The 72,089-nt window shown below is 39.1% G+C and overlaps 2 protein-coding genes across 3 annotated transcripts in view; both read right to left on the bottom strand.

Moving 5' to 3' along the window:
• Positions 1-14,522: 14,522 nt before the first annotated feature.
• On the bottom strand, positions 14,523-42,697 carry malt1 (MALT paracaspase 1). The gene is made up of 17 exons (XM_036527423.1): positions 42,675-42,697; positions 40,646-40,883; positions 36,666-36,832; positions 36,088-36,209; positions 35,521-35,668; positions 34,970-35,148; positions 34,686-34,810; positions 30,774-30,779; positions 29,797-29,813; positions 26,046-26,249; positions 23,785-23,962; positions 23,344-23,415; positions 20,708-20,835; positions 16,653-16,802; positions 16,130-16,287; positions 15,828-15,953; positions 14,523-15,532 (listed from the first exon to the last, which is right to left on the bottom strand). Exons 2-17 carry the CDS (start codon positions 40,795-40,797, stop codon positions 15,065-15,067), a joined length of 2,400 nt encoding a protein of 799 aa, XP_036383316.1. The 5' UTR covers positions 40,798-40,883; positions 42,675-42,697; the 3' UTR covers positions 14,523-15,064.
• Positions 42,698-66,707: 24,010 nt separating this feature from the next.
• Positions 66,708-72,089, bottom strand: part of LOC118776397 (alpha-protein kinase 2-like) — a 21,809-nt gene continuing 16,427 nt past the window's right edge. For both annotated transcript variants that reach the window (XM_036526727.1, XM_036526728.1), the window contains 6 exons: positions 71,133-71,425; positions 70,333-70,421; positions 70,006-70,223; positions 69,762-69,810; positions 69,526-69,653; positions 66,708-67,237 (listed from right to left, as the gene is read on the bottom strand). In XM_036526727.1, the coding sequence (XP_036382620.1) occupies positions 67,110-67,237; positions 69,526-69,653; positions 69,762-69,810; positions 70,006-70,223; positions 70,333-70,421; positions 71,133-71,425 (905 nt within the window). In that variant the 3' untranslated portion in view covers positions 66,708-67,109. The remainder of the gene's footprint in view (positions 67,238-69,525; positions 69,654-69,761; positions 69,811-70,005; positions 70,224-70,332; positions 70,422-71,132; positions 71,426-72,089) is intronic.

Here is a 72,089-nt window from a genome sequence, read left to right as displayed (position 1 = left end):
GTGTGGCAAGTGGTTGTATTGTAGGGCACTGACCCGTGTAAAGGATCCGACTACACTGGGAATTTCACCCAAGGAAATATTTACCTAAAAGTCCCATTAACCCAAAAGGCACTCAGGTTCATATACTAATGAGTGGGCGACGTGGTTCCATCCATTAATGATCTTTTATTAACAATAGCCAAAAAATGATGATACATGATAAAAAAGGGCCTTCAGTTACAGAATCCACACATAGATCACAGAGGGACAGAGATAATACTGAGAGCTGAGGCTTACCGGTGGAGAGGCAGGCTAGCTAGGGGAAGGGGGGTATCCCAAGGAAGAGCCACCCCAAATCACACGTGCCCACACATCCACACACAATGGTGAAGGGTCAAACCAACGATGTACAAGTGAAGACGGCACACAGGAAAGGGGGATACCACCACCAGAAGAAACCAGCCCGCCCCCCACTTTAGGCTCTCAGCTTCTGCAAGACAGGGAAAGAATACATACAATTAGTGGGGCAACACACCTAAACAGATGAACTAAACGTAACAACCAGAGCACCTTAACTGCAGTTGACCAAATGCTGAAACAATAAACACTGGTTATCAGCAGCTATAGAAAAGGCCTACTGCCAGTGGTGCAACACAAAATAAAAAAAGAAAACCAAATAGGCTGGCGTAGACCAAGGGCTGAAACAATGACACTGGCTATCAGCAGATGTAGTAAAATGGCCTCTTGCCAGAGATGAAATCAAATACAAAAAAAAGAAGATAACAAAAAACAAAAGCAACACTACTCAGAATAATATCAATTGCATGAGATGGTTGAACAAGCAATTTACAAATTAGGAGATAATTAAAAGGAATAACCCCACTCGCAATGCACCTTCACATGCATACAACTACAACAGACTCACAGGGGTAGCGAGCAACTAACACCACGAAGGGGAGACGATTTTAAACGAACACAGTCCGAGACACAGCAGCTGAAAGGGAAGCCAGCTATAGAAAAAGCTAGCTATAGGCAAAGCAGCAATGTTCTTGCAGCGGGAGCCACAGTAGCACTCGTAGTTCCCCAGTCGAGTTACTAGACACCAACCCCGGCCTACGGTCCCGATCAGGCGGCGTCTACTTGCTCAGGGAAGGGGAGAGCCTATTGCGCTAACTCGGCTACTAACCGCGGTTACCAGCAATGATCTGTGAGAAGGTAGCTTCCAGAGGAGAAGATCCACCATAAAAGGATCTGCAACCAAGGCGGAAATCAGGTAAACAGGAAACGGGGCGTGCACTTGACGTCAAACGTGAACTTAGACAAGTTACCTTTCCTTATATAGAGTACCCACGTATAATTATTGGCTGGTAATTGTGGAGTGGTTAAGAAAGCAGAGCAGTGCACCTAAATAGACCGAACAGGAATACAACACATCCATCCTGCTACACATGGTTTGTCATTGACACTTTGAGTGCTGGACATAAGTCCATGTGTTCGCAAACATACATTTTGTTATCAGTGACTGTGTCATGATCAGAGAAATTCACCTGGGGGTTCAGACTCACCCCTTTATACAGAATTATACTTAAGTGTTATGAACCTCATCAACCAATAGGCTGATTGTGTAAAATACGCTATTCAACTAATAGCCTAAATATGCAAATAAGCAGCTACATGCTCAAAGCGTAGACATTTCCTTTTTTGTTATACATTAATAAAAAATTAGAGGGAATCATTCCTTTATAAGGAAGGTGGGGTTGAAAAAGGGGAGCAGGGGGGTATGTGTCTGGTAATATACACGGCTTGAAGTTATGTTTGGATTGAATTTAGAAAAGTTAGAAATGGGTACCAAATGTCTTCAAAGGCTGATATTTGGTTCTTTTTGTGAGCATTACTTTTTTCCATTGAAATGTATTCTGAAATTAGATTATTCCAGTGAGTGATGTGACAGGATTTCTTTGATTTCCAGTTTTGGAGGTCTACTTTCTTAGCGACAGAGAAATGAGCAACGGATTCCTGAGTTTTGATGGGATGTGAACTTTGGAGATATTACCAAGGAGACAGAGTGTTGAGGATGGTGGGATTCTGTAGCTCAGGATGGTGGAGAGTGTCTCAGTAACCATGATCCAGGAAGACTGAACTGGTTGACAGAGCCAGATGGCGTGAAGATAGTTGTCTGTGCTACCTGAAGTGCATTGTGAACAGATATCTGTGTTGGCTAGTCCCATTTTTAACTTTTTACTTTGAGTAATGTGAGTTCTGTGAATGACTTTATATTGTATGAGCTGCAGGTTTGTGTTAGTGGTCATGGAGAAGATATGTCTACTAGGCCAGCCACATGCCTAGACTCTTTCACACCCGTTGAATTTAGTGACCTCTCCTCCCTAATTAATTCATCTAAAAATGCCTGTTAGGCCCCATTCCAACAAGATTCTTAAAATAGCTGCTACCTGAAATTGGCACTCCATTGTTAAATCGTATCAATGCTTCCCTTATGTCTGGACATGTACCTCAGTCCTTGAAATTAGCAGTCATCAAGGCTATTCTGAAGAAGCCTAATCTAGACCCGAATGACCTGTCGAACTACAGGCCCATCTCGAATCTCCCATTCCTTTATAAAATCTTAGAAAATGTGGTAACAAAGCAACTTTGCTCATTTTTACAGTCCAATAATATTCTGGAAGTCTTTCAGTCTGGGTTTAGACCACATCACAGCACTGAAACAGCTCTCTTAAAAGTGCTTAATGACCTACTTCTCTCCTCTGACAATGGCTGTATCTCCCTACTTGTGCTCCTAGACCTAGGTGCAGCGTTCGATACTATCAATCATCTTATTCTCTTAGACTGACTTGAAAACCTGATTGGCATAACTGGAAAGGCTCTATCTTGGTTCTGGTCTTATTTGTCAGAGCGACATCACTTTGTCTTAATGAGTCTTCCATCCGCTCCAGAGTAAGACATAAAATACCACAAGGATCCGTGCTTGGACCTTTGCTCTTTTCTTTATACATGTTGCCTCTGGGCAGATGATACCCAGTTATACATATCAACCAAACCTCATGTCTCCTTGAAAATATCAAACATGGAAGCCTGCCTCAAAGACATAAAGACATGGATGGCCCATAATTTTCTCCTTCTAAATTCAGACAAAACAGATATATTGGTTATTGGCCCAAAGTCTGTCAGGAGCAAACTCACCAATATTATATTAAATCTTGATGGTGTCTCTCTGGCCTTAAGTGCAACCATCAAAGACCTTGGTGTCACTATTGATCCTAAGCTCTCTTTTGAAACACTTGTGAAAAACACTTCTAGATTGGACTATTGCAATGCCCTCTTGTCAGGATGTGCATATGCCTCCCTAAAGCCCCTTCAGTTGGTTCAAAATGCAGCTGCTTGTATTCGAACCAGAATGAAATGCTTTCAGCACATTACCCCAGTACTAGCCTCTCTCAATTCGCTACCTATCAAATACCGTGCCGATTTCAAAATACTTCTCCTTCCATTTAAAGCTTTAAATGGGCTTGCCCCTGAATGACCTTCTTCACCCATATTCTCCAAAATGAACTCTACGTTCCCAAAGTGCAGGACTTCTCATTGTTCCGAGAATGGGTAAAAGTACTATAGGTGGTAGAGCCTTTTCGTATTGAGCCCCTCTTCTGTGCAACAATTTACCCAATGAGGTTTGGGGAGCAGACTCTCTCTCCACCTTTAAGTCTAGGCTAAAAACATACCTTTTATAAAAAAAGGATGGAGAAGAAGAATGTGTGTTGATGTGAAAGTCTGTAATTTAGTGGAAAACAGTATTGAAGCACATGTAAAACACAGACTTTGGGTTCAGTGGTGTTGGAGTGAACCCTGATCATTCAGACTAATTCCCATATATACAGTTTAGCTTTGTTCTTAATGTAAATGAACCGGACCTGTCACCTGTATGATAATGAAGTCAAAACGCCAGTTTTGAGTAAGCCAGGATACCCCTTTGTCTGAGATAGTTATTGATTGCCCACTCCCAGTCCCATTCTATAATTGTTTGCCATCTCGCTTGACTCAATTGTTCGGGTGTTGGCAGAGGTGTTGACCATCCTGTCGGGGTCTCTGTGATCTCAAGCCCTTTGGGATGCCTTGGCTATTCAAATTAGATCATGCCTGGTGGAATACACATTCTGGGGCAGAATGCTGTTATTTCTTACACTTTATATCAAAGCTTTTAGTTGAGGGACACAGCATGATGCTGGCATGGATTGTGGAGTCTCTGGTGGACTAAGTGGTCATTGCTGTCACTACCTCATGGCCTGGTGACTCTGTGTTCAGCTGATCTAGCTGTGGTCTGGTGTTGACTGCCTTACGGTCGCCCCCATGATTGTGTTGGCCCCTTGCCTGTCATCCCAAAGGTATGCCATAGTCTTTATCTGCTGGGATTTTTCCTTATTACACACAGGCATTACTTTCCCCCCCCCTCTGCTCCCCCCTTACCTTTATGTTTTTCATTCCTGCAATTAACATCCACTAATTACTGTTTTCATTTCATTTCCCGTCCCTGCTCCAGGCTCCTACCTGGAGCTGTAGCTCAAGTGCCACATCCCGATTTCCACTTTAGCTACCTCCCTGTCTTACCTGTCAAACCAACTGTGTGCCCAGAACTGGACATTCTAGGATTACATTTTATAATTACTCTGTTGTGTAATTACTATTGTCTATATAATTCAATTGTCTTAAGTACATTATACAACTTTAGTATTCTCTGTAATTCTATCTGCCCAGTGCTGGCCAGAAGCAGATGGGCTGCTTTGTGACAGCTTGTGTTGTAAAAAGGATGGATTTGGTTGGAATAAAAAAGCAAGCTTAACAAGGATCTTATCTTTTTTTCAAACTTCACACAATAAACTGATCTTTGGCTGGTTAGCCAATGACCACCACAATAAACTGATCTTTAGTTGGCTAGCCAATGATAAACTGATCTTTAGCTGGCTAGTCAATGATCCCTGGACATAAATCAGGTATTAAAACATCTTCATTTGGAGATTTTTCTGTTCTAAATAAATGGTTACAATGTATCATGTACTCGGGTATACATCCAGTTGGTCAAACAGCAGTTAACTAAGTGGTCAGTTCCATGGAAGAGCTAGTTAATGATAGTCACCATCAGGCTAAAGGGTCAGTAATCAGGTGTTTACCCTTCACAGGATCAGAGAAGTTCCAATTCAATTAGATGAACCGAACAATGTTTTCAGCAAATGAAGAAAATTACCAGCATGTTAAAAGGGGGTTCAAATATAAAATATAACAGTATAAAATATATTGGCATATAAAATATATAAGGCTTGCTGTTTGATTTGTGTGATGGATCTTAATTCCAGAATCATGCTCTATTCTTGAGAAATGTATGCTATTCAAACCCAGCTCTTTTATCCTGATTTTGAGAAGGTGAACCCTCTGGGATCTAAGCGAGGCTAAGTTAGGGCCTAATCTTTTAACATTAAGAATATCAACCCAAAATGCAATTAATCTAATCTCACAAAACTAATATACTTTTGTGTGCTTTATTCCATGCTTAGGACATTAAAACCTATGGGTGCAACTTAATACTTAACCCACTTCAAGAGAGACAGAGGGAGAGAGGGAGAGAGAGTACAACATTTGAAAATTCTGGAAAGCGATAGGATTCATGTACCCCTGTTTGATGGCCAGATTTGTGGAACCCTTGCTCAAGTAACCAGTGAGAATCTGGGTATTCATTGTTTGTTTGGTTTTGTTGAGTCTTTTAGAGCAAGGTATTACTGCCGTTTCTGCATGGCTGAGATGGAGGATTTTCAAGCTGACTTTTATGTAGATGCTTCATGCTTCAATGTAAGGATTTAGGTGATGTAGTGAGCACAGATGATCAACATTGGCATCTGCTCCTTTTGCTCCTTTAAATGGTTAACCTCGTATTTTCTCCTGTCTTATCAAATGATATGACTGTCTATTTGAAGCACTTAATTACAGAACACAACAGATCCTTCAAACATTTGTTCCCCAGCAAAACTTTGCTATCAGAACATTTTATAGTACATTGTCCCCAATGCATTCGAAAAATTGGGTCAATACTTCATATTCAAGTCATCTAAGTCATATTTGATGATAGCCTATAAATCGTTTGAAAAAGTGGGGTTATTACAAGGTGTTACCAGACAATGTCTCTCACTTGTTCACGGTTGCAACTCCTTTCTATCCTTTTTCCAATCCAAAATAGAGTCTACAACCAACTGCCAACCGCCTACGTTCTTTTTCAGGTCCACATCAATCAGAACAGCCTTTTTCACCTAAAGAATATTGGCTTCTTCCATTCCTGTCTTTATTTTTACAGGTTTACAGATAGCCCGTGTTAGTCGCTTACTTGGCTGTGTGCGAAGAGTCACTACATTCTTTCACCAGAGTTCCACCACCACCGCAGTGTTGGCCAGCAAGAAGACCCTGCTCCAGCTACCACAGCATAAACTCATCACTGATGTTCCGACCCGGTGGAACAGCACATATGATATGCTCGAACGCTATCTGGAACAACGAGTTGTTGTGGCGGCAGCTCTGAGACATTCGGAGAAACTCCAGAGACTTCGATACTCTTGATTGCAATGACCTGATCTGATGCAGAAGACATTGTGAAGCTGCTCAAGCTGCTGAAGACGGCCACAACTGTTTTATGTGACGAAAAACAGCCCACGGTGTCACTGATTCTGCCACTGAAGTGCATGGTGGAACAGTGCATGTCACCCAGTGCAAATGACTCCTCGACCGTGGTCAGCATGAAAAGCGCCGAAATTTCGGACAGATACTCTGGGGACACTAATTATTTCTTCAGGAGAGCACAGCACTAGCCCCACGATTCAGCAGCCTATCCCATCTAGATGCTGACCAACGTGAGTCTGTCTATGCCCGGTTATACGAGAGAGCTACAGGCCTACATTTACAACACGATCAGGTAATTACTTTCACTGACAGAAAAGGGTACTAGTAGCCTTTGTGTGTGTACAACCGTTATGTTAAGAAGGTTTCTGTAATTCTCCTTCTCAGAGAGAGAGAGGTTTAATATTTTCAAATAGCGTTTCAGGTCATTCAAATAAGGGGGTGTGTGAGTAAAAGAGGGATTGAAAAAATAAGAAAGGGATAGGAAGACTGGAAAATGTTTAGGCTATATCACTGATAGAAAAATAAACTTCTAAATTTCTATTTAGAAAAACAGAAGTTTTCTGCTTCTATTTTGTTTTAGACCAATGCTACTGAGAAGGAAAGATACGACAGGGGAACAAGTGTTTCATCACCAGCGGGAGCAGAGCTGGAGAGAGAGAGAGAGCACAGGGAGCAGAGCTGGACCTAGTGGAGACAGTACAGGGAGCAGAACTGACACAACCTCCTCCACCAAAGAAGACAGCACTGGAGGATCTCCTTGGAGAGTCCTACACTGCTGTTGAGCCAGTGCAGTCCAACATTGGGATTGAAAGAGAGATACTCTCATACAGGGGTGGGACCCCTATCCCACTCAACAGCAGTCCACTGAAGTGGTGGAAAGAGAATGCATATGCTTACCCTATGCTTGCCCCTCTAGCCAAAGCGTCCCTTTGTATTCCAGCAACCTCAGTCCCTAGTGAGCGTGTCTTTTCCACAGCAGGAGACATTGTTACCGCTCAAAGATCACAGATACTACCAGAAAATGTTGATATGTTGATTTTTTTGAAAAAAAAAAAAAAAAAAAAAAAAAAACGTCCATATCGTAGGCCAGGCTAGACGACCTAGAGAAAGAGAGGCTAGAGATGGAAATAGGAAAGCAGTGTGCTTGTTTGTTCAACTGCTGATTTTTTTTTTCTCTAACATGTCCATATCCTAGCCACATCCTACAATGTTTAAGTGTCCAGCCAAACTTATCATGCATTGAAATAAGCCACTGTTAAAATGTCCCAAACACTTTGTTTTAAGGAAAGTAATAAATAGTTATTGTTTACTCAGGCTAACTTCTTCATCTTCTTTTTTTATGATATCGTATTGTGACTGTATCGTATTGTGAACCCCTGTATCGAGAGGTGCATCATATCGTGAGTTGAGTGTATCGTCCCATCCCTAGAGAGAAGTGATAAATTTGTGTCCATTTTCTGAAGAAAATGTGATGTGTGGTTGCCTGTTTGCACTACCGAGCATATGCGCTATTCGAGTTGCCATGTGCCATCTCCCCCCCTTCTGTATTTGGTGCTGTGAGCTTCCTGAGACAAAGGAATGTGTACATGTGAGTGGAGGCTGAACTCGGTGACTATTTCGGCTCATAATTCAAAAACTGTATTTTTCAAATGTGGAAGTGGAGTCCTTCTGCTGTTCAGTACTTTTGAACAGGGGTAAATTTTTGAGTGATTTTTTAAAAGTATCATTTAAACTACAAAAGTATAAAATGATAAAATTACAAGCACACACATTCGCTGGGTTTGGGTATACATCTGCTTCAGTTCCATATGTACTAAACCAGTTTTAGTAAAGGACATTAGTTATTGAGGGGATACCAAAGACCAAACAAAGGCTCATAATTCAAAAACCATTCATCATTGTGCTGAACTGAAGACATTGTGAGAATCTGCACAAACTCTATTTTGATGTAGTCCCAGAGATGAGGGAGAAACAGCAGTTCAAAAAGTTTGTAACAGAAGAGTGCTGGCCTTTACTAAATCCTAGCCTATCTTTTGTAATGGGGATAAAATGAGAGCATTTTTTTAAAAATATCATTAAAACAACAAAACTATAAATTTATAAAAGTACAAGCACACACATACCCTGGGTTTGGGTATACATCTGCTGAAATTCTATAATGTACTAAACCACTAAACCAATGGCGAACAAACTGGCTGATTTGGCATTGTCTTGGTGTCTGTAGAGTGAATGGTTTAGCCTACATTAAAGCTAGAAGAAGAATAAAAAATAATTACATTTGTGTGCATTTTCTGAAGAAAATGCAATGTGTGGTTGTCTGTGTGCATTATTGACAGTCACATGGGTTAAAGATCTCCGGCACCACGCCGGAAATCCGGCGTGTAGAGATTTTAGATCAGGCAATAAATTATGACTAGCGTATACGGGCTCTGATATTACAAACAATCACTGATGTGGTGTTTTTTTCAGATTAGTTTTAACCAATGGTAGCCTGTTTAGGCTGTTTACGCTAGGCCTGTTACTGGCACGAGAACGCTGTTCTTATCCAATCGAGTTGAAACTAGTTTCAACTGTCTGTGAGAAGGACACAAGCAAAATAGAATGGGGGTGAAAAATAAATGGCAATGGGATTGGTTAGATGAAAACGGCAATGACGGACAAACGTTCGGCGTATGTTGTCACAAATTAAACGAGCGCTGGAGCTGCTTTGCACCGTGTGTTGGAAAAAAATACAGTATGGGACAAGCGGCAAAAGGTATTGTCTTGGCATGACACAGATAACTCCCTCACACAAAGCAGCTGTTCGGGCTCTTCGTTATACGTCAACGTTGCCGGGAGCTGTGGCCACTGTAGCTGCTGCCGCTTCATCCATCCAACCACGTTTGCAATCATAAAGTCCGCATTTATAGCAGAACATGTCTTTCAGGATAGCGCCAGCGCTGGATGACCTGTGCAAAACATCACAGGACAGAACTGCGCTCTCCAAACTTAACGTGTCAAATACACAGGCCAGCTACCTATCCACTCACAATATTGCCTGTCACATTAGGCAATGCTCAGCGCAAAAGCTGTCAAAACAGATGTTTTCACAAAACGTTGACGAGTCCACAAACTGCAAAATGGACATAATTTTCAATGTATTGGTCCGATTCTATGATGATGACTTGGACAAAGTTGTAACACAGCAACTTGCTACTCGACCAACTTTTATTGAAGTTGCACTTTTCATTTTTAATAGCATTTAAGAAAAAAAGAAAGCACTTTTAATTTGAGGACGGTAATACATAATTATATTAATGCATTTTTTTTTACCATTTTGAATTAAAGCTGTTGTGGTAATGCTAAATGTATGTGTCCCATTTTGATTTTGAAAATTCAGGCTCAGAAAAATTTGTTGCTTTAAGCCCTGCAGTCAAACCAGAAGTGTAGCATAGTGTTAAGGAGCAGGACTCGTTACCGAAAGGTTGCCGGTTCGATCCCCGCTGGGACACTGCTGCTGTACCCTTGGGCAAGGTACTTAACCCACAATTGCCTCAGTAAATATCCAGCTGTATAAATGGATAACATTGTAAAGAACTGGAACCTATGTAAGTTGCTTTGGATAAAAGCGTCTGCCAAATGAATAAATGTAAATGTAAAATACTCTGTATTTACTGCTGTTCTTGCCTATAGTTTGAATGGGGGTCCTCTGATTGCATCTGTTGCAAAAGCAGCAGCTTCACACTAGCTGTCACTGATTGGCTCTGTTGAAGATATGTAAATGTTGGAATGCGAAAAACTGATCATCACAGCACTGAACTGAAGACATTGTGAGAAGTTCTCTTCTCATGTATAATTTATGTGCGTAGAGCCAGAATTCATGGAGATTCAGCAGTTTGAAAAGTTTGTAATTTAGGGCAACCACACTAATAAGCCACACAAGAACAAGAACCCCACTAATTAATGATTATGGCAAATTCTCAGTGTAAGCACACATCCCTCCCTAACTCTTGCAGAGTTGAATGTCTGCACACTTGCATGTCCTGTCATCTATTCACGGAAGAAAAAGGATTCTTCTTTCAGATATTTCAACGGAGAATTTTCACTAGTGAGATCTGTACACTGAGAGCGTCATGGCAATTCAGCAGAAAAAGAAGACATTTATTGACAGAAAAGTATAAAACATGCTGGTGCAATGATCAAGTTAAGTAGCTTAAGGTCCAGATCACTCTACAAACTTTGCCAGATGAATGATGGTACTTGCAACCTTGCCTTGAGGGATCTTTATTTTTTCATTGTATGAAAGGCCTGATTTACTTAAGACGTTTTAATATATGAAAAAGTGACACCATGAGCAATAAATAACTGAGGCATACCTACTAACCTAGTGCACTGACCTTTGTTTGTATTAAATGTGGAAGATGTGGGAACCATGTCTTACTGTTGGTTCATGTAGGCTTTCCTATGGAAAAGCACAAAATTGTAGAGAAAATGCTAATAGATAATCGTGAAATAACGCTTGCGATTGACCAACGCTCAAAAATATTGTGGAAAAAGGTAATTGCACACGTATATTAATACTCGCTATTGTAATGGCTGTTCTCACAGTAGTGAGAGGTAGACATCAAATCTTTTGTTCACTTGCAATACAGTAGCCTTCCTTGTTTGGAAAAGGTTCCTCAGACATGAATAATGCCCCGTACAGTTGAATGAATTCCCTTTACCTTACAAACGTTTCAACAGCAGAGAAAACTGATGTTTTAAATTACATTTGTAATTAATATTTTGTAAACTGCACCCACCAAAGCCGCCACTTCATTTTTGTTAACAATAGGTGAGATCAGAAAGTTGATTTTCATCAACAGTAGGTGGAAGTACTATGTTATTATTACCTTCAGGTGAATCCCATTGAAATATCATTTTCAAGAGAGACCTGATGTACATAAAATGAAATTAAAGCAAAATACAATATTGTAATAAAGTAACACATAAAAGAAATTTAAAACATAAAATGCCAAATTAAAAGTACCCGCCATTTATCTAATGAAAATAAGAGCAATCATGTGCCCGAGTTTGGTAAGTCCCTACTGATCTGTCCAAAAGAGATGTAATATAAGACGGTAATTTGCCAATAAGGGCTTTGTAAATAAATACCAATGCCTGTCACGTCTCTCCGAAAGAGAGGACCAACCAACCTTCTCAAACAGAGTGCAATGATGGGTACCATAAACATCACCAGCAATAAAGCTGAGGGCAGAATGATAGACTGAATTCAGAGGTTTGAGGATAGAAGAAGCTGCATGCCTATTAATCACATCCTCATAATCTAAAACTGACAGGAATACTGTTTCAATAATCCTTTTTCTGCAAAACAGTGGGAAGTTGGCTCTATTTCTATACAGGAAACCCATCTTCTGTCGTAGTTTAGTTACAAGATTGTCTAGATGATATTTAAATGTCAAGATATTTATATTCTGCAACTCTCTGAATTCTGAATCCATCTACAGTGGAAATATATAGGTTACCGTTGTCTATATTACCAGCTCTAGAAAACAACATAAACTTTGTTTTATATGCATTCAAAACTAATCTATAAACTAATATATAAACTAACTAGATCTATAAGCACACCTTGCAGAGCAGAAATTTGCAGGTTCGTAACAGCTGCTTGAAAAGAGTCTGCAAAACAATACACAATAGGATCATCCACATAAAGGTGGACATGACAGCCAGTTAAGGATGAGGTTATGTCATTAATATAAATAGAAAACAAAATTGGAGCCTTGTGGCACACCTTTCGTTATCGGAAAAAACTCAGATTGGACATTCCCCATTTTTACACATTGATGTCTCCTAGATAAGTAATTCTAAAACCATCCACAAGCTTTAGAGTCAAAACCAATACTGTGTAATCTTTGTGATAACAGTGAGTGATCGACTGCATCAAATGCCTTTGACAGATCAACGAAAAGAGCAGCAGTGTTTTCTCCTGTCTATGCCAGACACAATATCGTTCACAACCAAAGTAGTAGCTGTGATGGTGCTATGCTCAGCCCTGAAGCCAGATTGATACGGGTTTAGGACTGCGTACCTAGAAGGAAATTCCTTTAATTATTTACCAAAGATTCTATGATTTTGGCCAGACAACTCAGTTTGGAGATAGAAGTAATGTCAACAATTATCCTATCTTCTCCCTTATACAATGGGAAAACATGAGCAGATTTCCATACCCCCGGAACTACACCAGTTAAAAGATTAAAAATATATGTTATTTGCTCTGTGATTAATGGAGAGGACAGTCGAAGAAAGAAAGGATCTCATTTTTCCTCTCCAGTTCAGTTCCTGGGATGAATTGTTTGGAGTGCATCAGAAACTACATCAAAAGAAAAGGGATGTAGGGTAAACTGGGGAGCATGAAACTCAAAATGCATATGGTCATCATTAATATGAGTGGGCCCTTTATGCTCATTCTCAAAAAGATGGCCAGCTGCAGCAAAATGTTTATTGAAAACTGAGCAAATCTCCTTATTTCCAGATAGCAAACAGTCTTCTGATTTGATATGCGTAGGTAGGGAAGTAGTATTTTTAGCTGAGTTAGTGTAAGAGCTTGAAATGAAACTTAAATAATAATCAGATTTAGCTTTCCTCACAGAGGAAGTACACTTATTTCTAAGTTGCTTATAATTAAGCCAGTGAGATAAGTCCCTAGTATGTCTAGCAAGAGCCCAAGTTTTATATGCGATAATTCAGATGTAAACCATGCACTAGATCTATCTTTTACCCTAAACTTCTTGAACGGGGCATGTTTATTAACCACTGAGAGGAAAGAATTTGTGAAAAGGTCCAATGCCACTTCTACATCTAATATTTCAGATGTGTCATAAATATGACTATGATGTAGATAATTAAAAAAACCTTGTTCATTAAAATTTCTAAAATTTCTTTTAACAACAACTCAAGATTGGTTTCTTTTCAGACGTGTATCTCTAATACAAGCTATAGGATAATGGTCACTTATTCCAAGATCAAATCAGATCAGATTTATCTGACCTATTAGATAAAATTAAATCTATTAGAGTATACTTAGTTAGTTTTTTTAGATTTGGTCTGGTTGGGGCAGTAATGAACTGGATTAAGACAAGATTGCTACAGATCTCCTTAAAATAATCAGAAACATTTGTTAACCAATCCAGGTTAAAATCACCCAAGATCACCAATTCAGAGTTAATATATAGAGAAAACAACTCTGCCATCTTCTCAAGAGTGATGGTGTGAGCTGAGGGGGGGGCTATAGGCCCTCACCACTATGATTGAATTCTTCAGAACAATGAATTCAAAGCATTTTGGCATAGTAACAGCATTTAAAATAGTGACAGGAAAACAAGATCTAACATATATGGCTACACCACCTCCCCTGCCAATTCTATCCATTCTGCATAGATTTTAATCATTACTGGTGACTTCAGAGTCATCACTGCTTTTTTTTAGCCAGGTTTCAGTCAAAACCAATATATTCAAATGATCTAACTTCTGAGGCTGCAGTAAGCTTCTGATATTCAGGTGAAGTAGGCCCAAAACTTTCCTGTCCTTAAAAGAATCTTAAAAGAATATGGACTATTTAGACAAATTGAAGTCGACTCAATCTGATGACCAATCAGAGGGGGACGAAACACATGGGATAGTAATAAGATTGGGATTATGGAAGGCAGCCTGTAAAGGAGCATGGATCTCATCTAATACATTTGTATTACAGAATGAAGATCTGTCAGAGATTAAAACAGGAATAGTAAAAGCGTTACAAGTATGTAAACTAACACTGTCATAATTACATGTCAGTCTTTGATGGCAAAATAAGTGCAATATACTGGAGAAAGACTGTAATAGCACAGGGGAGATTGATGAATCTGACGTTATACAACATCATGTGTGAAGGCATAAGTTTTTTTTTTCCCTACAAAAATGTCCTAATCTTTGCCTGCCAAATGGTCTAGTGTTTAGATGAAAATGAGTAAAAACAGCAGAATGGCAAGAAATTACATTGGACAAAGGAAATACTGCTTAGTAATCTCATTGTGCTGTATCTCTTTGAACTGCATGTGTTGTTCTGAACAATTTTCTGTCCAGGGAACCCCAAAAAGGCCCCTCACACTGGCCAAACTGTGCATAGTCACACACACATATCAATGAATTAATGTCTGAAATTAGAATAAACTGAACCATCATCCAACTATAAATCACTCCTGCATTAACTCCCATCCCATGCAATGGTATTGTGAGGAAGTTTCCCCCAGTGAATGTGATGGACTGCATTTATTGTTGCTCTTTCCTAACTACTTTTATGCCAGCATTATGTATATGTGTATTTTAAAAATACAATAAAATAAATTTTTAAAATCTTACAAGTAACAATACAGAAAGAACTCCTTCAAAGAGTACCTCACATGTTAGTAAATGTGTTATATTGGTCGTGAAGCTGCAAGCTGTTAATGAAGCTCTCTTGGAGCTCAATGATGTCATCTGTGGTCTCAATGGGGACATTGACCCTGCTGGGTGAGTCCAGAAAGGGTGGGTCATCAGTGCAGTGATAGTGATGGTAGAAAGAGGTGTCCTCACAAAATGGGGGGTTACTGCAGGCTCCAGCAACACTTTGGGGGGTGTCATATACCCCCAAGTAGGTGTTTTGGTACTGCTGGTGGAGATGGTCGGCCCCTGGGCTGTGGCAGGGGCTGTGGGATGGACTGTGGGGCATCCCACAGGTCTGGAGGCAGCTGTTCCGCCTCACAGTACGGTGCAGGTCCAACTTGGCGATCAAAGGCTTGCCAATGTTCACTTCTGTGGTCCACTCCACCAGATCCTCCATGGCCACAAATTTCCCTTGCAGGCACACGGTGAAGACCAACTGCTCCTGCAGAGAGGACAGAGAACTGTGTAAGCAGGATCTGGAAACATACATGTTCCATCACTGGTTTTGAAAAAGGAGTCAATCTCCACGAGTCTTTTCCATCATTTACTTCACTGCCGTGCTTCCAAGTTTGGACCAAAATATTTCCTTATGCACCACTAGATCTTTGCCATATCTATAATGTAACTTCAAACTGCAGATCTATGTAATAATTAGTATAATGCACTTGTAAAGGAAAGTAACAGTAATGATTTTGTATGTGACAATAACAAGGTCAGCCATTGGGTGGTGATTCTACCCTGAGTTTCTGTAGGGAGCTCAGTCTGGTGTACAGGCAATGCTGGGGGAGGCTCTTAGACAGTAGGTAGCTTCCTGTCTCTTCTGGAGTCTCCTTGTTCATCTCCTTGGGATCTATGTCAAGCTCCTGGCACAAACGAAAGAGGAGAAAACCTTGAGAATGCTTTATTATATATTGACTGTTGAACACTGCAAAAATGAGATATAAAATAGAACACTTGACAAAGTAATTTGTTTATTAAGATGTGCAAAATGTACTTTTTTACTCTTCTCAAACTCTTTCCAAAGGTAAGAGGGTCTTACTGGGGTGAAGTTGGTGACATAAGCTTGACAGGAGGACATGTCATCTGACTTCTTCACGATGCTTGTATAGATGACAAGTACGTTTGAGAACTCTGCAGCGAAGCCCATTTTAATCAATACCCCACAATCAAAGTCCAGACACATGCTCTCAGGGAGTTCTGTGGAGTAGCACACATTGGAAAACAGTTCAGTCTAAATTGATGTCATTTTTTAAAATAATCCCATTTTATAGTCATCAACATGATTAGGTATTTTTCAAAGAATGGACAAAATGTGTCAATGAACCAATGGACAGGGACTAGTTCTGGGTAAAGACCTTCTGAATACCTGGGAGACCAAAGGGAAATAACTCAGCTACAATTAAAGCAGTCTGCTTCCATTTAGTCACTATTCTATTTGAATTATGAGTTCTTCTCTAAGAGAGATATTTACTAGTCTAGAGGAGCAGCTGAGAGGAACATTGGTAAAAACAAATACAGGGGGCATTTCACTGAGCTCTGCCTATTTGGAGAAGGTACTGTACCATGAGCTTTGGCCCACTGCAGGTTGCGTGCTTGATTCTCATCTGAACAGCCACTAGACAGAATGGGGTCAGTCAGTGCCCTCCTCTCAGACAAGCTGCTGCGGATTTCTAGGGCCTGTTTGCCCTTGGTGGGGTCAAACTGGCCCATATCTGAAAACATAAAAATAACAGGTATCCTTTAATAGAATACAACAGTGGCTTTTTATTGCATTGTTGAATCTGTAATCCCCATTTACAATGTGGAAACAAAAGGGTTAACTGATTTAACCACAGTGCACGTGCAGTACAAATAGAGGGAGCACCTGTTATACGTCTCGTCCTTTTTATTTTTGGTTGATAGAACAAAGTGGCTTGTGCTACTTCACTCTATGTTAAAATACTTCACTCTATATAAAAATACTTTCCAAATTAAAGTTGGAGCCAAAGTGGTTTACAGCTCCAGCTAAGAAGCTACAGACACAATCCTGAGGGTTTTGTCCAGTTATTAGCTGTTTGTTTTTTTCTATGATGTGTACACAGATTTGTGAGTTGATTCAAGATGGCAAGCCAGTGTGGAACTACAGATGCCAGCTGACTGTGCAGGAAATGGAAGTGTGTCATCCATCATCATGTTCATCAGAATCTGCTTTTCACAAGCATCATGGATCATCAGAACAGATAAGAGAAAAGAAGCAGAAAGTTCTAAACCGACTAAAACCAAACTACCTGGGTAATTGAACTACAGGGACCCTTTTTAATGCAGTTGTATCACTCCCTGTCAATGTGACACAAATATTTTGCTTGAGTCTCCCAATTCATGGGTTTGAGTGTGCTGATACTAATTAAGTAATACATTTTTCCAAACCAAAAATAAAAAAATAAAAGCTTGAATTTTATTACAGTCTTGTTATGTTATGTAGTTGAGAAGAGGAGTTTGGATAGCTGTGAATGTGTGTCTTGGATGAAAAATAGAACTGCTTCCTAGAACAATGGTGCAGAAAATGTGTATTAATTTAAATATCTTTACACAATCAATGGTCACATTTTTTTCAGTAATGTCTTATTAATTAACTGCTCTGTTAGAATGCATAGTTCTTCTTGTGTAGATACTGCTGCATTGCAAAGCATGAGATTAAGTCATGATTGCATCAACTATATCAAGTTTGATGGAAAACAATCATTTACAGTAAGTCAGATTTTACAATGAAATTATGACTGAAAAGCTTAAGTAACAGAATTTAATACTTCCAATTGGTTTATTCTTTTTTTGCCCTCCTTTCAGTTCAGATTTACCAATCACTTGCTGTAGTCTTTACTGTCACTGAATATCAGCTTGTTGAAAAAGCTTTTTAATTGGCTAACTCCTGTGGTTAACATGATATATGGTCATCATGAAACAGCAAGCAATGATTAAATGTTTGTATTTCTTGGTTTTATTCATTTTATGAACTCCACTACAAAACCAATTCCCCTAAAAAGTTTTCCAGTAGGTTTCAAGGACTCACATCTCTACTCCATATTAGTGTGCTAAATCTGAATGATGTCCATTGGGTGGACACCATGAGCAAACGAAGATGCAAAAATTCTTCAGATTTGACAGAGGTTTACAGACAGTACATTCTACATGTAATAATACCCTCAGGAAATTTTGATTCTTTTAAGTGGTCCTATGGTGGATGGTGGATAAAGCAATAGACTGATGCAAATAAATGGATAAAATACACATCTACCTTTAAAAGTTTTTAGAGAAATGTGCTCAGCTAAATTCTTCATTGAACAAAATGTATTTGAATGTAAAAGTGTCATACAACATAAAAAAGATTAATGCCAACAGGCTGTTCAGCCCAGGGCTCATCATCGTCTATGATCTAGACCATCTACATTGTATCTAGGACTGTATCAAGCCTAGTGTTGAACACTCTAAGCTATTGAATGTATTTATAACTGTAAATGCACTGAATAAAATGCTATATAATAAAATGCTTACAACTAATTTTAGCCAATTTCATCTTATTCTACTGATATACTACAGAGATAGATTTTAAGATTAGTTCTAAGTCTTTATATTATATATATATATATACCTATTTTAAATTTAGCCTCAATCAATCTCCCTTCTTTTGTGTAGACTAAAATGATTCAGTGTATTTGAGTCTCTCTTCATAACGTATGTTTGATACCAGGAACCAGTTTTGTTGCCCTTCTCTGCACTTTTTCAAGAGTGTGTAGGTTCTTTTTATAGTCACTTTTACAATGTCTTAGAGACAGCCATCTGGCAAAGGCATTGTATAGCAATATATTCTACTTTGAGCTGTAATCAATACTTTTTTTGCTATGTATTCCAGCAATCTATTTGCCTTTTTTATTGCTTTATTGTTTTTATTGCAGACTGGATGTAGAAATTGTGCTTAGGTTGTCTCAAGCATTACTTATATTACACACAGGTTAAAAAATCATTTTGAAATCATTTGGAAATTTGATCATTTGAAAAATCTCATATCATTCTCTCACTTTCAAACCAATCAGATAATCTACAAAAAGATGGATTTTACAAATCCCGAATGCCTCCATTTGATTGACTTCCTGGCACCTCCAAACATTTGTTTTTGGAAAAAAAAACCTGCCCAATTTGAAAAGGAAATGTTTGTATTATGCTGTCGGCTGTGTTGTTTAATTGGAGGAAAAGTATTTTTTCCGAACAAATGAATAAGCAAGAACAAATTGCCATCATGAAAGGGTCTGTAAAACATCTTTTTGTGTGTATGCGTTTTTTTTTTTTAGACTGCTCAACGCTTTCTCCCCTTTTCCTCCCAATTTGTAATGCCCAATTATGTTCTTACATGCTGCTCCTTGATACAACCCCTACTGTCAATGTGGGAGGGCACGGACAAACATGCGCTTCACTGCATGATTTCTTTACACACTGTAGCTCCCATGTTAGGCTTGCATAGACCTGAGACAGAAGAGGAAACTTCATATGCAGCATTACACAGGGAGAACAGTAGGTGTCCAAACAACCAGCAGGACTCGCTGGTGCAGTCCCTTGGCCAACCTACCCTCCCCTGTATCCCTCGGCAGAAAGAGGCCAATTTGTCCTGCCATTATGGACTCCAAGTTATCCTCAGATGATGACACAGTTGGGATTGAATCCATGCCGTAGTGCTCAACCTTGGCTTGCAGCAGCAAGCACTTTTATTGGGTGAGCCTCTAAGCAGCTCTGTTTTGTGTTATTTTAATGTATTTAAATGGGAGATGTTATATAAACCACAAATCCTCAAACATCTCTTAAAATCCAGCAACTCACACCTGATGCCAAGAAAAAAAGCAGATTTGTCCAAGTACTAATAAACATTTTTTGTCCTAAAGACTTTGTAGGCTTTTTGGTCATTTTTGTCATGAAAAAGCTTGTCCCTTACAAAACACAGTTTATGGCCATGCCAAAATAACCATCAGGATTATCACACATGGGTAATTTTATTTATGTACATACTAAATGCACTGTATAATTTTCAAATGCAAGATAATTAATGCAACAAATTTGGCACTCTCCTTACATATTTTCTAAGTTGAAATACAGCACCATTTCACTCTGCTCCATGTTCAAATGAAAATGTTGTACAGCAGTGATGCATGTGTACCATTAACTTGGACACATGTGTAATAACATCATACATGAGCTGAGGAGGAGTAAAAAGGATTTTAGGAACAATGGTTTTCATTATATACATAACATTATATATTTAAAAATTCATGTTGTGTTATTTTTATGTGTTTGTATGTTTGTGGAATTAAAATACTATGTTATTTTTTTTGACAACTTCACCAGATAACTAGATAGGCCTTACAAGATAATTTGGGTTTTTTAGTTAACAAACCATGCCAGTGATACTACAAGATGACTGGGGTGGTTTATGCATGTTAGATTATCAAGCTAATTTGCATGCCATATACAACTGTAGTTTCCCAGCTGGGATTTGAATGTGCAAACTCCTGATAACAAGAAAAACAGATCAACAAATATTATACCAAAATATCCCCCATTTTCACTGCTAGTACACATTTGAGTGCTTGCTTACCCTCTGCCACTCTGTCCAGCAGGACTGTGATCTTTTCATCCTCTAGAAGACGCTTCTTTAGGAAATTTATGAAGACCCCATTAGTGAATCCACTCGAGTTCAACTCAAAAGCTTCTGCATCCTGGCAACTTAATGGTAAATTCATACATGTAGTATAAATGCAAGGAAAAAAGGCATTCATTAAGACTCATAAAAGCTAAGGCTACTCTTTTAAAATGAACAATGAATTCAATTTCCTACAAGTATCAAGATTTACACATATTACTCTCTTAAAGTTACTCTCTTGTCTGTTACTCTCTTGTCTGTGACTATCAATAGCAAATATCAATTAAGCAAGGGTTTGATATTTACACATTCTTTCTTTATTTCAGAAAGATATTAGAACTTGTAATGATGCACAAAAATGTCATTTGTCACCTCCACTTTTTTGAAAACTGTTTTATAATCAAGATGGACTTTTGGACACTGTTACATTACAGGCATTTTTGAATTACATTAAATAACAATCCACACTCCACCCCCAAAAATAGTGACATATACCTTTAAAGTTGGACTAAACTGGTCAATACACCCACAGGAGAAGACATATTTAGCACCACTGCTCATAATACAAAAAGTTGTTTCAGTGTGATCCAACATAAGTATATGGGCAAGATTCTTTTAACTATACGAGGGGTCGGCAACCCGCGGCTCTTTAGGCCCTCTCTAGTGGCTCCGTAGCTTTGTCAAAAAAAAAAAAAAAAAAATATGGAAGTGAATAATTTTTTTTTACATTTTGTTATCACTGTTGTAGGCCTAAAGTCATCCTTACATTATCCAATTTTCAACATTTACTGCGTGATATTCGTTTCGAGAATGATAAAATAACGCATGAACAGAAACTGGCTTTGGCTCCCGTAGACGTACATGCAAAATTCACGACTTTCTCAATGTAATTAAATAACTTGACCATGTTTATATAGCCTAATGTCGGTATGTATGTATATATACACACACACACATATATATATATATATATATATATATATATATATATATATATATATATATTTTTTTTTTTTTTTTTTTTCATTGTATCAGTCACACACTACCAAATATATTCTTACCAACATGGTCACATGAGTAACTTTAGAGATTTATTTTAATGCGGGTTTCCCCCCCATAAAGATAGCTGACCAAATGCATGTGTCAGCCAGCACTTAGCAGTTACTGACTGTCTTGGCTAGTTTTGAGGTAAATTAACTTGATTGATTATCTAAGTGCCTTAGATAAAACATAAAACTTCACATTGGGATTTCGTTTTTTAATATTACACCTGACTGCACAACTCTTCGCTATTACTATTAGGCTACTGGGGATCCGTTGATATGTGGCTAAACTGCTACCTAGCTGGTAACTGTAGGTAACATTACTAGCCTGCAGATTCCCCATACGGAAACATTCCCTCATATGTCTTCCCCGAATCGGACCCGTTACCTTTAATTGTAGGCGCACAGAATCGTTACTGTAGACAGATATTATTTAATGTACATCTGATAGATCATGTAAAAATTATAAAATGTAAGATTACACGATGATAACACAATAAAACACACTGTCAAGAATGGTCAACTTTCTGTTGGTACTGGTTAGGCTAGTGGCTTTCTGCCACCAGCTAATGCTCACACGCTGCAATGTTTGTAAATATAGGAAATGCAAAGTTGAAGTACCAAATAATCATAAATAGCCTACCGCAGCCACCTTGTGGTAAAACATATGAATGAATGCTCATTTAGACCTATTAGCACTGTTGATAGGCTAATTTAGACTGATACGCTGTGGTAGGCTACCTGCATTTAAAGGGCTCAAATAGGCTATTTTTTTGCGGCTCCAGACAGATTTTTTTTCTTTCTGCCCAAAAATGGCTCTTTAGATAGTAAAGGTTGCTGAACCCTAAACTATACTATAGCTTGCTAGCAAGGTAAAGAGGGATACTGAAGACACAGTACACCATCTAGTTAAGTAACCTATTTAAATATAAATCACTTTACGTTTTTAAATGACAATAGCTGGTTAAACTAGGCTACTTGTAATTAACCAACTAAACTGTTTGTGCAAAGTTCTTTCCACACATGAGCTTGCTAGCATTAATAATTTATCCAGTGCGACTTACATGGGTTCTATGTTATCCATTTATACAGCTGGATATTTTACTGAGGCAATTCTGGGTTAAGTACCTTGCCTAAGGGTGTAGCAGCAGTGCTTCAGTGGGGAATCGAATCAGCAACCTTTCGGTTACGAGCCCTGCTACTTACCACTATGCTACACTGCTGCTAGTCAAATTCCATTTTCCGTGAAATATTCCATTATCACGCAAAACCAAGCTCTCATTCAAGCTCTCAACTCTGTTAGACTGAATAGCAGCCTTTGACAGAAATTTTTTGAAAAAACACAAAAAAGTAGCTTTGAGAGTGAACGAGAGGGACAGTATGCCCAATACTTTTGATTTCAAATTATCTGAGATGCAATTTTCCCCCCTTTATCCCCAGACCCTTTGAAACTCTTTCTCAGATTAAGGTAAAAATGGGGTTGGAATGGAAAATGTATTTTTTTTACTGAACAATATTATAAGAAATATTGGAAACTGTAAGACTTACGTTGCATAACCAAAAACGATGTTAGCTGTGACCCGTAAGACAACATTTGGAGTAGTGTCATCATGAATATTCCTGAGTAAAAAGACCAAATAAAATAAAGATAAATGCAATACACCAAACAGAAATGGATCTTGTTCAAAGAAATTTGGCTAAAAGTCTAATAATGAGTGACATGTAAGTGTGAATGAAGTAATTCATGATGTCCTGTCCTTTCTGACATACAGTAGCATAAAAACAGCAGAGAGCTTTATGCGCTTCTGTGTGCTGTCTTAATGAGAAAACATCCAGCAGCAGTGTCAGGAAAGAGGATTTGTTATTTTAAGGTTATAGTTCAAATTCCAGTTTGCGCATGTTTTAGCAATGCAGAGCTGACATGGGTAATGGCAAACAAAAAAGTAAATAACAATAAAGCAACACTCATTCTCATCTGCCTTTGCCCACCTCTTCCTGCACATATCCAGAAGGAACACATTCAGGCCTGTCTCCTTCTCCTGCATCAGCTTCAGGATGCTCTGAACGCATAAACAATTAGCTGAGCGGTAAGGGTTGGGTGCATCCACTGGGACCATGAAGCTGTTGCCATAGTTCTCATAGCCATGTCCTGCATAGTACAGCAGACCTGAAGAGGAGATAAGAATAAACTGCTGTGTGATTATGTGATGTGTGTACTTCCACTCTTGGTTAGCTATACATTTTCTTGCTGCTACTCATCATCAATGAGTTTCAAGAGCACTGCTAGGAGTTCAAAAAAACTTGAGAGGGAATTTTTGTACACCATAATCAGTCTACACATTTGAGACAGCATAGGAGCTACAGTTGGAAATAATCAAGTTACAATGTGACATTGCATTGAAAGAGACTGTGGAGGTAGGTACCCAAAAATGATGGCTTTTGCATCAAAAATCCCTTCCATTTCTGCCACTACCTATGTGTAGCTACACTTCAGGAAAATGTTTTTTTTTTTTTTTTTTACTTTTTTTCAATATATAAAAATGTCTGCTGCAATTCTCTAATACTAGCACGCTTATCTCTTCCTCTGCAACACAAGTATTCCTCCCTGCCTAGAAAGGGAGCCTTATAAGATATAAGCATGTTCTCTCAAATGCTAGATCATCATGTTTCTCTATTCTAATGGAAGAAAATAAACAAAGCCACAGATACCTGTTGAAAACGGTCACCAGATTAAGGTAGAATATGTTGCAATAATCTTGGGGCTAACAGTTTTTTGATTGCTTCTGCCACACTATGCTATGATATTTGCGTTGTAACAATTGTAAAATGCTCTATAACAAATAAACTTGACTTGATAAATAAATGTTCTGATGTAGAAACAAATTAACAGTATTTATTTATTCATTCATTCATCTATATAATTATTCTAAACATGTATTCCTTTATTCATTCATTAAGTTAGCTTGCTGTTCTCATTAAGATGGTTTCCTATTATTTATTCTTCTTCCATCTGATTTTCTGTTTACACTTTTAAAGTACACTTACAACTTGGCCAACACCTTCAGCCCGTATGGGACTGCATTGCTTGTGCCAACAAGATAATGATGTAGGTAACCTGCAAGTTGGGTAACAATTTAGCATGCACTGCTAACAGCTATCATACTAGGCTTTTCAAGCCATCTTAAAATTTGTCCTCAATCTTTCCTTTCTAGCTGATTTACTTGTTTTTAAATAACTCTCCTTTCACCCTCCACACTGTCTAATAGGGTGGAGGTCTGGCATCTGCATCTGCCCCTTGCCCTTGGTCGCCTTTGGGCAGATACTTTGTTCCGATGTTGATCTGACTGACTGACTTGAAGTGTCAAGGCCACACAGCTCTATCAAACCAGTATGTCCTTTTAGTAAAAGTTTTACAAGAGTTACCCAACTGAAACAGCTTGAATTTTGTATGAAACACATAATTTCAAAAATTGAATTCAACAACCTTGTTGTATTTTCCCATTACACCATTGCATGCCTTGTAAGTGAGTGGAAATCTTTGATGGGTGACTTCTTAGAAGTAAGCACACCCCTATAGTAACAGGATATTGTGCAAGTAGCACCTCAAAATAAAGTTACAAGTGCTAAATACTGCTCACACAAATATGTTGCAATACACAACAATATACAATATATCACTTAACTACACACAGTTAATAGATCTTACATCTAAGCTTAGCAGTGACAGACAAAGTTGGCTTGGATGCAGCAAGAATAGAATAGTAGTGCATTTGTTCTCCTTGGCAGCATTGTAAATGAAGCTGTATAATGGGTTCTGCTGCTGTAAGCAGGATGAGGTGAGTGTCATCAGGAGGTAGTCTTCCACAGGAAGTAACGTGCAAATGTGCTCCGGGTAAAAACCACAAATAGAAGCCACTGACAATGTAGTGCTCGCTTCTGTGAAACTTTGTTAACATGTCCACTGCTATTCCAAACATTCACTGTTCTCAAAACCTACTTTAACACAAAGGCTATCATTGCCTATTGTTGAACACTATACTAATACCTATTTCTGTCAGATTTGTTTCAAAATAATGTTCAAAGGGATATACAGAAGCATGTATTTTGATTGAGAGTTTATGCAGAAAGACATTTTGTAAAAACATAGATCTAAAAAAATAAATACCCCTCTATTAATAAAAAGGTTAAAAATTTTGGCAACCTTCCTCTTCTAGGAAATAGAAAAGGGCTTTTAGGAATGCATACTATACCGTAGACACCCTTGTGCAGCAGCAGCAGGAACTCATCCACTGCATTGCGCATTTCAGATTCAGTAAGGTCCAGCAGGGAAACCACCTTGAAGTTGAGCTGACGCAACAGGTTGGTTAGATCATACACATCTACCATGGGTGCCTTTAACTGTGGATGGCTCTGGTATGAGAGGTTTCCTATGAGTAAGGCCACTTTGTCTGTTGCTGTGGTGAAAAAAGAGAACAAATACCATCCAATGATATTTATTTCTTAGAAAATTTAAATGCTTATATATAGCTACACATTTTGTCTTCACAAATATAAAATGTGTATACTGAGGGGCTATTCAAACAAAGACCAAAACACTTTGGCATTTACCACCAATCAGAAATGCAGTATACCTTACTATGCACTATTTTGGGTCAAGGGGAAACAAACAAAAGATTTTAAATAACATATAAATAAAAACATAATGCAATTAAACTAAACTAATGAATTAAACAGTGATGAAGGTGGATAGTAAAATGCCACACTAAAAAAGGTACTAGAACTGATTTACATATTTTAGTCTGAGACCATGGGTATCATTATAATTAATATCCCTGTAGCTCAGGAAAAAACATATACTCTTCCTCACTGGAAATGATTGACACAGTTACAGTCAATGTACAACTAAGGATAGTTAGTAGGTTAGCACATATTTATCAATGATTTCATTCTTGTAGCTTGCTAGATACCTTCCATGTAATTACTTATCTAGTGAACTTCAAGTCTGTTGTTAGCTAGCTAACAAGTTAATAAGTGGAATAATGGAAGGGAGAGAATCATCCAGCTAGTCTGTAACACCAGCACCTGAACAATCTGTCACCCATTCTTAAATGCATTTGAGTTCAACAGTAGAGTTTCAGATAGAGTTTCAGCATCTTTATTAACTAATATGCTTGTTAGCTACATGTACTGCAAAAATAAAGAAAACATCAACATAAGGTATGTCAATAGGATGTTGGGCCGTCATGAGCCACAATACAAGCTTCAGTGCACCTTAGCATAGATTCTACAAGTGTCTCAAACTCTATTGGAGGGATGCGTCACCATTCTTCCACGAGAAATTCCATCATTTTTTTTTTTGATGGTGGAGGAAAACGCTGTCTCAGGGATAGCTCCAGTAGCTCCCATAAATGTTCAAGTTGATTGACATCTAGTGACTCAGACAGCCAAAGAATATGGTTTACATTGTTTTCATGTTCATGAAACTATTTAGTGACCACTTGTACCCTGTGGAGGGGGGAATTGTCATCCTATATGAGAACACTCCCATCAGGATAAAAATGCTTCACCATAGGATGAAACTGATCACCCAGAATGACATTGTATTTGTTGCCATTTACCTTTCCCTCCAAGGGGTTGATTGGACCTAAACCACACTAGGACAATGTAGTCACCCAGTTTAGAGTTGCTGGTCTGTTTTACCTTGCTTTTCAAACCAATGCACAAACATCACAGTTGTGGAGTATGCCCTTGTTGATGATGTTTTGCCCTCAGACCTCCATGCCAACATCACTTCAGCCACTGTTCTTTGTGAAACATCAGCAACTTGAGCAGTCTTCATCACTGAAGCTCTTGAAAAACATGCCTCAACAATAAACCCTCTCTCAAAGTTACTGAAATCTCTTCCTCTAGTCATGGTAGCCAAAACAATGGGCAACTGGGCCTGCTCAGCATTGTTATACAAGCATAAGCATAATGCAATGTTAATCACTTAAAGATGCCAAGAAACACACCAGTATAGAAGCACCTGCTTTCAATATACTTTGTATCCCTCATTTACTCAATTGTTTCCTTTGTTTTTGCAGTGGCCTGTGGCGATCTACATCCTTTCAGATGTGATCCAACTAGGCAACTGGCATTAAACACTAAATGGTGGCCAAAACAAATGGTACCATGTAGCTGGCGTACAGCCTTGGAGGTGGTCAAAAAGTAGCATACTCCTGTAACACACACTTTTCCATTCCCTGAAATTATTCTTGAATTTACTTCTGAAACATGCACTTGAAATTTGAGACTATGGTGTTTAGCAAAACAATTTCTCTGTTGTGAAGTTTGCACTTACTGAGAATATAGAGAAAGTTTCAGCAATTGCTTTTAAACTGAGAAAACTAAGTATCCTAATACATCTGCTTATTTGTATGGATGGATGTGGCAAAACTGCTACAGCATGTTTGGACACTCAAATACACATGTAGGAACATGTAATATATGCAATTGTGCATCTGATTATATTGACAGTTTATTGACAAACATGAAGTCCTCTCCATATTGAAAATGACAACTTCACTTCTAAAGTGTGGGACCTCAAACTGTTATTTTAAATGCAAGAACTACACATTGCACCTCTACCATATATGCCTCTGAAAGTACTGTATGAGGGATGAGGTGTTAGGGTGATAGTGGGGCAAAATAGCTACCAGTCTTGTTTTATTTTCAGCCGGCTAGCTGATTAGATACTTTGCTAGCTACAGATATAAAACATTGAAAATTTACTGAACTCTGCATCTTGCTAAAAAAATAAATCCATTTAATGAACAAATAAAATGAAAAAACTAAATTAAATTATAAAAGTGACTGGGCAAACAAGTATTTCAAGCCAGAAAGCAGTTAACAACTTTTGTCAAGTTTTGGCAGTATAGATATAGCTAACTATCTCTTTAACGATCATTGGACTCAAAATAAATGTATTTAGACGTATCTGCAATATCAACAAAAGAGTGGAAAGCAATATACAGGCAAGCAGAAAAGAGCATGAAGCAGATGTTTGTATTCTTCTGGTTTTGCACCAGTCGCATGATAGAAACGTCATCAACACACCCACTCGCTTGCTGTGAATTCTCCGGACAATGACCTTCTCTATTCACACATGGTTTCAATCCGACATTAGACAGACTTTGTACTTGGGAGCTGGCAGAATGAAATCCGTCTCATGTTCAGTCTGACTGATTCGGACATTTGCATTCTCACATACAGCTCCTCTGGGTAATGGCTAGATAAGTTCTGGCTTTCAGTGCATGTCTGAAAGGGGCTTAAGGTGGGTAGCAGCAAATAATGTTCCAAGAGAAACAGTATGGGGAACTGGGCTGGACAGGAGATAACAGGGGCAGGCTCTTATGAGTTTATCAGGTGACTGACTGACTATTCCTAACTACCTTTTAGGTGGGTTGGCTCAAACCTGACCCTACACCATTACAGTAACAGTAATGTAACCTTTGTGGTTTTGAGACAAGAACTCGTATAGACTCCACACAAAAAGGTATATACAGCAGTGTAGTCATGGAGCTCTGCAGGATACCTCATAAGTTACATCTTCCAGGTATTTCAAACATACAAAATAGTACACAGGTACTAAACAAATGTATAAATATATGTCCATGTCTAAACTCAATTGTATACATACCAAATCATTTGATTTCTCCACAAACAGCACAAGGTATTTTCTTTAAGGTCTTCAGTAGTATATGGATAGTCACTGAACACACCAGACTCATAAAAATAAGTTTTAGCCTTTATAAAGGAGTGTTACATCTTCATATTAGCCTTTACTCCACAAACAACTTAAAGGGTAAAGTTCCTTGTGGCACTGAACTGAACAACATGTACTGTATTAGGCTCTAGCATTCTCTCTCTCATATTAGACCATAAGCTCTATTTTGAAAGCAGTGACAGTAAACCATGTACATGGCCTGTTCCTTGTATCCATTTATTTATTTACTTACTTACCAAAGGGCTTTTCTGGACTCCTGTGCCTGATGTTTTCAAAAATATCTAAAAGTAAAAAAAAGAGAGATACAACGTAAGTGTATCCATTCAATTTAAACGAGCAACCATGGCAGAGCAACCATGTCAGACTCACTACCAGACCAATGAGATTGAGCATAACACTACTCAGGCCCTACCATAAGTTACTTGTGCAATCTGATGGAAGGCAAGTATACTACGATACAACAGTCCCTAGAACACAGAATCCAAAATACATCACAACAATACACGTAAAGTAAATATCAAATGCTAGCGGTATCAGGTGTTAGGGGAGGGGCCTGAAGTAGAACCGAGGTGCAGTCTGAAGAGATGGGTGTTCAGTCTGTGTTGGAAGATGGCCAATGATTCTGCTGCCTTGACCTCTGTGGAGAGTTCATTCCACCACCAAATTATATTGATTTTTTTATTAATACAGTATTTGTGAAGGAAAACTAGAAAAGAATCAAGTCTTTAGTAATGCAAGTCTTTACTACTGTACAGTTTAACAAATATTGACATTAGCCTAAAAAGAAATTCGATTTCCAGTAGTTTCAATCTGATTTTCCTTGAATTCATGTGCTGTTAAGTTTAGTACACACTGCCTCATGTGGTACAAAATCATTTTTCTTGTTATACAGTGCACTCTGCTTCTATTAATCATCTCTAACTAGCTAGCTTACCAAAACTTAGTCAAATGCAACAAAACATGTTTTCTTTGCAACTGTATATAGCTAATTACTACAATTTAAACATGGGAGTTTCATGTCAACATTTTATTTAGTGCTTTACTCCTTGTACAAACGTTGATAAAACTCAGTGAGCAGCGAGTGAATTCTTTCTCCTTTGTCCACACAGCAGCACCACCACATTCTGTCAAGTTAGACCACTACAGCAGATACCTAAATCATCTGTCATGAACTATACTGAATAGAATACGTACATCTAGAGTTGAATGTGACCAAAAGCTGAGCATTGACTAGCTGTTGCATGAAACTAGCTGCATACAGTTTGATTGTTGTCAGCTTTGTGTAACTAATGCCTTGTTGGTCAGACTACAGACTTACTCGGACTATCTAGCAAATGGTGGGCATCTCCATTGTCAATCAAACCTGTCTTGAAATGTTGCTGACATGATCAGCTTTTATTTCCTCAAGCAAAGCTTTCCAGGTGGGCTTGTCAGTGACAGCATGCTAAAATGGGCATGGCATGTTTTACAACCTGCACATGATGCTATCTTCTTTCTCTACCCTTTTACACAGAAAAAAGAAAAAAAAAAACCACTTTCCTAAACTGCTTATTTTTTCTCAAAACAATTCATTTGCAGGGTCCTCTAGTAATAAGCTTGAGATTAACAGACTCCACTACATACACCACTACATTCGACCTCATACTGTATTACATGTAAGTGTGGCCAATTTTTTTCTTACAAACAGATTGCTTGTTTCCTACCAGAATAGTATTTAACCAACATTAGTATACTACACAAGACCTCGCTACAACAAAGCCCAGGGGAGAGAGAGAGACATCAGCTGATCCAGGGAGAGATCTGTGCAGAGGTGGAAGAGGAACGCTGGAGTAGGACAGTGGCTATGTGCAAAGCAGGGAGCTTGGACTAATTGGGACCATACAACTGCCTGTAAGATCACCTGGGCAGAACTTTCGAAGTCAGAACCAGCTAGACTCAAGTTTCTGATCCAGTCAGTGTATGATGTCCTTCCAAGCCCATCCAACCTGCATTGCTGGGGTCTAGCCAATACTAGCATGCATGCTGGGGTCTAGCATGCCCACTGTGCCTAGCAAGAGATTCCTTGGAGCACATCTTGAGCTGCTGCCCGAAAGCCTAGGGAGAGGAGAGGTACAGGTGGCGCCATGACCAGATGCTGAAGGCAGTAGCTGACACCATCTGCACCGGAATACAACAGAGCAAACATCACCTCCCAACAAGGCACAACATTGCCTTTGTCGGGGCGGGAGTAAAACCCTCAGGTGGAGCTCAGGGCCTCAACTGGGCTGCTAGCCTCAGCTCGTGACTGGCAGCTGAAGGTTGACCTAGGGAAGCAGCTGAAGTTTCCGGAACACGTTGCAAGGACGACACTCAGGCCAGATTTGGACTTAACATCTGACTGTTCTAAGCAAGTGGTTATGTTGGAACTCACTGTCCCCTGGGAAGACTGGACAAAGGAGGCCCACGAGCGTAAGAAGGCCAAATATCTTGAGCTGGTAGAGGAATGTAGAAGGCATGGGTGGAAGGCCCGCTGCAAGCCCAAGGTGGGCTGCAGGGGCTTTGCAGGGCAGTCTCTACTAGGGGTCGACTGATTATCTGGTCGTTAGATAATCAGGGCCGATATTTGCTAATTTTTGATTATCGGTATATTTTTATCTAATTTCCCGATAAAAAAATTAAAATAAATACAAAAAACTTTTAAAAGCAATGCGTGTACTATCATGACGCATCTGCTCTGCCAGAAAAACTGCTATTGGTATGGCTAACATTCCACAAAATTCCCTCATTGGCTGAGACAGACAACGTTATCTGACCTCGAAAATCAAACGTTTTCTCAGACCTGCTGCTGGAAACAAGGATGACAGGTAAGTATCCAGTAAAAGGGTCGTTGTGCTGAAACCATGCCGTTAATCAAATTGCACTAGGCTAATTGGACCTTTTTGAAGCAGTATAAGTAGTCCATGCTTAAGCTAAAAAACAAGGTTGAAATATAAGTTGCAACAGTTTGACACTGAATTTAACAAATAGTAATGTGTATTTATTCTTTCAAATGAAACATTCAAAGAAATTTACCCTAAAGCACAGCCCTTCTGAATTACAGCTGTCATTTAAGCAACCGTTCACGAAAATAAACTTGTTAAAATACTTTGATACTTTGATGTTTCTTTATTTGGCCTCATAATCATCATGGAAGTCGAGTTATTAAAGTAAAAATTTGCAGCACCTCACAGTATTTTCGCTAACTTTATCACAGTCCTTCCACACGGTACCCTACTTTTGTATGAGCTGTCTTTTTTTCACATAAATCACAATAGGCATCTGCTGCGTAGCCAAAATAAGATAACCATAGAGAAATTTACCCACAACGTCAATATTAGCTCCCTTTTAGTATGCCCTGTCTTTCTCTCGTACACTGTCTCATTCAAACATGCACACCCTCGCACACATGCTGCAGCTCAAATGTTACCCTCGCAGTTAATCTGTAATGCCAAATGTGGTCATTTTAGTTATTGCAATTTTCAGTTTATTTTTATCTTTGAACAAGAATTTTCATTTGATCATTTTACTCTTTATTTAACTTTATGCCTGAAAACATATGACTAAGTAAAGAGGGTATGTAATTAAGTCCATGTTGTCACAGCCTATTTCTTTTCACACCGGAAAAAAAATGTTAAAAGCATTCAAATATTGGCCTGAAATATCGGTTATCATCCTCTTTTTATCATTTGTATTTGTATTGATTTGTATTTCTACTGGAAAATGGGCACAGACTCATATACATTACCCAAGCAACATGCCAGTGCCTGATGAGTCACAGACTGACTGAGTGTAGTGAAATTTGCAGACTTTTTTCTGTTTCTATTTTTTTCTGTTCAATGCAAATACACATATGCAACAAACAAGTAACAGCTGATTGTTGTGATGTAATGTGTTGACATTTCATTGTTCGTGTGTTAATGCTATGGATATTTCATAAGAACAGTAACATTTCATAAGGGCATTACATTTTAAACAAAAGATATGACAACTGATTACATTGTAATGTTTCATTAGACATAATACTTTTGAAGAAATGAAAACCATCTGCCAAAAAATTATATAAGCCAAGTTAATAATATTTTGAACATGTCTGAATAAATGTGTGGTGGCCTAGGAAAACCCTCCACATGATGAATTTTCACATTTGATGTCATATATTTCTGTGAAAACTATAAATTGTCCCAAACACAAATACATTTAAATTACTGAAATTTCTCAATCAGAACTCAAATTATGACATTTTGAAATCAACATACTACCAAAATAATACTTAAAAATTCCATTCTGTTTCATTCCAATTGCACTGAAAGAGATAAGAAAAAGCCCAACCCTGACCTTTACTGTCTGTAAGCAATTTGCTGTTGTATCTTTTAGCTTTTAAACATTTTAAAATGTTTTGTTGAGAAATATCATTTCTCTGCTCAAATGATAAGGGGTGTGTGCAGCTGTAGATGGCAGGCAGACTGACTTATCTTTCCAGGGATATTGGATACAATAGAAACATGGAAAAAAATATACAAAATTGCATTTTGACCCCCAACATTGTCTCTTTTTTAGCATTACTAAAGAATTTTGGTTAGCCAACTCTGGACAATCAGTGGTTGCAGAAAGTGAAGGTAACCTAGCTAAATTAAATTTACTAATGCTGGCTATCTTAGCTACCATTAACTGGCTATCATTTCAACATTTAAATTTGACCTAGATTATGAAGCTAGCCTGTTAATTTACATGGTAACAAGATAAGTATTAGTTTTCACTGCAACAATAGCCAGCTGGACAGACTCTACTGACACAAATAGTAGCTGAGTAGTGAGTAGTGAGTTTAGCTTTCACGACAGTGTCTAAAAATGTTCAAATAAGAATTTTGACTGGTGTTAATAAAATATTTTTACATTCTCAAAAACTACAGGGTTTAACATATCTATTTAATCAAAAAACTCATTTTTCCACCAAAACTAACTTCAGATGATTTCTGGCTGTTCGCCAGAAAGGCAGGGCATATTTCTGTAGACCGCCACACAAATGTTAAAGTAGTCTTAATCAATTTTTTAATTACTATCACAATCAATTTTTAATCATTCTACAGCCCCATAAAGTAACAATGCACTGTGAGTGAAGGACAAGGACTGGCGTACCTATGCGGATGTCTGTTTCCCTTGTCCATGTTCGTTCATTGTTACTGATCACCTCACAGCGGTACTTTCCTTGATGTTCTGTCGTCACATAAGGGATCTGTTTCAAGGAACAAACAAAGCTCCACTCTTTTGAAACTGTGGTACAATGGATTTGACTGATTTGATACGTTTCCAATTATGGTAGTACACTATGACTGACGTGCAAGTCATATATTCACATGGGCACATATTGTGCACCCTTTTTTGTCTTTCTTACCGTGCACTTCCTTCTGGTGGCGTGTTTAAGAGGAACTCCATTTCTATACCATTGGTACTGGGGAATTGGCCTCCCCACAGCCCCACATTCCAGTTCAAGAGTTTCTCCCACCAAAAGCCTCTGAGCCTGAGGTTGAATGACCACCTTTAGCTTGCCCTCTAAGGAGTGAGATGTCAAGCCTTTAGAAGAGAGAATACCAAAAAAATTACTACAATGCTGGAACTAGAGTGTACACTCCAAACTCCAGGCTGGGTAGCAGGTACCAGGGTAACATTCCTATGGTTATTAGACATGCCTTGACATGCACACATCATATTGAGGTACCTTTAAAAATGCTGGCCTCAGATTCAAATCTGAAGAAAAAAAGTACTGAGAGATGGAACCCAACTATATATTTTTTGGCATAATCTTCTAATTACTTGGTGTTTCAGCAAGTAATGGAGCAAGGGAAAGGAAAAAGCACATAAAAATATTACTGTGAACAATGAACACATCCAACATATCCACCACACTAAGACTTTGTTTTATCAAACTTTTGAAGTGTGACTCACCATATGTTGCTCCAACAACCAGAACCTCCAGCTGGGCCCAGTGGCTGAACTGAAAGGAACCACCCAAATTCACTCGACAGATGTAGTAACCGGCATCCCTCACTTGGACTGGACTAAATACAAGGTCTGGAGAGTTACCCTTGGGCACCTGAAAACAGGTTATTTAACAGGTACTTTAATTGATGAAATGAAAACATTTTTTTCAAACATTGTGGTTGAAAGTCTAAAGTCTCTGGAAGATCGATATTTACTGATGGCCATACTTCTGAATCACTATAATAAGGTTAAGAAGAGATTAAAGTTGGATAGGATTTCTAACTTCAAGCTTATTAATGCATATTTACTGTGTGACTAACAGGGGCAGGTCCATTTCCCCATTTCCATTTCTGATGCATTTTAAGTATTTCTTGCACTCTTCTAGTATTTTGATCCTGGCCCTTCAGCTTCCAGAAAAATGAGTTTTTTTTTATCACAGAAAGGATCCTACAACTCATCTTCACAGACCCCCCACCACCACCACCACCAAAGACAAGAAACCCATTCCCAAAGCTGTGATGCAACACTTGCCTCCTCCTTTGCTTTGAACCACTGGTACTGCACAATGGGATTTCCTACAGCATGACAGGTGAGTCGAGCCGTGTGTCCAGATATAACAGCCAGAGACTGAGGCTGGATGATAATCTTAATGCCTGCTCACAACCAATTAAGGAAAATCTCTTCAGAATTTTCACAATACTTTCACAGAGAGGAGAAATAGGAACGGGATTTTTAACAGTATCTTTATTAGTGAGACCAAGTGACTTTGAACAATTTGTGTGTGAAAGAAACTTTTAACATGGTCAATATTTATAGATTCTAAAATAAAAAACACACTAAATTACAAAAATATTTACTGCCCACAGATGCTAAATGACCTTTTGTGCAGTTCCATTATATTGCACATTAGTATGAACTATAGAACCTAAGGACAGCAGAGTTTAGAAGTGATTACTGCATGAAATTCTGGACCTGAGCGTTTGAGTCTCAGGTGAGATATCGTTATGCTACCCTTGTAAAAACATTTACCGTAACTGAATTATTACAGCAGAAATTAAGTAATGAGCATGTTAGTTTGCTATATCTGTCCATATAATGTGGATAGATACCTGGTGGTTTTATGCAGTGAAGGGCCTCTGTGTGGCCCATAGCTTTGAGAAACTCTACAAGATCCCTCACTACACAACCGCGATCTCCTATGAGTCTCAGCAAGCTCCGAGCTGGGCTGCCATCTAGCTCCAACACCTTCAGGGAGCACATCTCCATCTCCTCTTCACTATGAGAGACACAGAAACAAAATTATACATGAGAATCCGCTTCTTGCCACAAGCTGTAAATATAAATTACTGCCACTTGAGAACATATTCATTTCTAGTTTGCATTTACATGGTTACAAGGTCGAAGAGCAGACTGGAGGCGAACAGTCACTGACCTCCTGAAGACCAATGACTAAAAAAGAATGCAGAAAAGCAAAGAACCTTATATTAAGTAATGTAAGATTATGTTGAATAGGAACACTTATGTTCTATTGTGCTGGGAGTCACTCTGGATAAATGAATGTACTGTACTGTACTGTTACAGGAATAGTGACAACCTTTCCAGGAAGAGGATGCAAGCGTATCTTCCCACCACAGATTGTCAGACAAGTAGTTTGGGAGGCAACCTTAGATCCACAGGCAAGAGGGGCCCCAGAGTGGCTCAATCAGCAAGGAACTCATCTTGAGTGCAGGTTGAGCCCAGCAGCCTTGCCTCAAAACCAGCTATATCATCTGCCAACAATGATTGGCTGTCCACAGTGCAGAAAAAATGACTTTGTCATCCCCAGCATCTACATATGGCATGCACAGGGAGATTAAATGTATCTTAAGGAATATGACAGCATTTCCCAGCAGGTAGGGCTGGGTATTGAGGCTCGGTACTTCTAAAGCACCGACTGAATAACGTTGGTACTACCGAGTATCAATCTTTTTACGTATTCGGTGCCACATTTCGGTACTTTATGATAAGGACTCCCTATTAGCTTTCTCATTTAAGGCTTTGCTCACAAAGAAATCCTCGTTTGATCGTTCAATAAATATCAGACATTTTGTAAAATGCACCAAAGGTTCTGATTGGCTGACAGTGCGCAGCACTGCATATACCAAGATGATTGGAACAGGAAGACAAGAATTTACAGTTCTAAGGCTTGAACTTTAATGGTTACTGAACTGCGTATGAACATTGAGATATATACGGATCGAGCCAGCACTTGCCAGTCAGTGATAATGAGCACAGATGGTCTTGCAGCGAAGGCTAGGGCTGGGCGATATAGCCGTTGTGATATATCGAATAGCTATTTTTAGCGCAATAACAGCTATCTCCGGTATGTGGCGTTAGGTTTTTTCCCGTATGTTTTTCCTGTTAGTCATACCTGATGCGGGAGCACACCCCCAAAGTTCAGGGGCAGAAAAATATCACTTGTATCTATATGTTGGTTAACTTACCTATTAGCTTTGAAAAACACATAGCATATGTTTTCACTAGGGTTGTCAAAATAATGTGTTAATTTCAATTAATTAATTATAGAAAAAATAAACTGTCAAGAAAATTAACACAGATTAATCGCACTCTATGATGCCCCTTGACCCCACATGTCGCTGTGTATTTAAGCATTTATCATACCCAACTGCAGGTTAGCTAGGTTCTTTTATATCATACACAGAAACGTATCCACGTTTGCGCTGTCGGTAAATGCAAATTAAGTTAGTGTAAGTGTAATAAACGATTGTATCGGAACATCTGTAAAGCGGAATGATACATGTATAGTTAAAAGTGCCAGTGCTGATATACTGAATATCAGCACTCATGGAATGCCTCTTGTCCAATCAAATTACTTGGTCGGAACTAACTGTTGTATAAAGCACAATTTGAACATAAAATGATTCTCATGGCAAAAATTGACATATGCGATTAATTTAGATTAATTAATCACAACGCATGTAATTAATTAGATTATTTTTTTTAATCGCTTGACAGCCCTAGTTTTCACTCTTTATCTTTGTAGCCATGTGTTTCTATCTACCACATGGAACCAGCATAGTGCTGTTGCTGTGATATCAACATTGAATAGATACCAGTGGCGTTTTTTCCCTGGAAGCATTTCACATGGCCTTGGAAAACTGGAGGTGTGCTCCTGCATCAGGTATGACTAACGGGAAAAAAATATGTGAAAAAAACTGAACACCACATACTGGGGATAGCTGTTATTGCGCTAAAAATAGCTATTCGATATATCGCTACGGCTCTCGCCCAGCTCTAGTGAAGGCTATCATAAACAGTTCCCTTGACAAGGGAGTTCCTGGCTGGAATGTTTTAACTTTCGGAATGAATGAGTGGACAGCACCAAGGTTACTGACGTTCCGATGCGTAGATATGTAGCTAGTTTCCTCATTGTAATGGATTCTCAACTAAAAATCTCAGACAAAAATAGAGTTAACTAGCTGCAAAGATTTGTCAGTGCCGAAAAGCGGAACATTGCAGAAACATAAGTGCGACTGTTGTCACTTATAATTGTGCTTGCTAGCTTGCTGGGCAGCCATAGGATTATATATATACATATACATATACATACACATAGGAATATATAAAAATGTTATTTTAACTCCTGTGAGCTGCATATAAAGCTATTACATAAAAAAAAATTACACCTTATTCGCTCGCTACAAATGGCGTCATTCATAACCCGCATTTTCTCTTGCGTTAGCTAGTTCAGGCCACATGGATCCACAAGTCATTGCTAGCTAGCATTAGCTACCTACCTTAGGTATTATTGTGATAAATGGACTGAAAATATGACTGTAATCCCCTTTGTTTGGTAGAATAATAAAATGGTAAAATAATTTCATATTTCATTATTTATAAAAGCTGTTCATATAGTTGTTCAGTAAGAGAACAACAAATACTTTGCACTGTGGAAATTGAGAAGTGTTGGTTTATTTTGTCAAATGAAATGAAAATTTTGGTTATTGTAGAAAAAATTGCTTACAACAACAATGAGCATAATGAAGTACTATAGAATGAAGTACTATAAAAAGTATTGTTTTGGTACCGGCACCGAATTCCAGGTACCGGTATCGGCACCGATACAAAAAAATTAAAGGATTGGGGGGGTCTGACTTGCACCCCCCCAACAGCAGTGGCAGTGGATGAGCTGGAAACAAGGGAAAGCCCAAACACTACCTTTCTTACAATCTCATGTTGCAGCTTTCACAAGCACACAAACTACAGACAATCTGATGTGTTTCACAAGCATAATCATTTATTCTAATTACGCCATTGGTGTCAATTATTCTGTGAATTATTTGTTTTATTGTTAATCAAGGAGGATAAACGGGAACAGGCTGAAAGTAATGATAGATTTAAAGGGTGTAGTCGGGCTTTCCCTTGTTTCCAGCTCACCCACCGCCTCTGCTGTTGGGCGGGTCCAAGTCTTAATTAGGGGGGTCAGACCCCCCCAATCCCACCCGTAATTCAAACCCTGCCCAGTCCTACCAGCAGGCCAATCTTGACTGGATGTCCCACTCTTTGCTCAACCTAAACAAAACTACAACTGATTTGAGCTGCTAAAGTGGATGCATGGCAATGGTACTAGAGCCCTTAAAAAAATAGAATTTTTGAGAAAGTGATCAGTCAAGAAATCTTTATTTTGCCATTCTGCTCACATTTGTATCTTCAGTTTAACACTACTTGACCACACAGACTTCAGATGAGGAGCATGCAAAGCACTGCCCATTTAATCTGGGAATCAAAAGGTTGATTAAAGCTGGCTATGTAACTGGATATCCTCTGTGCCATGGTGGTAGCAGCCATTTTAAATTCAACCTAATAACGGTAAGAACTTTTAACATTCAGCGTACCAATATTTGTTGTAATTTGAGCTGCATTCTAATTTGCTTCTGTTTGGCAAAGTACAAATCACATATTCTTCCCAGGATAGCAAGGACTTATCAGATAATTGTGAAACGCTAATAACACTGATATGGCCTCTCACCTGTAAAACTCATGTTCCTATCCTGAGCTATTCCACCTGGACAGCAAATCCGTGCCTTACCTTACTCTGAAGCGCCTGTCATTGCTGACAAATTCCCCTAGTTTGCGCCATCCTTTGCTGTTGGTTTTGTCCAGTACCTCAATAAGCTTAATCAATATGGGTTCCCTCAGCATATTGATGTTTAAAGAATCATAGTCATAAGAATCAGACATCTCAAGACTGAGTGGTTTGCTCAAAAGAAGAAAAAAGAATATTGATTTTCACTTCACAGCCACATCTGATCCTGTCAGCTGCAGGCCTGTACAAATGATAAAATAATATGTCAACAACACAACAAACAAAATGATCATGCCTTAACCACACTATTCAAAAGGTGTACAAAGGGTCATTCCATATCAAATCACCCAGAGGGTCCCATGTCACCCTCTTAGGTTCCCCTGAAAAAATTAACAGGTGCTCCTATACCAAACCTTTTTTTAAAAACTTTTAATTATTGTTGAAATGCTGACTTATCACTATGAAAGTACTGACTACTGTCACTGTGAATCTGAATACTATTTACAATGATTGTTTTTGTCCTGTTCTTGCTGTGATTATTTGTCCATTACTGGTGATAATGCTTTGACATGTTTTTGACAATCAATAAAATTGCCTAACTTGAAAATAATTGTTGAATTAATTTATGGTTAACTGCCCACATGGTCAAATGAGGACATGAAAATAGGCGATTTTGAGGACATTTGAAAATCGAGCACATTTCAAAAAAATATTCTGACACTCCTATAACAGTAATAAATATGGTTACTGCATACACATGGCCTAATATGTCATAAATGACAGGAAAAAACTCTGAGTGCTTCATCTAGCATGCTGTTTGAGTGAGAAGTTCTCAAATAGGGTGTTGTTTTGTTACGTTTTGAATTTTCTGCCATTTTCAGAGCCTTGTAGGAGGAGTACAAAAGATACACCTGATCTGTCTACATTTTTGAACTCTGCAGAAAGAGCTAGCCCTAGTCACAAAGTTTCAAAGCTGTACATGCCATATCAAAGGAGCTATGAATGTCGGAAGTTGGGCCGAAAGGCTCATTCGGTAAAATGCATAAAATTAATTAAAATTTCAAAGGACTGTAGTTTCAAAACTATTAGAGATACAGACCTAATATTTGGGATTTCTCCATACGTTTGGTATAGGAACACCTGTATATTTCAGGGGAATCTGAGGGGGTGAACTGGGAATTTTTTCTTAAACTGGGTGATTTCATATGGAATGACTCCATAGTTTAAACTTATGTTTAAAGGCTTAAAATTAAGTGGTGAAAGTTAAGCTTTAGGAAATGAAACCAAGGCAAAGAGTTTGTTTTGATATACAGAGATGACCTTTTCAGGGCTAACTAACAAATGAAAAAAGACAGGAAACCCTACTGTTCAGTAGGTTGGGTAGACATATAATTTAAACAGTTGTGTAAACACCTTCCCAAAATGATATAACCATATAAATACTTTCTTTTAGGAAGCCTACATAGGCAAAAATATTTCCTTATTCAGGAATTTTTCCTTCCTAAATTTTATAGATTTATTCAAGGTCGTTCTCAACTCAATCATTCAATGCATAAATGCAAATGCAAAATTGAGGGCATTTGGCCAAACAAATGACCCACTAAAACTAAATCTTTTCGAACATGTACAAAGTTTGAAGAGTAAAGAAGGAGCCACGGCATAAACTTCTTGTTCCTCACTGTACCACACTCCAGATGGGTAACGTTAGTTACATGTTTTGGCCAAGCCAGGCGACAGCAGGTGTACCAACAACCATCACAACGATACCCTTTTTAATTAACGTTTTCATTCAGCCCATCCCATTAGCTCATTGATGCTTTACTAAATTTATCTGAAATTCGAAGCATTTAACAGGAACACTTTAAAGCGGTATCGAAGTTTACCGAAGTGTTTTCGAAACTACCTTAGAGACTACCGTCATTAACACAGTCATATGACAGGAATAACATCTTACAACAAGATGGCACGTTAAAACATCGCTAACCTATGTCAATGTGAGTATCCTAAATGGATTAAAAGAAGGCATGATTACCTGGTCTTTCCAGTCTAGTATAATTACTCTGGTAGACGCAAAAGGTTCGGCCGGATGTGCAGGAAATCCAAACCAAAATGCAGTGAAAATGAAAGAGCAAACATACATTTCAAGACTTCCTGAAATGCAAGATAGGCGTGTCTTCTCTTCCTTTTGAAAGGTAGTTACTAAACGAGCATTGTATAGAGTACAGACGCTCAGCCCCAACTCTGCTCACTTGCCCAATAAACGGCGGAAGTCTGTAGCTACGGGGTTGTGAAAAACTTAATGTCATAGTCCTTTTTTATGTACGAAAAAACATGCAGATTAGGAAATATTCCAAATTTTCTGACTGCACAGTACACTGCTTAGTAAGACCAACGGCAATGACATTATAATACAACCAGTGTGATTATTCAAAAAAGAACAATTATTCAATGAAACGTCCTTGTATGGTGCGCAGTGCAGGCTACTGATTGCCGTATCACATCGTAGTAAACATACGTAATAAACTTTTCATATCGGGAATATTTAACTAGCCGTCGCCAATTTTATAGTAATATTTTTTGTCATGATTGTGCTAAAAACTAGTGGCGAAAATGATTGTTAACGCTTTGACACATATTCAGAAGTTAGACATTTTCAAACATGGCGATGAAACCAGTCATTTTTAGCGATAAAACTGTTCAAAAATATAATGAAAATATTCAAAAATGATTAGCAACCTGTTTAACAAACTAATTCACAGACCACCTTAATGTTTCTGAGTCCAGGGGCGTTTCTAACTATTGAAAAGATCAGGGGCTAAGTCAAGTTTGCCTGGGGCTTGTCTTTTTTTTTTTTTAAGGGAGATTGGCATCGGTAGTTTGGGAAGGTTATATCCAGAGTGTGAATTATATAATGCCAATTGGGGGGGGGGGGGGGTCAACTTTTTCCCCAGGGTGTAAAGGGAACCCAGTACAGCACAGGTGCATGCTTCAGTGCACTGAAGTCTTACAATCCTTACAGTATCTTGCTTGTTTAATGTAATGTCTGCAGTCTGTAGGTGATGATAAATCAAATCCATTACACCAGCTCATGGGGCACGTACCACAACAGTCAGGGGTCACCAACAAAGTATTCTAGAGAAAAACTGCCAGCAAGTCAGACCCACACACACACCACAACAGCAGACTATCGTTTCCACTCAAATACAGACCCATACAATGCTGTCACGGTTGTCTTATCCTTATGACACCCATGAGGATAAGACAATCGTGATGGTGTAATGCTTTCTTTTTTTTTAACAAGTATTTTTATTGTTTTCAAAGGAGTATTAACATTGAATACTGAAGTACAATTGTGAATTCCCTCAATAGTTTCCCACCCACCCCCACACAAACACTCATGCCAATATTAAACAAATATATATACATTGTACATATACAATACAAAAAAAGTAAATAAATAAATAAAGTAAAAAAAAAAAAAAAAAATTCTTTCACCAATTTCAAAATAACCTAAAATAAAGATATAGCAAAAATCTCAGTAAAAAATAATACTCATTTGTGCTGTCTATTACTCAGAAGGGAGAGAAGTAAGTCTATCAAAATAATTTAACAAGGGGTCCCAGGTTTTGTAAAACTTTTTGGCAGTGGATACCTTTAGAAAGTATTTGATTTTTTCCAGCTTCAAAAACATCATAATATCTGAAAGCCATACAGAGGCTTTAAGAGGAGCTGTGGATTTCCATTCTATAAGTATTCTCCTGCGGGCTATGAGAGTCGCAAAGGCTATGACGCTCTCTTTCCTGCTGGGCATTACCATATCTTCTCCTAGTACCCCAAATATCGCTGTTGCAGGGTTGGGTTGCAAGTGTAAGCCAAAGGCCTCATTTAATATGTCAAATATTGATGCCCAAAACTGTTTTAACTTGGGACATGCCCAAAACATGTGGGTTAAGTCTCCCTGGGCCATCCTACAGCGATCACAAATATCATCAACATCAGTATATATGTGGGCCAGTTTCACCTTACTATAGTGCATACGATGTAGCACTTTGAACTGAATCAAGTTTAAGCGTGCACAAGAAGAGGTTCCGTTCACCCAACTCTGTGCTCTATCCCAAGTAGCCTCAGATATGTCAGTGCCAAATTCCTCTTCCCATTTGGTTTTAATGCTATTCATCGTCATTTCCTGAGATGACATGATAGACTTGTATATAAAGGAAATCTGCCCCCTAAAGGCCAGGGGTGTGTGAAGTATGTCATCTATAACTGATCTTTCAGGCATTTGTGGGAATGAAGGAATTAGAGTTTGAATAAAATGACGAATTTGAAGGTATCGGAAAAAATTAGATTTAGAGATAGAGAACGTATTGGAAAAATCAGTGAAGTTAGGAAAGATTTTATTCATAAAAAAATCTTTACATGTTCTAAGGCCATGTTGATGCCATTGTCTGAAAGAATCATCCAATTTTGCAGGGGGGAATAGATGATTATCACAGATTGGGCTATGTATGGATAAATCAGATAAATTAAATGTTTGCCTAAACTGTATCCATATCTTTAATGTAGAAGTCACTACAGGGCTGGAAGAAAAGGTGGCAGGAGAGAGGGGGAGTTTTGAGGTAATTAGAGCAGCAAGTGATGTCTGTTTACAACTCTTTCCCTCTGCACTACACCAGTCAGTTCCAGGGGTCTGGAACCAATAGACAATTTTCTGCAGGTTTGCTGCCCAATAGTAGCACATAAAGTTTGGAAGTGCCAGACCACCTTCCTGTCTGGGTCTTTCCAGGAATGCCCTACGTAGTCTAGGAGTTTTGCCCCCCCATAAAAAATGTGAAATTCGCTGATTTATTGAGCGGAAAAATGACTTGGGGAGAAAAATTGGTAAATTTTGAAATAGATACAAAAATCTAGGAAGCACATTCATCTTAATGCAATTAACTCTCCCTGCAAGTGTTAGATATAAAGTGTTCCAGCGTTGGAGATTAAGCTTCAATTTCTCAAATATGGGAGAGAAGTTAGCCTCAAATAGTTTAGAGAAAGAAGGGGTAACATTTATACCTAAGTACTTAAATCCTGTCTTGGACATACAAAAGGGCAAGTCTGCCTCTTGGATCTTTGATGCTTGGTCATTTACAGGAAAGCATATGCTTTTTGAATAATTTATTTTATATCCAGAGAAGCTACTAAAGTTATTTAGAATATTCAAAATGATTGGTGTGCATGCCAGTGGATCAGTTATGTAAATTAAAAGATCATCGGCATACAAAGAAATCTTGTATTCTATCCCCATTCTGTGTATCCCATCTATGGATTGTATAGTTCTGAGCTTTATTGCCAAAGGTTCTATTGCAATAATGAATAACAAAGGGCTTAAAGGGCAGCCTTGACGTGTTCCTCTAGATAAAGGAAAGTATTTTGAGCGCACTGTATTAGTGATTACTGCCGCTTTTGGAGAGGAGTACAATAATTTAATCCATGAAATGAATTTTGGACCCAAACCAAACCTATGTAATACAGAAAACAAATATCGCCATTCAACTCTATCAAACGCCTTCTCTGCATCCAGGGACACCACCACTTCTGGGGTGCCCCCAGATGCAGGAGAATACAATGCTTTCTATACTATCAGTAGCCAACACTTTATTAAAAGTCCTAGCATATTAGTTGAGAACAGTAGGCTGTGATTGTTGTGCATCCCTTCAGTTTCTGAAAGTACTATTTGACTGTTATTCTGGTAGACTGTTATTCTGACCTCCCTCTGCTTCCTTGATATAACAGCACATGAATGTAAAACTCACCATCACCCATACTATCCTGCTCAGTATTAAGCCTTTCAACTTACTCTTTTTTTAGCACCAAAAAAGAGCTGGATATTTCCTCTCCTCTTGCTCATGTTGACTCTGTGAATGAAATCTAATCTGAGTTCAATAAAACAGTCATACTAACTAATACAATTACTCAGACTTCAGCACACATGGATTTTAATATTTCTCAATTACCCAACCAGGTAAAACTCAATTCCTGAGTGAAAACAAAGGGTGTCCCTTTTATAAAAGCTAATATCAAATAGGCAAAAGACTAACTAAACCACTACAGCTACACAAAAGACTATTAAAATGAAATAATAAATTCTATATTGATGTCAAAACGTATCCCTGTAACAACTAATCCTCCATTGTCTCACTGCTCATGACTGAGCACCAGTTTTAGCTAACATTAGATAATATGACATTGTAATGAAATGCCCAGCCAACACTGGAAATGAAAGGGCGCGCTATCAGCTAGCTAACATTAGTAAGCTAATGTTAGGTATCTTAAGGCACGGTTTCTCAACCAGTGGGGTCGCGGATCATTCTATAGGGGGTCGCGAGACTTTCTCTGGTGTGTTTTAACCGAACGCGGAACGGTATTTACGAGCGACGCGAACGCATGAAAAGTCAATGGCAGGAGGCAAATGGGCGAAATGAGCGTTCGCTTGAGTTAAGAAACATGTTCGACTCCAGCGAAAATTTCGCCTGGCGAAAGCCAATCACCTTCAAGTAGTGCTAAAAGCCACGCCCATTTCCAGAAATTTCAAATCAAACTTGCTAGCAGCGTGTTGTAGTCAAAATGCTTGCTGTGATGTGGCGCGAAATTCGCTTGTTCATTTTTCAGGCAGCGATCAAACTTGCGCGGGGAAAGCGAAGCTTAGTACAAATTGCCCATTGCCCCAGGAGAATAGAGAGGGGATTGCCGGCACAGCCCGTAAGTGCACTTCATAGAAGGCTCATTGCGATATTTGGGCGACAGTATTGTCGAATCGTATTTTCGAATGTTGTATGTCGCCCACCAATTCCACCGTGCCTGGATATCATTTCAGAGCGGCAGTCTCAAGTGTTACTAACTAGCTACTAGAAACTAGCTAACGTTAGCGTTCATCCGTAGACACTTGACACAATCTAACTCAGAAACTCTGAAGCAGGGGCGGAGCCGATGGTTCATTGCAGAGGGGGCGAGGAACTGTATACAACCTATTGTAAGCTGCGTGGAGATGCAAGACAGATCCAAAGGGAAACTTACGGAGACAGAAGGGCGGAACAGAGAGAAATGCGGATTACAATTACAGAGACCATTTTTAAATACCGCGGCTCCGTCAGCAGTGACAGCGATGTCCCCCCGCTCGCTCCGTTACTGCTCTTAAGGTAAGAAAGTAAAGTGTACTAAACAAGCTAGATAGCTAACTTACATTAATCTAGAGTCTCTATTGTCTTGCGCGATACACGGGAGCATAGACTTTTATGAGGACGCGAGCCACTGCAATGATGGGAGTGAGGCAGGCAGACGAGACATTCAACTAACATCAATGTTAAGAAATGGTATTGTCCACTTTAGGAGTGTCTGAAATCGTATTACAAGATTCTTCAAGGCATGAATATGGGAAATATATTGTAATATTTACAGTTACAGGAAGAAGGATATATAAATGTTTAGGACCCCCCCCCCCCCCCCCCCCCCAAACTGTTTTTTTAACCTTTTTTGGTTAAAAAAACAGTTTGTCTACCTTTATAATAAATAAATTTAGGGCTGTGCGATATGGCGATATATATCGTGTGATGATAAAAAAAAACATCTATCGTTTCATATCATGCTCTATAGATTATTTCGTTGTGTTGCAAATTATACACTTTACAGCAATATCTTTCGGCATTTGGATGACGCTTTGCATTCTTCCACACAGCAGGGATGCAGGCAGGAAGTTTGCATGAAGGCAGCACAAACAAACATGGAGGAGACTGAACATGACATAGAACTATAGTTGAAAAGTGTTTTCTATTTACCTTTTTATATTTTATAATTAATATTTTATATTTTGTTACATGCATATTTTGCGTGTTACGTTACATGGTTCGTTATGTTTTCATTAGCATAGCCTAAGCTTTTCATAGTTTTCAGTTAGCATTTGCTATATTTTTTAACGTTAAATTGCTGTTTCCTCAAAGCCAAAATTAGCTAGAACTTTTCCAATCTAGTGTTTTAATCACACCGGTTTTAGCATACACGCTAAACGGCTATCACACCGGTGTGACTGTAGGCGCGAAAGGTTCTAAATAAAAGGAGACAAATAATCACATATGAGTAAGTACCTTTTGTTTTTCGAGTATATAATTCAAAATGTAATAAGAAATATGTCTTTCCATGTGGTCATTTTATACAGTATAATCTATTTATTCATTGAATTTACAGAAAATGTGCTATATCGTGATATGTATCATGATCGAGATATGAAATGACATGAAATCGAGATATGAGAACTTGGTCATCATTGTTATTATAGCAAACACTCTTATCCAGAGTGACTCACATCAGGCTTGGTGCCAGGAGAAAATACAGAGGGGTGCAATTGCAATCCATAGGGGTGCACAAAAAGTCATTACATTATTGGCATTTAGCAGACGTGCTTACCCAGAGTGACTTGTAACATCAGTTACATTGTTTATTTTTTGTTTATACAGCTGGATATTTATTGAGGCAATTGGGAGTTAAGTACCTTGCTCAAGGGTACAACAGCAGTGCCCTAAGTGGGAATTGAACCAGCAACATTTTAGGGCGTACTCATACTAGGCTTCTTACCTTGTACCATGCCCGAGCGCGATTATCCCCCCTCCCCACTCCCCTGCTGGCCTGCGCTCACTTTGTGCTTAACGTTCCGGGCCTGAGCACGCTTATGTCATCACGATGCAAACTTTTTGTGTTGAAGAAAAGCGCTCTCGCACAGCACAATGGAGTTCATGATTGTACTTTGTGGCTTATTTGGTGTCGTTTTGGGTGCAGTGACCCATGGCCCTTTCACATGCCTTATAGATGGTTATCGATTGTGCAACGCAGCGATTTTCAGTAATAAGATTTTTACGGAGGCAGCTGACATTTCAGTCATTATGTTAAGGGACAGACCAATATTTTGTGTCAGATTACAGCAGCCTAATCACAGTAATGTTAGGTAATGTTAACCAGTTAGGGCTACTACTTGTGTGTGCACTACTGTCATCGTTACAGCAACAAACATTTATTACTACTTGGATAGTACACTTTTCAATTCATTCGAGAACATTTGGGTTAATAACAGGTCTGCTTCTCACGTGAACGTGAATTGTAGTCGGCAAGTAGGCCTAAAGCTCCAAATTCCTCCCTCAACATCAGCTGCCACTGTAAAAATCTTCTTATACATCCAGAACGATTAACTGAAAATCTGTGTTGCATAATCGATGCTAACTGGCTGGGGAGCTACCGTTAGCTATCTAGCGATAGATTTTATAAACATAGATAGTTAGCTAACAGTCTACCTATCTGAATGATTGTTAAAGACTAGCTACTTAAACAGGTTGGCTGCTTCATTTGTGATACTCTGACTAAGCCCCTGACAACAGCAATGCTTACAGCGCCACGTACAGTATAGTTAGTTTTATTTCGCTTGCTAGTAATCAAGCCAATGTGGGGATCCACAGAGTTATTTTAGGTGTAGATCTACAGAACTAACCAATCAAAGATCATTTTGGGCATGGCCAGCTTGTTATATTTAAGGAAGTCAGCTAGCTAATCAAATGATGGTTTAAAGGAATTATTATGACTGGGCGTGTAACTAACAGATATCCAGCTAACTGTTGCTATAACGGATATATTTGTTAAATGGGACAGTCGCATCATTGGCGTCATGTTCGAGTTCTGTGCTCGGGCACGGTAAGCGATCACACTGATGCATTCCGTGCCCGAGTCCAACTGAGCTGTTCAAGCGGGCCCGGGCACGGTTCAGCGTACCAGAGCGATCACACTAGTCAAACGAACTGGACTTTGGGGGTCAAATGTGCTCAGGCACGGTACGGATCGCCTAGTGTGAGTACACCCTTAGTTACGAGTCCTGCTCCTTAACCACTGTGCTACACTGCTGCCCAAGTCATAGGCATAAAATACTATGTAGACAACTGTTCATTTACAAACCCTGTTCCTTACCACTACGCCACACCGCTGTCTTTCAAACAAAGAGCAGCATGGCCTTTTAGCCCAAACCTTCTGCACTGAACATGTGCCAAACACCTCTGCTCCACCAGCCATTACACTACCTGAGTAAATCATTACGTTACAGAAATAAAGCATTTGCAGCTTTAACAAGTGCCATTTCAGTGCTATAAAGTGATCTGAAACCTAAGTGGAGTGGTTCAAACATACACTGATGAGCCAAAACATTATGACCACCTGCCTAATATGCTGCTGATCCTCCGTGTGCCACCAAAACAGCGCCGACCTGCCGAGGCATGGACTCTACAAGACCCCTGAAGGTATCCTGTGGTATCTGGCACCAAAACATTAGCAGCAGATCCTTCAAGTCCTGTAAGTTGTGAGGTGGAGCTACCGTGGATCAGACTTCTCAGTCCGGCACATCCCACAGATGTTCAATCGGATTGAGATCTGGAGAATTTGGAGGCCAGGGCAACACCTTGAACACTTCATCATGTTCCTCAAACCATTCCCAAACAATGTGTGCAGTGTGCATTATCCTGCTGAAAGAGACCACTGCCATTAGGGAATACCATTGCTATGAAGGGGTGTACCTGGTCTGCAATAATGTTTAGGTAGGTGGCACATGTCAAATTGACGTCCACATGAATGGCCGGACCCAGGGTTTCCCAAGCAGAACATTGCCCAGAGCATCACACTCCCTCGACTGGCTTGTTGTCTTCCCACAGTGCATCCTGGTGCCATCAGTTCCCCAGGAATATGGTACACACGTACATGGCCATCCACATGATCTAAAAGAAAACGGGACTCATCGGACCAGGCGACCTTCTTCCACTGCTCCAAGGTCCATTTCCAATGCTCGCGTGCCCGTTGTAGGTGCTTTCGACAGTGGACAGGGGTCATCATAGGCACTCTGTCCGGTCTGCAGATACGCAGCCCCATACGCAGCAGGGTACGATGCACTGTGTGTTGTGACACATTCCTCCCTTAACCATCATTAAAAATTTCTGTGACTTGTGCCACAGTAGACCTTCTTTAAATAAATAAATAAATAAATCTGCAAATGTGGGAAAACACTATGAGAACCTGGAGGTCTGTAAATGTTTACTGAAACAAAAGACAGTAAGGGTAGTACATAGTGCAGACAGTAAAGACCTTTTTTTAAAATAAAATTCACAACAAGAATTTCAGGAGAACTTATTTCCAGGCATTGGGTCTAACCGAGAGGGCAGACAACCCCACCACCTATACTGGAAGGATATGAGGTCACTTTTGTTTCTATATGTAGTCTCTTCCATCATAACTTTTTATATTAAAAATGTACAATTTACAATTTCTCATTTCGCAGACGCTTTTAAACCAAAGCGATTACTATACAATTAGTGCATCAATCAGGTTTAGCTGACTTCCTCATAGGCAAAAGATTGCAGTAGGAGTGCAAATTAATTATTTACAGTACCATGCTCCTGTATATCCTGCAACAAAAAAACAGAAATCTGCAAACAAAACCAGCAACATAGAGACAGGGTTAGTACAGAAGGTTTTTTTAATATAGAAAGCTAACAGAAAGGTTGCACAATAGGGGATCGGTGGATTCTGAAAAGGTGGGTTTTCAGGCTTCTGCGGAAGATGGGCAGTGATTCTGCAGTTCTGATTGGGTGAGGAAGGTCATTCCACCACCGCGGAATGAGGGCAGAAAAAAGACGTGGCCGAGTGGAATGGCTGCCAGGTTCCTGAAGTGAAGGGACCGCCAGCCGCCCAGAGGAGGTTGAGCAGAGAGATCTGGTTGGAGTGTATGGAGTGATTAGAGACTGAATGTAGGACAGGGCAGTTAAAATAACTTATGGGTTCTTGAAAGCAAGGGTAAGTACCATAACTCTATTTAAAATTGCATACTGTTTAAAGCCCTTTTGGAAGAGATCAAACACTTATATGATTGCTTTTATTAGAGAAATCTACATTTTCATGTGAATCTGAATCAGAATCGGTCTTTATTGGCCAAGTATGGTTTTACACATACAAGGAATTTGACTCCGGTTCCAGTGTCTCTTGTAGTGCGTTCACACAATGATTTACAAGGTGACAAACAACAAGGTGCTCCATATTCTGCTTCCATGTCACAAGGTGACATGGAAGCAGAATATGGAGATGTTAAAATTAATAATACATAAATGAACCAAATACATAATAAGTCCACAAATAATACATACAATACCTTATTAAACACCTGTGTTTAGCAACAGTAGGCCTAGCCTGCAAATACATCTATAGTTGGTGAATCATTAGCCAAATTTATTTGGCTTTTGAAATGCGTTGTATTGCAATGATGTTTTATTAGGCCTGTTTTATATTCATATTTCATTTATACCAGTCCAGAATTAACTTTGCTTAAAACTAAAGGCACTATAAATAAAATGTCTGACTTAAAGACTTGCTTAAGTGTAGTAGGCACCTACATACACTACTATATGTAAATGGATTTGAATAGAACTTAATAGATTTGCATTTTGAAGATTTTACATAATGATAGATTGCTATCTTACTGTTTCATAATTCATTAAAAACTGCACAGTGCATTTTGAATTCACTAAGAAGTCAGTGTAAGAAGATGTGCAGGCAAGGCTTGCTATGTTATTGATTACAGCCCATTTAATTGTTGATTTATTATTACACTGAAAATAAAAGCTTTTAGAATGCATATGTAAAATTTAAAACAAGGAGCTGGCCCTCAAGTATTTTAACAAGATCTAATCTGGCCCCCGTTGAAAAACGTTGGGACACCCCTGCACTAACTACCGAGGCATTTTATTCAGGTAGCTTGTCTAGCTGTAAAGTTAATTCATATTCAGCTGTATAAAATTTGAGAGGAAAAAATACACTGGAGACACTGTGTGAAATGGTCAAGGGGTAAATAAATGTCAACATTAAACACCTATGTTAAATGGTATTAGCTAGGAAGCTACCTAGCTGACAAAGAAACCAGCTGTTTTGCTGCATCTGTTAGCCAGCTAGTTTGGAGTTTGAAATGATCAATAGCTAGGTTAACATAGCTTGGTTGACTGACCTTGACTGACTAACCGTTCAAACATTCAATTATCCAGGAAGTTAGCCATGAAATACAAGTGCAAGGAGTTGTGACGACACAGATGAACTGGAGAGAACTTTAGCTGCTTAGGTATATTAGTTGATTCTGAGTGAGCTGGTGAGCAAGCAAACTAACAAACATCTTTTCAACTTTTAGAAACATATAGAAACAACACAGTGTAACAACTCTTTGTATTTCACAGGAATTTAAGGTTTATTGACTGAAAATTTGTTGTTACTGCTGACCATGAAAATACCAGCTCAATACCTTTTTTAGGTGAGCTGGTTCAGAGCCTAAACCAATGGGTGTTTTTCATTTTTTGAGCAATGAGTAGAGGGAATGTCGAAACACAGTTAATCCTGAGCAGTGCTAATAAAAATGACTGGACATATGATGTTGCAGATTCAAGGAAAATGGAGTCAATTTAACTATTCCTAATTATTGGTAGGGTCTCTACCAAAATATGTGCTTCTAAGAGTGAGACTGAGTCACTATTTGTGCTATGTCAGATGAAATTAAAAATATCCTCACTATTACATCTGGATATGACATCAGTCTGAATCTGGCCTTTACCCTTAGACTAACACTATCACATGGTATTTATTGATCGCGGTTGTGAGTCACAATGTTGTAACAAGCTCACCGTAAACACAAAAAATAAAAATTAACTGCTAGCAAGAAATGAAGTTCATGAATGGACCAGTTTATTAGAAGGCAGAGTATGCAAGATTCACCGCTTTTATTCACAAGCGAAGCTGCAGAAACCTAACGGCAAAAAAGGAGAATACAGAAAGAAAGGGAATGGATCTCTTCCTAGCACTCTTCCTAAACTGACCTGAGCCCATTCCAGACATTCCAGACATTACTGTGATTGGCAGACAGCTGGATAACTGGCAGGTAGGACCCGAAAAACTACTTGGCTAAAGCAAACAACATGAATCTCCTGACAACACCCTTCACATTCACACAATGGACTACTGTCCAGTGTAGGGGTTGCTACACAGCCCCACCTCCTCATGGTTCTTTGCCCAAGGGAGCACACAAAGTCCTGGAAGTGACCTGGCAGTTTCCTCTGACATTGGGGGGGGGGGGGGGGGGTCGGTCAGCAAGCCAGCTTCGGACACGGGGGAGCAGACAAGGGGCATGGCAGAGGGGACACAGAAAGGGGCATCAGAGGTGTGTGCCATCCTGCCCTGCATCTGTGTCTGGGGTATGTGGAGTGGCTGTGTCTCTTTGAGTTGAAGGTGTCTGAAAAGGAGAAGAGCCCCCTCTGCATGGGGCTAACCTGTTGCAGTTCAGTGCCACCTTTCTTCCCCCGAGAAGCAGCTCCATCCAGTGAATGAATTCCCCCATCCTCTCAAGGATTCTGCAGAGCCCCAACCAATAATGGCTGTCCAGCTTGGGGCATCAGCCTTTTGTCCTCTGCAGACTGAAGATGCAGACCAGGCCCCAGCCTTCCTTGTGCTAAAATGTCATAAATTCTTTTTTTGCTGTACACCCAAGTGCTACCAAGCAAAAGTATGACCTGTCTCCAGGCAATTCTGGAGCTTCCTGGCTTACTCAGGCCCTGGTGCGACAGCCAGGGCACCAGGTCATAGACCAAACTCCACAGGAGTGCAGATCTCTCTCCAACACGAGCAGGAGACAAATGCAGGAGGTGTGCACCAGTAGTAAGGGTATGTCCCAGTCATGCTGATGCTTAGCACTGATGATGGCCAGCTGCTCCACTAGGGTACGATTGAACCATTCAACCAGGCTATTACTCTGGGGATGCAGTGGAGAGGTGCAAGTCTTGTGAATGCCCAGCTGCTTACACGTGACGGTAAATAACCGAGACTCAAAGTTCAGTCCCTGTTTACTATGGATATCATCCGGGGCCCCGAATCTGCTGGACATCCCCTTTACCAGGGAATCTCACAATGGTCTCCGTCTCCTGATCAGGCAGAGTGTATACCTTGATCGATTTTATAAAATACTCAATTGGGGTGAGAAGTAAGTGATTACCTCTGTCTATGGGGGAATGGCCCCATAATGTACACCCCCACTCTCTCCATAGCAGCTGCCACTTGAAATTGTTGCAGGTGGGTGTGAGGCTGACCTGGAGGGCCCTTCCATTCAGTGTAGCTGTCACAGCAGTGGCAGAGGTCTACCACATCCCTCTTGAGCCGCCTCCAACGGAACCCCTACCAGAGTCAACGAAGGATCTTAGTAACCCCAAAATGCCCAGCCCACACAGCTCTCTCCTCCCCAGCAGTGGGCTCCTAGCATGCACATGGCAGAATGCCCTCACACAGGCATAGGGCTCCAAACTTGGACCACAGCCCTTTTGTCACTGTGGAGAGCGCTGCCACCTCTTCCCATGGTGGCTGTTGCTGTGCCTCCACCAACTGGAGCAGAGGCTGCATATGTGAGTCCTGCTCCTGTTGCTGTCTCCACTCCACTGTGTTGACCACCCACAACAGACAGGTACACCTGTTCCACATCCTATGTCAAGGTACCCCTGAGAAGAAAAATCCTGCCTCTGGGTCTAGTCTCACAAACCCGAACTGGCACTTGGCTGGGTTGACAATCAGCCCATGCTGGCTGAGCCACTCAAAAAGATGTGCTGGCGACGAGGATGTCATCTAAATAGACAAAGATGAAAAGCAGGTCCATAGCACCGAGTCCACGAGGTGCTGGAACATCTGCGTGGCGTTCTTAAGGGCAAACGGCATGGGCAAGAACTCAAACAGCCCAAATGGGGTGATCACCATCATTTTGGGGACGTCCAGGGGGTGGATGGGCACCTGATGGTATCCATGGGCGAGGTCCACTTTGGAAAAGATTACTTCTCCAGCTAGGTGGGCAGAAAAGTCCTGGATGTGTGGGACTGGGTAATAGTCTGGCGTTGTCTGTCATTGAGTCGCCAGTAATGGCCACACGGGCACCACCCGCCACCAGGCTTCGGGATGATGTGGAGGGGTGAAGCCCACGGGTTGCAGTGGCTCCATATTCTCAAACTCTGCCGTGGTGGTGGTGAGCTTGGCCGAGTTGAGGCACCGAGCCCAGGTATAGACCAGTGTGCCACTGGTGGCGATGCGGTGCTCCACCTCATGCTTGGTGGTGGATGAAAAGAAGGTGGGCTGTGTGAGGACCAGGAACTTGGCGAGACGATGGAGAAACTTGACTGCGGCAGAGAGCATGTTAGACAGTCTGATGGAGTTCGCCCTGCTGAGAGTACATGCATGCGAACAACAGGTGACAGCGTCAATCAAGCGGTGGTCTTTGACATCCACCAGCAGTCCATATGTGTAGGAAATCTGTGCTGAGGAGGGGGACAGCCACTTTTGCTGTGACACTGTCTGCCGAAACACAGCCCCACGTACCTAGTGCCATAAGTGCGGATGGGGCTGCCGTTAGCAGTTTCCATGGGGGGGCCCTGTCCGCCAGGCAGGATGTCTACTCTGGATGCGGGCAGGACGCTCCTCTACACGCCTGTGTCACACAGGAACCGCCATCTGGAGATGGTGTCTTGGATGAGCAGCAGCCTGCCAGCTTGGCCGACGCCCATGGCCACTACTGAGCACCAGCATCGGCGTTTCCCGCCACACTGAAACTGCATGGAGATCGCCATCGCTTGGCCTTGGGTCCAAACTTTGTGTAACCCACCTGGTGTGTGTTCCACCAACCCTGCAGGTATATCTAACGTCTAGGCTCTAAGAGGAGACTGGCGTTAACATAGAGCAGTAAAGTACATGGAACACTTTTAATCCTTCCCATAATAAAATTCACACCAACAACTGAGTAGTTTGAATGTTTAACGGTTGTTTCACTTCTTGTTGTATTCACCTTTAAGTTAACAATAGCTTTAAATATGTTCTTTCACTTCAACACACTCTTCATATTTGAAACAAAGGCCTTTAACCCGATAACAGCTGGGCATGAACAAAATTCAAAATTCTGGCCCCATTGCAAGTTAAATTATTAATAACAACAAATATGGCAACTAAATTATTCAGAATTTGCCATGAATGTAACTATACGCTTGTATTCAAACCCAATGTTCAATGTATAATTAAATGCTTGTTGGGACCCAATCAAAATAAAAAAACAAAACCAAAAAAATAATTGAGATCTCAATAAATCAAAATGTACACTCGTGGTGTCAACAAGGTGGGTTGAATAACCAAAGACTGACTCATACTCAAGTTTGTGAATGTTTCAGTTTGTTTTTTGAGTGCACACAAGTTTCCTACCACCCTGTATGAGAAAGGCTGTCCATCCTGGTTGCAGATGAAGGAGGCTGTAGGAGGAAAGTAGAGACGGACAATTTTTCTCTTTCACCATATGAACGCATGTGTCATTTATTTTAGCACACACTGCGAGCAAGAGCAAGACCACTCTCCACAAACAATAACAAAAGCAGCAACTACATTACCCAGAAAATACTATTTCTTATAAGGACCATGTCTACCTAACACAGTAAGGCACAAAATATAACTGTGTATGTAGAACATACAAAACCACCGATTATGGTGAATTATGTCCACAGAGTCCACTAAAATATATCATTATTGATATGGATTTAGAGTGCATATTTGAGCCTTCTAAACAGTAAACAAAACCTAAGTTATGGGTTGAGTGTTTTTGGGCACCCTCACCCTGCACCCTGAGTCTCAACTCCCTGGGTTTTGGAAACCTTTCCCTGTTCCTTATTTTTTAATAAACCAAACATTAAGTTTCCCATTGCTGTGGTCTTTGTTAAAAAGTGCAAATGCAGTGTTTGAATATGATTACCTCACATATTTTTTGTTGTTGTATCTTTAGTGATAGAAAAGTTGCTCCTGCTGACTTGAGCCAACCATTTTTTTCTCCTTTCCGTGTCACTGGGGAAACTGTACATTCGTACTCCTTTCTCCAAGCAATTGGAGCATCCACATGCAGCACAGCAAACCATGGTGGAAAGTATATGCAAGGAGAAGGAAAGGGCACAGACAAACTGCTTGAGATGCTATTCATGTTTCTGAGTTTATTAGAGATTTATTTAATGAATTCTTGACAATCATTGATAGTCACCTGTCAGTCTCCTGTCCTATCTGAAAGTCATAAAGATTACTTAGACCCTCAGTTACCATGGGATTACTGAAACCACCATGAATTAAAGAAATGTTAGAAATTAGTCTGATCTGAATTTTGAAACATTCCTTCCCTTCCCCTCCCTCTAAATATATCAATAAATTAGGATATGATTGCTCTTGACTACCATACAAGTTTAAGAACATAATAATAATAATAATAATAATAAAGAATTCAAAGCAATAAACAACAGCAACACGCTCTTTAACCAAGGTAACGTTAGCCTAAAATATGTCAACAAGGCAGGTAACGATAGCTGTTCACACTAATCCTCAAATAGTACTGAATTTTACTTTTTTAAAAACATATTCATGTAACTACATACACATGTTGGTGTGCTATATAAGTATTGTAAATCAATGCATTTATTGACTACTAATTACCAAAAATCACAGTTCTGTCTATCTGTATTTACATATTCAAATTGCCTGCCAAGAACTTCCTGGAACTATCTGAAGTCTACGTGAATCACGTCATGATCAAGCATTTGGAACTTTAGTTGACGCAACTCTCTCTACATGGCTCTGGGTTAACCCATCCCCCAAATTTCTCAGTTTGTTGTAATGTCAGGAGAAGGAGCAGAAAGGATTTGCTGTTTTGAGCTGGAAGAAAAATGTGTTTCATGGGAAAATATCTCATGTGTTTACTTTTCACTTACTATAGTATATGATATGTGAAATGTGATAGTAGAGATATATTTTAGAAATATTTTAAAATGGTACTAAAGCTTAATTGGGAGTTAAGCATATTTTAAGACATCTGCAGGCTTGCTTGCTACATTTAAATCTTACATTTTCTGCATGTACATGTTTGTTTTAAACTACTGCAAACAGCTAGAGTCTAGCTGAACATAAATTAGCGCTTTATCATTTTTCATGTTCACAAAATCTGATATTAGCTAGCAATCTAGCTTGTTTGCTATGCTCACAACTTTCTGAGAGATGATTTTCCTTGTGAAGAAATACTATTGTTAGTGACTAGGTTTTCCCTCTCATATAAAAACATTTAATCCAAAACACTAATGCACTTTCGTCACTGTTTGTATTTTACATTAATTCAAAAAACAACATTTTTCATGAGAAGTATCACACACACAGTGCATATCCACATTGAACATGAATGAGCTGGGAGGAGGGCAGGGGGTCCCCCACAGAGGGGGATAGAATGCATAGTTCCATGGGAAAACACAAGCAACTGATGGTCATGAATCATTTAAAATCATGTGATCTTGCCATATGGCACTCCCTATATTTTTTCTCTCTCATGAACAGAGACATTACCCTGCAGTACACATACCACAGGGCTCAGTTACATGGAGAAGGCATGGGCTGCATCGTTTTCTATTTCTGACTTGAGGATACTCTGCCAGTTTAGCTGGACCCAGGGGGAGATGTAAGGCAGTAGGGCACTTTACAAGATCTCTCATATTGCTGCCTAAGTTATTCACAAACCTCACAACTACAATGTAGTTATCAAGTTCAAGGTTGTCTTATTTTGAGAAAGAAGCATTCCATAGTTATATACAGATTATGTATAAGTATACATTAAAAAATCATATACATTATATAACTTACATTACAATTGTTACATTCTAAAATGTTTTCTGTGCTTGATTTCTGTCACAAACCTGTTTTACCCTGACCCAACCTGATTCATTAATGCTAGCTACAAGCTGAATACTTAAATGTCTCATGTTACCTTTCTCTTATGTGCATAAAATTAGTAGATCATTCACCTTCCTGATTAATGTTTGTATCTTTCAGTCTGAACACTATACAACTGCCCAGAAAGTCAGGAGCAGCCTGAAAATCCAAGTTGGTGCCACTGTACTTTCACATCAAACGAGTAGCAGTATCCATCTGGCTAAGACAGATGAACAGATGAATAGCCAGATGAATTTCAGATATTTTACACACCTAAACTCTGTGATAGTGGTAGTAGTAAATAGATCTCCTGCTCTGCATTGGGTTCAACCTATAAATTGGGCTACAGTGTCCAAAGAAGGTCTGACTAAAAACAAAGAACTAACAGTCCAGAGCTGTATTCAGTAAGTTTCTTGTGTTCTCACAGAGGTCTATATGGTCTCTGGCATGGAATATACATGTTGGATCCCAAACCAAAAACTGTTTTAAGAACTGGCAAGAACTGTATAGAGACTCTTAGAGAAGGTTTGCTGGCATCAATATCTCTTTGTTTCAATCAAAACAGACAATATACACTCATACTCTATATTATCTTGAGCTTTAATCATACACATCTCCTTTCATCTAATCTTGGATTCTTTTTTCATTATTTTTCAGTAAAAGCTATATCATGACATGACAAAAAGATATATCATGACTTTGGTTCATTTGTGTGGTAACATTTAACACAGCACAGTACAAAGTGTGTATTGATATAAAAGCTCAGATGGGATCATTTTCACTGTTTATTCGTTTTAATAAATTAATTATACTGTATGTGACAGAGAAAATAACCCTTTGAAGTATTTGACTTAGTAACAAATAGGCAAATATGGCTTTGTGTACCATTTCATATTTTTCTATTATTTGCCAATTGTTCCATTAATATATGTTCTATTATTTCTATATTCTATATATTTGTATATATTTTGTATTTGATCCTACTCAATTTGTCCACCCAGTCCCAGCCAGAAGCAAATGGGCTCCTCCTCTGACCCGATTCTGCCCAAGGTTTCTTCCTGTTAGTCAGGGAGTTTTTCCTTGCCACTGAATTGAAGTGAATTTGTATATTATTATTTGTGATCTCTTTGTTCTCTTTAACATTTAATGAAATTGTATGCTGCTGTAGACATACAAGGTGTAATTCAATTCACTTATACTGTAGTAAATTCAATGATCAGCACCTTTCCAAAAGTTAATGTATGGAAATGACAGAAAAAATACGTGAATCAATTATCTTTGTATATGTCAATTTTGTAAATTTTTGCTGTTTTTGTGTATCAGTGGATCTAGAAAGTCTGCACATCCTTTCATCTTGCTTTTATTGCCTTTGGGCCTGAAATGAAAACCCATCAAGTCAGATTTTTTCCACTTTCATTTAGACATGATAACCCACAACAACAAAGTAAAAAGAAAAGGAAAGGCAACACATTTTGAATATTAATTTAAAATAGAAAAAACTAAAATGTTGATTTCATCCAAATCATGCCCACTGTAATTTATTTCACCTGTGACCAATTGAAGTGATTCTGATTAGTTCAGGGAAACAAGCTGCTCCTGTATTTTTTTTCACCAGGTTTCCTTGTTTCTTAGTCCATGCCAGCTGTGGACAACCAGGAACTACCAAAACATCTCCTGGATCAAATTTTTTGAATGGTACAGATCAGGAGGGGACATAAAATGGTATCAAAGGCCTTAAATATATCATGGAACATAACAAAAACCATAATTGAGAAGTTGATCAAATATGACACCACCACCTTGCCTAGATCAGGCCATGCCTCCAAGATGGATGACCATCCAAGGAGGAAACTGATCAGGGAGGCTACCAAGATGCCTAAAGCAACATTAAAAAAGCTTCAGGACTTCATGGCAAGAACTGTTCATTATATGCATTTCATGCATTCTCCAGGATTCTGAGCTATGGGTTTGGGTGGCAAGATGGAAGCCACTTCTCACAAATTCAGACTCATCTGAATTATGCAAAAAACACTCTGCATCTCCTGCTGCAGTGTGGAAAAGGGTCTTGTGGTGTGATAAGACTAAGGTAGAACTTTTTGGCCTTAAATCCAAATGATATGTTTGGCACAAAGCCAACCCAGCCCATCAGCATAAGAACACAGTCCCTATTATCAAGCATGGTGATAGCAGCATCATGCTATGGGGCTATTTCACTGATGAGGACACAGGGATGAATGAATAGTGAAAATTTTCAAAAGATTTAAGAGTAACCTGCTACCCTCTGAAAAAAGAAGATGGGGTAGAATTTCACCTTTCAGTATGACACTATCCCAAAGAACACAGCCAATCCACAGTTGAATGGCTGAAAAAAAGGAAGACCAATGTCCTGGAAGGGCCCAGTCAGAGCCCTGACCTCAACCCCACTGAAAATCGAACAAACAAGCTGTTCATAATTGGTCTCCTTACAGATTAAGTGAACTTGAACTTTAATGCAAAGAAGAGTGAGAGACAATAGCAAAATCTAGATGTAAGGTGTTGGTAAAGACATATCCAAACACCTTTTTTTAAAAAAAAAACAGAGGCATTTAATTTCCATTTAGATGAAAGTGAAAATCAAATAAAGCTGAAAACATGTTTTCACATTTCAACCTTTAAGACACCAAAATGAAGAAATTTTGAAAGGGTATGTAGACTTTTTAGATCCAGTGTATTTTTATGTTTTTGGACAGAAGATATTTCTCAATATATCACAACATTTCATTTTATATATGAGACAGATTTCTTTCTCAGAGTATTTACAAAAGTAATTAGATTGTAATATAAAATTTGTAACTTTGACTTGAAACACAGTTGATGGTTTTCAGCCTCTTGGTCATGTAACCTTTGAAAAGTGTATTCATGATATGCCTAAATGAAACCTTTCCAATAAATTATGCACCCTACCAAATCATTTTGTGCCCTATATTTAACTGGGATTTCTATCTTGGGTATCAGTTATTGTTGCTGAAATCAGTAATCATTTTAGTCTTTGTGTTGAGCCTAAAGCTCCTTGATGGTATAACCATTTTCAATTCTCCTCCTCTCCAATTTAATGCTTGAGGAAGTTTTGAGAAAAAATTAGCAATATGAATAATTATTAATTATTAAAATAACGCCAAGCATCATGGTCAATGGATGTCACGTAGCCAGTGGCGGCTTGTGAGCTGGAAACAGGAGAAGCCCAAACATTACCTTTAAATCTATCATTACTTTCAACCTGTTCCCCTTTATCCTCTTTGATTAACAATAAAACAAATAATTCACAGAATAATCAACACCAATCACATAATTAGAATAAATAATCATGCTTGCGAAACACTGCAGATTATCTGAAATTTGTGCGCTATTGTGAAAGCTACAGGATGAGGTTGTTTAATTATCAAGGATGGCAATTTGAATAATTAAGTGGTAAGTAATCCCAAAGCTTTCTCTTAAATGTTTCACATTATAGCTTTCTTGTTTTACAAAATTCAAATTACAAAACTGAGCTAAATTAGTTAAATCGATTTAAATGACTGAGAATAAACTTTTAGGTTAGGCTGAGTGCAATGAACAATAACATTTAGAACACAGACCTCACAAAAGCTGTGATGTGTCATGAGCATTTAACGTAACTTAAATCGATAAATGCCATCCTTGTTAATTGATCTCACGTTGTAGCTTTCGCAAGCACAAAAACTACAGACAATCTGTGCTGTTTTGTGAGCATAATCATTTACTTTATTTACGCAGTTGGTGTCGATTATTCTGTGAATAATTAGTGTTATCCAATTTACTTTACTTTATTTACTTTAAATGCCAGCTACTAAATTATTATACTTTCCCTCTCCCAACTGCTATCCTAATGGGCTAAATGGCCCCACCTAACAGAGTGATTTGTTTATTTGTTTACACAGGCCACTGTGTGCTGTGCTATGCTGCAATGAATGTGAGAGTTAGTTGCTGATCGTTACACAACATGCTTACTGGTGTTGCTGGGTTCCCAGGGGGCAGTTGGAGGTAGGGAGGGTGGCCAGAGGATAAAAACAACTAACTACTGCACAATTTCATTATGTTATGTTTACATTAACATGAACATTTTGTAACTTGGCAGACACTTATTTAGAGGGATGTACAAGATGAGTACATATATTACAATTTCATTGTTGACATCCAGTAGGTGCTCCTATCCAGAGTGACTCCAAAAGTCAAGCACAAAGTGCATCCAGCAGAATGACTGAGAACATTACACAAACAAAGAAAACAATCTTCCACACATGATCAAGAGTCAGTGTCAAACATACAAGGCTGACACCGCCAACGTGTACATACTCTACATTGTTGGGAATTTTCTCCCTTCGAGGAACCAAGTTGGGACCGGCGAAGTAACACACTGATGACCACTTTTCAATTGAAAAGGTTCATTTCGATGCGCAAAGGGAGACTCGCGTAGGAGCAGCGACAATGCGTTCCGACCGAGATCTTCAACATAATGGCCACAAGTGATGGTTTAAGTACCTTGTCCGCAATATACCAAATGGCAGGTGTGAACATTCCCATCGGGAAGTGCACACCTGGATGTCATGTGGACACCCACTGGGTCAGCTACCGGGGACATCCCTTTGAACCCTATATGTGGCCGGCTGTCTCTAACAGTCAGAGGGCTATTACATAGTGTGTGTGTGTGTGTGTGTGTGAATGTAAATACAAAACGTAGTTCAAATTAAATGCAATTTAAATAGAATGGAACTGGTTCAAACCTATCAACATGTATGATTAATGACCTTTGACTGCATTAAAGCCCTCAATCTACAACACATGTAGATAGATAGATAGATAGATAGATAGATTGATAGAGTACTTTATTTATCCCCAAGGGGAAATTCCAGTGTTACAGTAGCAATTCACAAAATGACAAAAGACACACATACCTTACAGAAACACACACAATGAGGTAGATAATTAAAATAAAAAAGACAGAACTCCAAAAATATATATATACAAAAAACTACTAAACTAAATAAATATAAAAAGAATAAAAACAGAATGTGCAAATTAAAAGTAAAAGTCAATGTACAGAAGCAAAGCAAAAAAGGAATTCTAACCTGTGCCTTGCTCCTAGATTAGAACTGACATCAAAATAATAATAAAAAAAAATTGAGCTGAGGTTGGTGACAGCCCTCTTGTCTGTCTGCTTTGGGGTAGATCAACTCCCTGCATCTCCTCATTATCCTCCACCAACAGAGCAGTTCCTGTCAACAGAGTTACTTCAGAGTTACTACTCCTGTCGCCAGCTGCATGTTAGTAAGAGAGTCAGTTGCCCCCCTTCTCATTCTGCTCTGTTGCCTCTAAAATGACATTAAACCCCCTTCCTTGGCTTCTGCTTTCCCTTAATTACCAACAAGATACCATGTGCCTCATTCCCTCTACACAACCTGAATCTTGCATCTCCGCTCCCTTCGTGACCCTGGTAAACACCCCACCAGCTGACATATGTTAATGAAATCTAAAAAGGAAAAATAGGCACAGTTATCTGCATTTTATGGCAGCAAATATGTAACTTATGCTACGGTTCGTACATAAATGTTATGGCATCAACATCCATCCCATTGATCTTCAGCTTCAGTTCATACTATACTCTCAAGGCATCAGAAGGCAATTCAGAAACATACAGATTTAAATGCTGATTTTAAACTAATGTCCACCTAATCAGAACCTATGCAACATACAAACTTCACCCTCTCCAGCTCAAGCCAAGAGTCTTACATCTGAATCAAGACTTGATTCAGGTCTATGAAGCATTTAGTAGTAATATGATCTATGTTTATTAGAGAACACACTCATGAGCAGCCTCTCAAAAAATGCAAGGTATACTGTAGTTTTAACTTTGTTAGGCATACATAGATGCCATGGATCCTATACATGGATGACTATGACAATGGAATCAATAGGGTCCTCTTTAAATTCATAGGAAAACTAGTTAATCATACTGAGGTGACTGGCTTGACTTTAAATGGTTTTAATAATAGCTTACTTTAATAAGGAGTACCCTTTAAACAGAAATTGCAATTATTGAAGGACAAATGTTTCAGAATTTCCAAGGTAAAAAATCTCTTTCTGCAGCATATATTTTTACTACTGGAAAGCCAGAAATAAAACAGTCTTCAGGATGACTTCATATTCATAAGCAGCTATAGTGACAACAGCAGCTATAGTGACTTCTTGACAACAGAAGTGCCCTCAACCCCTTATTGGTCTGAATAGAAGCTTTCCTGATCACAAGGCATCCCTCCTTTTCAATGTGGAGAATTACAAAAATGCACTTTATGAAACCAATAAGAGCAATAACAATACTGATTGTAGAGTGTAGTGATCTGAGGAGTGCATACAGTTTGAGGACTGAGTAGGAATGAAGGGGCTTTTCCATTCACTGTCCTGTTTGCCATCACCAAGGTTTTGAACATGATGCAAGTGATAACAGGAAGGCAATGAAGTGAGGTGAGGAGGGGTGTGACTTGACAACGTATAGCAAGATTGTAGACAAGTCATGCAACTGCATTCTAGATTAGTTGTAGGTGTTTGATGGCACAGGCAGGAAGACAAGCACTGAGGGAGTTCAAGTAGTCCAGGCATGAGAAAAACCAGGGCCTGAAGTAAGAGCTACATAGAATACATAGTGAGGTAGGGATGAATCCTTTGGATGTTGTATAAAAAGAATCTGCATGCTCAGCTCACCACTGCAACCTGTGAAGAGAAGGACAGTTGTTATCAAGAATTAGGGCAAGGCTTTTGACAGAAGCAGTGCTATTGGAGAAAAAACCTGTAGAGTCTTGGCTGAGGGATAAGTTTTGAATTTGGAGGGGGGGGGGGGTGCTGAAGGGGATGTAAAACGTCTCAGGTTTATCCACGTTAAGCGCTTTAGGTGGCAGACCACCTTCTCTTTCAATTAGAAGAAACTCTTTAAGGTGAGTAACTCCTCCCCCCTCCATTATTTATGGGTCATAAATTAGCCTGGCTCGCGTGTGTATGTATTCAAAGACCTCATGCTCAGCTTTTACCTGTGCTTTGACACTTTGACGTCATGATAAATAAAGTGAATGTCAGTACTCCACCTCCCTAGCTTGGTGTTTTTGTTTTTTTTTCCCATCCGTGTGCTTTTGTTTGTTTCTCCTTGTGTTACAACCCTGCCCCGCTCTCCACCCTCCTGATCAGTTCCACCTGCCCGCACACCTGTTTTCAGTTCCCTCATCAGCCCAGCCCTGTTCCTGTCTTGTTTGCTAGTTCGTCTCAGTGTATTTTTGCCTGTGTCGTCCCCGCCGTTTTCTCTATCTGTATATTTCCATTTTCGACTCTGCTTGCACATCGACTTTGTTTCTACCTGCCGCCTTGTCCTGTTGCCTGATCGCCTGACTACCTGGCTCCTGATCCTGCCTGTTCCTGTTCTCTGCCCCTGATTCTGCCCTCGGACTGCCTTCCTGGTATCGACCCTGCCCGTTTTTGATTTCACTTGCGTTTTTTGCGTTTTTCAATACACCCGCCTGGAACCTGAAGCTCCAGTGGTCTGCGACTGAGTCCTTACCTGAGTCGTTACAGTGAAGGGATTTAGTCAGCCAGGATGTTTTGGAGAGGGTTTTCAAATATACATAGGAGAGCAACTTAACATTTTAAATGACAGTCTGATTTTGCTACCTAAATGTGATCAGTGAAAGTACACCAGTCAGAACTGTAAACACAGTTGGTAAAATCATTGGTAAACAGCAGAAACAACCTTGTGACTGATGCAATATTGCAGTAAAGCAGAAAGCATAGACCATCACTGGTGATGCCGCTCACTCTCTATAGTTAAGTTAAATAGCTTCCTTCAACCCGATGCTTTAGAATGCACATAGCAAACAATAATGTATGAGATCCTGTGTTCTAAGTGCTGTAATCCTAATACATGCAATATAATATAATGTGCAATGAAAGTCTGCTGTTTTTGTTTTTACTATTTTTACTTTGACTATCTTACTATTGCTTTATTTATTTAACATTTACAAAATATCACATTACATTGGCACAATGAGGTTTTTATTTAACAGATCATGGTCAATAATTTACGGCTGATAAAAAATGCTTTTTGCTTTTTCAATAGATGGGTTCATTAAATTGCATTACAGTCATTTCACTGACACTCTTTACAATGTGGGAGAACATAAGGGCATTCTTCTGATTAGTATGAGCAATAGTGCCTGACCTGACCTAAATAATATTCCCAGATGAGTGAGTATATATGTAACATCAATATAGTAATATGCAAAGTACAATCAATAACAGGAATAATAAGAAAAACATACAACTCATGACACACTATCACACAATATGCTCATGCAACATGTTAGGTCTGAAATCAGGATAACCTCGGACTCAGGATTAACTTTTATTCATGGGCTTTATTTTGAATAATAAAAAGTGTAATTAATTTCTGAATATTGACAGGCTTTTTGAAAAAATATAACAATGTTCCTTGATGCCACAAGCTGAAAAAAATATTCAGAAATAATAGTCTTATTAATTGGAATAATAATGTATAATTTGAACAAAACTGCAAAATAAATCAGAGATGGAGTAGTGAATGAATGAATGTCGAATATGACATTTCAAACCTCTACCTCATATTCAAATATTACTGAACCATAATTAAGAGCTAACAGTGAAGCTTCTGAAAGTATAGATATGAGATTCATGGAGGTGGCCTAATTTATGATGTTGAAAATACTGGTTTCTGAAACAAATATACTTACAGTACACAGTGGTTTCACACCTGGTCTGGAATAAGGCTTAGCATAGCCAACCTAAAACAGTATGGTAAATCTATTCGAGAGAACACATGCATTTCTGGCTCTCATCCACTGACGCACAGATTTGTATAAATCATTAATGCCTGCAGCTCTGGGACCCTGGTCTCTCTCAGGATTTATTCTTCATTTTGGGGACTGATTTCCTTTTCTCGGGTTGTGCCTTTGGCTTTGCCTTTAGCTCAGTTACTGTACCTTTGAGCATTTGTTGACTGGCTTGAAGAGATTTCAGTCCCAGTAGGACACAGAATTTGTTACACTGGTGGAGCACTTTGAACTGGTCAATGAAAGATGCAGGACAGTTGCCTCTGAACCCCTTATATCTGGTGGGAAAATGACAAAAACAGGTAATCAAATCTCACTGTTTGGCTCAAAGATTTATTTCTGAGATTTATTTCAGACATTTATTCCTATATTTTCTAATAGATTACCCTTTTGTACAAGTTGAAATCCCCACATCAGTTAACTTCATTCCTACACCTGGAATGACATTCATAACATATTAATCGGAAGGAAGGGTTAGATATGCAACAGTGAGAAATCTGAATCATCATTTCCTTAGAATGACTTCAATGACATGGATATAAGACAAGATGACAAATTATTACAATACATAATTCAGTCTATATTTTATTAAAACAGCTTGAGGAATATATTTTTATGTTGTAAATATACCTTGCATGTCAGTGACTAGAAGGTTTCCTTCTGTCTTGTGGAAGACCCAGTGCTGAAAGGTGCAGCATTTCTGCCCTGCCTCTGAATCCTGTCTCATGAAGTTAATCTCCTTCCCATCCTTCACAGAGTATTTTACAAAATCACCCACCAACTCTTCCTCCAGGGTGGCATATGGGATGTCATTTGAGGGTCGGTGCACCAGGTATATCGGAATGATTCTGAGATGGACACACAGAGGCACCTCTTAGTACCTACTCAAGATAGGTCCAAATGATGGCTTTGCTTCATCAGAATGTTGAACTGTAATGGGGCACTCGTCATACTCACTCAGGAACCTCTCCAAAAGCCACAGCAGTCCTGGCGACCTCTGTATAAGCTTTGATGTATTCTCTGGCCGTGTTCTGAACATAGCATTCCTAAAGCATAACTAACACATTTTAGAATGTTGATCCAAGTATGCCTGGTCACAGACCAATATTTCTGTATTTTCAAAGCATATTCTTCAAACCCAAATCCTTTCCAATGTGGAACACAATCTTTTTGCTCTATTGAGTGAGCAGATAGCATTCTACAACTCGATTTGCAATATTTGCATTTTATGCAACTGGACTTCATTAATGTTAAAGGGCTTTTGTAGTTATTTTGGGGCAACCGAAATTAAAACTGTGGCACAATTACTGCTGACTAGTATATTTCATCTTTCATCTAATTTGAAATATAAATGAAATATTGTCCAGGTGTTACCTCAAATATCCTGATATGGCCTAGTCTAAATGCTTGTTTATAGTGACACAAAAGAATAGCCTATATAATGCAAATGAGAGGAATTTAACAGCACTCATAATGCAAATACACCTTGATTCCTACAACAGATTGCTTGCTGAAATTTGCCATCCTTGCATTAAATGTTAGATGCATCCATTCATCACACGCTTCTCCCTAATATTGAGAATTATAGTATTTTCTGCAGGTTTAATGTCTTTGAAAAGGCAACATTATAAAATATAATCCATTAGATGAAATGTTGTTGATATTGACACCTGTGCTGTCCTCCTAAAGATTCAAACTTGTAATCTTTTTCTTTCAATTCCAGTGCTCATCTTACCACCGCCAGTGACAGCACTCACCTCAACAGCTAGCTTGTAGTTCTTGCAGATGAGCTCCTCACTGTTATTTGTTCCATAGCTTAAGGCATTGTGCACCTTAAGCACACAGGGGTGTCCTGGGGTGAATATGGGTGACAGACCCACCAGCAGTTTTGTACGAAAAGCCCGGCGATGCATGCCCTCACCAAAGTGGAACTCCTCAGTCATAATCCTGACTGGCTGGTTTTCGCCAAAGTACTGCTCACTGAGGAAGTCTGTTTTGAAGTGCAATGTGGAACACATCACATCCTCTCTCAAGCCCTCATTCAGCCTCTCTGGGGGAAAGAGAAACATTTCCATCATGAGTCACTATGACCAAAACTCAAAAGATCATCATTACAATTTCCAAGTATGAGCCTCTCTCCAGTGTAATTATAATGCACTTAAATCCCAAAATTTAAATAACAAAATGAAACAAATATTACAGTTAATGATACCTACCCATCGCTACAAGCCAACATCAATTGTAACATTGAAAGAAATCATTACTTAAATTAAGTAAAGTAACTTTTTTCATTTTAGTCTGAATTTGTTTAGTTCTTACTACGTAACTTACTTATAAATAGGACCTTCAGTTTTTCTCAGATGATCAGTGATTTCTCAGTGATTGGTGGGGACTTATACCTGTATTTCTATTGTTAAGGTCCAGGTGTCCGGATATTGTTGTAGGCACAGTAGTGTTTAATAATAATATACTTTATACTATATTATAGTATACTGATACGATATTATACTATACTAGTATACTAATATACTACTATACTAGTATACTAATATAGTATACTAATACTATATTATAGTATATTGTATATTATAGTATACTAATACTATATTATAGTATATTGATCCTCCATGGGGAAATTTGACCCATCCTACACACACACACACACACATCAGGAGCTAGGAGCTAGGAGCAGTGGGCAGCTGCAGTGCCCAACT

The sequence above is a fragment of the Megalops cyprinoides genome, chromosome 4 (assembly GCF_013368585.1).
Source record: "Megalops cyprinoides isolate fMegCyp1 chromosome 4, fMegCyp1.pri, whole genome shotgun sequence".
Classification (NCBI taxonomy): domain Eukaryota; kingdom Metazoa; phylum Chordata; class Actinopteri; order Elopiformes; family Megalopidae; genus Megalops; species Megalops cyprinoides.
This window is presented reverse-complemented; position numbering and strand designations above follow the sequence as displayed.

What these genes read in the sequence shown, in the direction of transcription:
- malt1 (XM_036527423.1), bottom strand. Translation starts at nt 40,797, where the DNA reads ATGTCTGATTCTTATGACTATGATTCTTTAAACATCAATATGCTGAGG. An exon ending in GACAGGCGCTTCAGAGTAAG is followed by an intron (nt 36,833 to 40,645) that starts GTAAGGCACGGA and finishes TGTCTCTCATAG; the next exon opens with TGAAGAGGAGATGGAGATGT. An exon ending in GGTTCAAAGCAAAGGAGGAG is followed by an intron (nt 35,669 to 36,087) that starts GCAAGTGTTGCA and finishes ACCTGTTTTCAG; the next exon opens with GTGCCCAAGGGTAACTCTCC.